This window comes from Bradysia coprophila, unplaced genomic scaffold (assembly GCF_014529535.1).
Source record: "Bradysia coprophila strain Holo2 unplaced genomic scaffold, BU_Bcop_v1 contig_350, whole genome shotgun sequence".
NCBI lineage: Eukaryota > Metazoa > Arthropoda > Insecta > Diptera > Sciaridae > Bradysia > Bradysia coprophila.
The window spans coordinates 11,317,514-11,376,645 of record NW_023503608.1 but is presented as its reverse complement, the minus strand read 5'-3'; the positions used below and the strand labels follow the sequence as shown (position 1 = coordinate 11,376,645).

General features: G+C 34.7%; 3 protein-coding genes and 1 long non-coding RNA gene across 5 annotated transcripts; 2 read left to right on the top strand and 2 right to left on the bottom strand.

Annotated features, from left to right (window-relative positions):
• Positions 1 to 11,776: 11,776 nt before the first annotated feature.
• LOC119081132 lies at positions 11,777 to 17,803 on the bottom strand. The gene has a single exon (XM_037189877.1). It carries the CDS (start codon positions 17,801 to 17,803, stop codon positions 11,777 to 11,779), a length of 6,027 nt encoding a protein of 2,008 aa, XP_037045772.1.
• A 2,703-nt stretch (positions 17,804 to 20,506) lies between these two features.
• LOC119080995 (scoloptoxin SSD976-like) lies at positions 20,507 to 21,709 on the top strand. The gene is made up of 4 exons (XM_037189651.1): positions 20,507 to 20,861; positions 20,922 to 21,003; positions 21,144 to 21,300; positions 21,387 to 21,709. The coding sequence occupies exons 1-4, from the start codon at positions 20,586 to 20,588 to the stop codon at positions 21,622 to 21,624; spliced, it is 753 nt and encodes a 250-aa protein (XP_037045546.1). The 5' UTR covers positions 20,507 to 20,585; the 3' UTR covers positions 21,625 to 21,709.
• Positions 21,710 to 28,066: 6,357 nt separating this feature from the next.
• On the bottom strand, positions 28,067 to 28,791 carry LOC119080994. The gene is made up of 3 exons (XR_005088412.1): positions 28,702 to 28,791; positions 28,375 to 28,521; positions 28,067 to 28,309 (listed from the first exon to the last, which is right to left on the bottom strand). It is a non-coding gene; the product is annotated as an uncharacterized LOC119080994 (long non-coding RNA).
• Positions 28,792 to 44,344: 15,553 nt separating this feature from the next.
• LOC119080992 (solute carrier family 15 member 1-like) lies at positions 44,345 to 47,203 on the top strand. 2 transcript variants are annotated; one of them, XM_037189649.1, is made up of 4 exons: positions 44,345 to 44,698; positions 44,751 to 44,979; positions 45,041 to 45,395; positions 46,061 to 47,203. In XM_037189649.1, exons 1-4 carry the CDS (start codon positions 44,569 to 44,571, stop codon positions 46,784 to 46,786), a joined length of 1,440 nt encoding a protein of 479 aa, XP_037045544.1. In that variant the 5' UTR covers positions 44,345 to 44,568; the 3' UTR covers positions 46,787 to 47,203. The 2 variants fall into 2 exon arrangements, with proteins under 2 accessions (XP_037045544.1, XP_037045545.1); XM_037189650.1 differs by lacking the exon at positions 46,061 to 47,203 and adding an exon at positions 45,950 to 46,054.
• Positions 47,204 to 59,132: the final 11,929 nt, after the last annotated feature.

Here is a 59,132-nt window from a genome sequence, read left to right as displayed (position 1 = left end):
TGCTGGGATTAAAAACTCTTCGGAGCAACCACCAAACACAATGATAACAGTTTTTAACTCCGCTATAAACGATAATTTTCACTCTTTTAAGAGTCACTTTGCGAAAACTTCGACCAATTGAAATTCAAGGAGTCACCGAATAAAGTTTTTTTTGGCAAAGTGTAGAAGAAACTTTTTTTCAAACACACCGGATGGGGCGAAAGTGTATTTAGGCAATATTCTCCTTACGACTAATCGGATAAATGTGAAATTATGGTCAAATAATAGCCTCAACAAGGTAGACATTTAGCAGTATCGATATGTTCGAAGAAGTTCTGCTGGGTGGCTCCAGCATCACTTTTACATCGAAGAATTGACGATTTTCAAAGAGGTCCGGAGTACGGCGCGATCCGGATACCTGGAAACTAATGATATGGAATGTCTTCATTAGGCATCTAGATTAGAACCATATAAAAATCACTTAGGTTAAGTGATCGCGCAGGAGAACATATCGGTATTTCGAAAAGAATGCACAAAAATTAAACCTCCGTGAAACTTGAGTCGCTCTAGCTCATAATTTTTTTTGTCCTATATTGTTCCCTGAACTCTAACCTTTTGATTGACACCTTACACGATATGATCCGACCTAGATAGCTGTGATCTGTACTACAGTAAAGTCGACCTACGACGAATCTGACGAAACTTAAATTTATTATCGGAAACAAAATTATGTTAAATTGATTAGGAGGCCTGAAATATAGTTTTGACATCATAACCGTTAGTAATTTATTATTTCCGATGAAAATCCATCCGGTGTAGTACTACCCATCCGGTGTAGTGCATTTTCTCGGAGGTCAACACCTAAACTGAAAGTGTTTGAAAAAGAAAATCATTCTACAAATTACTCAGTCTGGAGAAAGCTTTCAAACAAGATATAACTCGTAAAGATAGGCGACCCCTTGGTTTGAAATTTCATATAAGCTGGTCGATGTTTTCGCAAAGTGACTCTGATATTGCCAATATTTTCTACAAATGATTTCTTTTGGATATAGGATCCACTACATGCACGGAATTTTGAAAACCGAGTTTTTTGAGTTTCAGTTGAGTTTTTGATTTATCCATATAAAAATGCATGCAAATTTCACAAAAAACCAGTAAACCACAAAACAGAAATTCCGTGCGTGTTCACACTTTTGTCAGTACTCTTTCTATACAATCATGATACTATTTTCTCCGGCACGATTGCAATTTTCATAAATTAGAACATTTTAGCAGGCCTATATCAAGGTCAAAACGTTTTATTTAGAGAAAGCCTTATCATCCTGCCACAGGGTTTTTCTGTAATTTTGGTAAATTTTTTACAGTTATTTCTGTGACATCATTATTAGGCGCCTGTCACTTCTTTTGATATAAGGCATTTTGAGAAATTTTTTGTTGAATCTGTCACTTCATTAACGTTAGTATAAATTTTGATATAACGTTCACAAGATATCGATAGTCAAAGGTAAAATAGACTCAAAATATTTCATAGTAACATAAAAAGGTAAGAACGAGTTATGCACGTACTTTCACATTTTTACATTGCTTCAAGATCATGCGACTAGAGTAAATACTGTAAAGCCAACGTTCTACCACTATACCGGTTGCTTTGAAAACTTCCACTATTCTATGGTTTCATGGTTGCAAATAGGAAGTTATTCGTAAATTTGTTGTGGCATGGAGCATTGCAATTTATTCAAAATGTGTCAATATATATTCAAACTAAACTTTCTAAATCTAATCATTTTTCCCGATTATTTAGAGCGATTAATCACTTTCCACCTTCTCAAAAACACTTTTCTTCTTTCTTTAATAATGTCTTGTAAAAGCTGGAAAAAAGTAAATTAAAAAAAACGAATCGAGGGTTTGGCCAGCAATATGAATCTACATAAAAATATACTTTGTGAAAAACAAGGGATGAAAATTGTGCTGTTCTATAAGTGGAACAGAATAATGGCTTTCTATATAATCTTAAATCTACAATCTACACACTTTTCCGTTTTTAAGATTATTTTATATTTTCACTGTGTTGTGTCGTATATAGTTTTATACCGGTTTTTTCCACATTTATATTTTTTTGCTTCAAACGAATTTGTTTGTTTCTACTTATATATACATGCCTACAATATTCGGTTTGCTATTTTCCAACGATGGCTGAATGGCTGATGAAAAACGATGGAAATTATAATAGCAAAAAGAGGCTAAATGACTTTAGATAAGAATTCTTGAAAAGTGAACAAAAAACATTGGTCCCACTTAGTCTGCCTTTGTGTATATGTGTGTATATTTTCGGATTTGTACCACACATAAATAAATGTTCAGTTGTTGTCTAAGACAGTATAGCATATCGCTGAAAATATCTGCACGGCGTCGTTATTCAAATGGACCGGCTTCTTATCTCAACGGAAATTTCTTTCTTTGAATGTAATTATTTTTTTGGTGGGAGGGCATGTATTACAGTAGAAAACTGTTATACTTTTACGATGTAACCAAGCGAAGTGCAATCAATTTTGGTCACTCTTGTGACTATGTAGACACTTCCTGGAGACATAACGTTACAAAAGTATTTTTAAATTATCTGTCCCATAGACTTATCTTCATCACCAGTCCACATTTCCTCGTAAGTTGCATGAGACCCTTTATGAATATTTAAAACTGAAGATTTTGTTTTTAATTTTCACTTAGTCCCTCATGTAAATCTAACCTACTTAAAACTTACCTTACTTACAGGGTTGGGTTAGCGCCGCTATTCACTAGCGTCGCTTATTCGATGATAAGATTTATTTCCATGCACAAGTGCAAAATATTAAAATCAGGAGAAATTCTTAGAGTAAAGTGGGTTGTTAATAGGAAAATCGATTTTTTTATGTTTTTTAGAAAGCATAATCTATAAGCGCGGTAATTTTTTCCGATTAGCGACGCTAATATTTTCCGAGATTAGCGTTAGCGTTAGTGCCGTTAGCGAGCCCTGCTTATTTAACATTCAATTGATAAGCCAAATAGGGTGAAATTTTCATGAACTGCTCACGTTTCTCAGAGCCGGTCAAACTTCTGCAACCAAATGAATTTTCTGTTGAAAGCTAACACATTCGTCGTCGGTGCGGTCGTACATTTTTCAAAAAGGATTCTGATGGAAGATGTCATTAAAAGTAAACTAAAATCCAGCAAAGCACCGACAGCAAAGCCTCTTAATAAAAATGTTCAAAGAAGGACCATAGTCTGGTCCTAGTTGAAATTTTAACGTGTTACATCTAAGTCTCAAGAACAATAAAAAGCGTAGGGGAAACAACTAAATGCTAAGTTAGTCAACATGTTTGTTTACTGACATCATGAGAAATAGTATTTCAATTGAGCTACTTGATCCATCATCGCGTATAGAAAACAAAATTTTATCCTAACATTTTCTATTTTAGGTCAGGTAAATCTGTTATTTCTTTTGTTAAAATATCGCTAAGCTCTCAATGCAAAGTCCTTTACTTCATTTGGTTTAACGTACACTTTGCTATTATATAAAGGAACAGAGTCAAAGCTCGCTGCTTATTTTTTCATCGCTGTCGATGACAGATGACTAGACGTTTATTGTCAACTATCTAGTTTTTGAGTTCGCCAGATCGTGATTAAACTCCGACTCATCAGTCTAATCTATAGTTAATGTAGCATTGTCTGTTATCTCTCTGTTGTCAAATGCTAAAAGTTTACCTTCACCGAACTTATTTTTATTTCAAAAATATTTGTAGATAATCGAGGGGATAATGTAAATGAAATAAATGTAAAAATATTTCACGGTAAAGAACATGTTACGCGCAATAGAGAATGATTGGTTTTTCACTTGCGTTTTATAAATTCATTCATTATAGTTGTGGAAGTACTTCTCTTCTCACATTTTACAGCATTACCGATAACCGCTTCAATACACCATTTAATCGAAAAAGCTTAATCTTGATAATGTTCAATGACATTTTTCCGTTCATTTTGTTATTACTTTAAGAACAAACATTAGTTCTATATTGTGTGGTGTACACCGACAACATGAATTTGTCTAATGTTGATCATTTATCTATTCGAGACTGTTGCATATAATGCTAGTATTGTTACGGTAATATTAGAGAATTTGTTAATGGAACCAGTGCGCTGTGGCTTAAAGCTGTAGACGGAAAAATAGTAATTGAGATGACTTATAAATCAATCATTAGGTTTTCTAATTCTTTCATCCTTTATATACTGTTTGATGCTCGCATCTTCCAAATAATTTTTTTTCGATCCAACTATTTTTATCTGTTGCGCCACCGTTTTTGAATTTCATTGGCAGACTCAACTGCATAAATAATATTATCTGTCAGCCATCTGTCGCCCTAAACAAATATTTCTCGCGAGAGGTGCCCCACTTCTTGGACTAAATGGACCAAATCGTATGAGACTAAATGGGATTATCCCCCTCTGGGATGCTTAACTTCAATTCAGTTTATTTAGTTCACTATAGTATAGTGACTATACCATATGATTCAAGACCCACTCAGTCCAACTAAGATCCATTTTTTCGGATTTTCGGATTCAGTACAAGAAGTGCGCACCACTCGATTTCTTGAAGCCCATTGGGATTGACCCAGTTTGGAGTACTCACAATTGAAACTACTCAAATCATCATAAGGTATGCTCAATAATTAGACAGATAATAGCAATCAATTAATACTATTTGAACCATCCACTCACTTCGTCATGTTTTTGGTGGGCTTTACGTCTATATTGTTTGAAGGGCATTTGAGTGATGAGGGTATTATTCCAAAGATTTTTATGCCTACGAATCCAAAATAATTTTCACATTTATGTTGATTTTTCGATAATAATTTTAAACAAATTTCCTCAAATTTACATTAATTTTACCTCGTATATACATTAGCGCTACGGCAAACCTTCTAATTTTTGAATGTAATCCGATTAACAATTTTTTCTTCTTCAAATATCGCATGAAATTATTTTTTTACGCTATAACCTAACCCTCACACTCACTCAATTCTTCGACACTTTCGCTGGAACACATAAACACAGCAGAGCAAAAAAAAAACTTTTTAAAAGAAAAGATCGACGGGCGGTTTGGTCGTTACTCGTTATGGATGTATACGACTAAAATAAAAGGGTAGCAAGATTTACTGTAGCCGAAATGCTCGAGAAAGAAAACTTTGCATTTTGTTTTTATCCTCATTTTTAAATAAACGAAGAAAAATGTGGGATGGTGTGGTGGTGGTGGAGTGAAGAAAGAAAAGTTAAAAAAAGAAAATAATTGGGGAAGCGTTTTAACGCGCGTAAAGAACGAAAAATGAAAATTGAGAAAAGAAACGATGAATTTTATTGTAAAAAGTAAAGGGTGTATAAATTAAACGTATTCTATAGTATATGGTAGATGAATAGATTTGTTTCATCCGCAGCAAGGGTGGTATTACAGTAGATATACATCCATATATATACATCCATACAATATATAGACGATGGGATAGTGACAGCGAAAAACGAGAAAACGCGCAAAAAAAATGTTTCTGATGGCGAGGGTATATGGGTTTTTGTGAATGTTTTAAAATGGAAATGTTTAAAAACGACAAAGCAAATGGAAGGGAGGAATCATTCATTGATACAATATAAATATATGAACGAACATATACACAATGTACATTGAATTATACGAAAAATTTATATTAAAGATTGGGGAGTGGGCACGCCGATTGGACGTGAAGGGTTGATATAAATTTGCTTTATGTATTATAAAATATAAATAAGCAAAGGGGTTGACTGATTTAAAATTAAGATTTGGAAAAAGTTTTAGCGTTTTTATATTTCAGAGATATACTTCTTCATGTTAAGAATCGAACGGAACGGTGTGAGTGCTGTATCCTGAGAGATCGTGTACATAATTTTTGTATTTTCTTCGTAGGGTGCATAATTTTGAGTAAATTTCATTTGCTTTCGAAATGTAAAAATTGAAGAAGTTAATCACGTACTTACTTGGATTATGTAAAATCTATAGGCTTCCATCTCCAGTTTTTTTCCCTTCAAGGAATTTATTCATTTGCGACGTAATCTTACCTAATTTTTTTTTTAACAAGATTTCGTATTATTCCGTGATGAGGATGGCTAAGCTGAAAGAAAATTAAATCTGGAATGGCTACAACATTTTCTCCGACATTTTGTAAAAGAAGAAGATAAATATTTAAATTGTTCGAAGATTCTTCGAACATATAGAATCGCTCTACCGGGTATGTTGTTATGTTCAGAATATCGATAGTATAAAATTCAACAACTGTAACAGTAGTGTACATTGTACCAGTAATCGAACACCTAAACGTTTATCAATGAAAGAACAATAGATGTCCGGCTATTGGTACATGCTTGGAGACATGCTCACCTTTTGCCAAAAGAAAGGTTTTACCGAAACTGTAGAATTCGTAAACTGTATTTTCGTTTAACTTTTTAACTTCAGTAAAATGATAAAACTAGCGCAGATTTCTGATGTTAATCGCATTTTTTACTCAGAATGAATCTTAAACGTATTCATAACTTATGTCATAATATTGAAATGATTGCGTGTTTGAGTGCCCCGGGCGGACGATATACCATACTTGTTTGACACCTTTATTGGAGAATACTACATACTCAAAAAGGCTGCGTTTTCTTCAAGGGCTTTAATAAGACTTGTCAAACTAAACTTCGAAATGTTCAAATTACGTACAGTCAATCCCTTCTAATTGATGCAACTATTGATGATTGTATTTAAAACCGCATCGCTACTTCTTGACTGCAAATTAGAGTAACATGTGCGTTACAGTGAACGACATCTCAAATGTCTCACTGTCATTTTTTTCAGAGAATGTCATTGTGAATTTGAGATGTCGTTCACTGTATGATTAATGAAGTATTAGATTTTGTATCAAACACCAAACGATGCCTTCAACAATAGAAGTATCCCATTTGAAAATAATTCTGCTGATATGCAGCGCCGTTTGTAAAACAAGCAATAAGCTTTTTTTGTCAATATAAGGTAGCATAAGTAGTTTTTCATCGGTTGATTTCTATCCTGTTTCAAGTTTAATGTTATATGTCAGATCATACCACAATGTGAAACAGTAAATTAAGCAGAAATCGTTGTCGCACTTCATCGTAATAAAATAAAATTACAAACAGTGTTATAAATATTTGTATATAGGTTAACGGATATGTTTATTTATGTACCGCCGTACCACATGAAAATGTTGAAGATTCAAAATACACAATATTCGACACAGAAAATGTGTTGCTTTATCCGTTTTGGGTTATATCCTTCGACTACGTTTTCCAAACATTTTATAACCATTTGGAATAACCGCTAGATTACTTTCTACACAGTATAACTTTACATGTTGCATTTAACAGACGGTTACTTTATAAAAATGCCAATTCTTTTATGCGACTCAGCATCATAATGTGCATTGTACAAAATCGTCACACCTTGGTTGCTAAAATGTTGTATGACCCTCGGTGCGAAGTTCTTTAATAATACGTACACATTGTGCACTGTCATACTAGGCCACACGTCAATTGCATAAAAAAAAACTTTGCATTTCATAATTAGCTATTGCAGAAGGAATCATTATTAAATCTGTTACACACACGGAATTTTGAAAATCGTCACACCGTTTTTGAGTTTTACTTGAGTTTCTGATTTCTCCATTTAAAAACACATGAAAAATTCACAAAAAACCAGTAAACCATTTGGTATTTTACGTGCGTTCTAGTGTTACATTTAGTCCGTTGCCAAATCGCAACGTTAAAAAACTCATAACATTCAATTTTTTTTCCCCTCGACTAAGTCTTCAATGTTGCCACAACAACAATATGAGTTTTAGCTACTTTTTTCTGTGTCTTTTAGCTGACTCAGCAGAATACATTTAGGTATTCCAAACGCTCTGGCTAAGAGTGCAACGATTTGATCTACACAGGATCTTCTGAAATGCATCTGATTGACGGACGACGGCAATTGTTAAGAAAAATCGGAGTTGCCGTGGGCGAAAGAAATGAGTTTTACTTCAGTTGTGATACAATTCTCGTGCGACGGTTGTGCGTTTTGGAGTCTGGACGACGCGTTTTCGAATAAGTGCTGTGTCTGAATGGTTTGCGGTGTTCGTAAGGAAATTGTGTCGGGCTTGGTGGAATTGCATTTTGTTGTGACGTCGCGTATGGTAGTCGCTGAGCTTGTAAGTTTTTACCGAATTTTCTTGATTTTCAGTTTTGTTTTTGCTGTGAATTTTCGCTGTGAGTCTGGTTTTGTTTCTTTACTGCGTTGTGGTTGTATTTCTTAGCAGCTTTCCAAAGTCCCAGATTTCCATCAATTCCTATGTAAACTTTCAAAACGCGTTCAATTGGAAAGTTTACTACTGTCTTGTGTAAGAGGCTAGCGTAAACAACTGAAGATAGTCAATCCACTCTGACTTTTGGCCCGCCGCTAGTTCTCGAGGTCGAAACAGCCTTCTCTCAATTCATTCACTTAACGTGAACCAGGGGAAAGGGGAAGTGCGTTTATCGATTTCGGTGTCACCCGCCTTTGTGGGTGTCTTAACCTGTGCTTTCAGAACCTTGGTTTTGATTAGTGCGAAAATAACATTGGGATTGAATGACAGTTGTCAATGTTGTTTGTAAATAAATTTTTAAATCAAACTTGTCAGAAAAACCGGAAAAACCTACGTCTTGCGTGCTCTGGTGTCGGTGTTGTGGAAGAAGATTTTCTATGTTTTGACCTCCTACCCGTCATCGTCATGAAGAGCCGAATTGCTGAATTCCCAGTACAGTGGAGAATACGAGCTGGACAGCGACAAAATCGGCAAAACACGAATCAACACCGCTGATTGGTACTAACAGGAAGGTTTGAATCAGGGAAAGAGGCCACCAATATTTCAGTCAACAAAACACTTATTGGGTCCGGAAGTTGATGCATCGAGTGCCACGAAATTGAAGTCTCCCAGTCAAAAAATAATTCCAAATCACTTGAAAATGGGAAATTGTCTCCGAACCAATCAAGCCTTGGCCGTTGAGTTGATCCTACTGCTTCAGGTAATTTTTTTTTGTATAGAAGGATGCTAGGAATTTTACATTCTCATAATTTACGAATTGTTATGAATTATCACTAGGTGCTTCTCGTAGTAGCATTCCTAGCATATTTTCTAATATTTTACACCTTCTTGTGATTCACAAATTTTGTGTATAATTCTGATTCACAGGCCCTAGTATCAACCTTAGTACCAGTATGCCGCAGACCCGTCCGATTGAGTCTTGGATGGTCTTTTGAGTCTTGGATGGTCTTAATTAAAATGTCACATTACCACTTTCTTGTGATTCTCGTGACTTTCAAAGGATCAAGGATCTGAATACAAACACATTAAATTTCGGATCAAAGTTTTTATGTGGTCGAGTTATTAGATGTTCAGATGTTGCTAACGATAATTTGACTCGGGTCACCTTTACGCTTGTAAATAACTTCTCTGTCAGGTTATTTGAGAAGGTGATTAGAATAGACTTAGCAGTTGGAAATAGTATATTACGTCAGTGGTTTTTTTTTTTATTTTAAAGAGATGTTATAGACCCATCTGGATCTTGTCAAAATAAAAATTTGGACTAACGTACGTACTGTGCTTTACGTGATTAGGCGAACGTATCAGACCTACGGCTTTTAATTTATCCGCTTTCATACTAGTCGGACACCGAAATCTGTCGGATACTTTATAGTTATCGGTTGGCCGCCTTCGCGCTCTTTATGTCTTAGCTGAACTTTTAGTTTTTTATTTTAATTTTTTATTTTAATTTTTTATTTTAATTTTAATTTTTAATTTTAATTTTTTATTTTAATTTTAATTTTTTATATATTTAGTCGCGACAGGCGTAAGCAGCAGTGTAAATTATTGATACAAATATTTTCGGTCCTATATAATTTTCTTTTTCTTCTTTTTCTATTAAATTATGTGTGTGTGCTAATTTGTCGATTAAATAAAAATGAAATTGTTGTAAAGTAAAGTCTTTATCAATTACAATGCGAGGTGTGTCGGAAAATTCGAACCGTCATATACTCTACCGAAATCAATCACTATTATACATCGAAAAATGTGACAACAAAAATTGAAATGGAAGTGTACGATAGCTATTTGGTTAAAGCATCTACCCACAAGGTGAAGTTCGTGGGTTCTTTTCCCACTTGTACAACATTTCAAATTCACAAGCACATTACATACCATAACACTTACGGAACACTTAACTATTGTTAAAGTAACAGCAGGCCAGTGTATAAAAAAAAACTTGGAGGGAACCAGAAAAATCGTCTGTCGTCTGAATTCCCTGCAGTCCTACAGGATAAGGAAGATATTGGACCACTTATTTGGAGGAACTTACCTCTTGGTGTGGTGACTTCAAACTTGTTAGAAGTCCAAATGTTAGTCTAGAACAACGAAGTAGTAGGAACGTCAGGCGTCAGGATTCAACATTTTTTTGGATGAGTTACTCGATAAACAGTCACAGCAATAATTTATCGAAGAAAGGGACAGGACCAATAAAATAGTTATGTTACACAAATCAGCCTTCAACAAAAAAAAATCAGCTTTCGTAAAAGTAAATTGTATTGTTTATAAGGAAAACCGTCAACTATGAAACTTTCCATAATGTCTGAACTAAAATCAAGGAGTGGGGAAGTAATGACGAAATATCTGAGCAAGAAACAAGGGAACTATTATAGCTACGTGTCTAAAGTCCATATCTCAGTATCCTAAACATGGATTACCAGTTTTTTGAAAAATTAATTGTAAGTGGCTAGGGAAAATGGCTCCAAATGGTTTTTGGTCGAACCCTAACACCAACCCCATTCCGAATAATAAAAAGCAAAAAAAAATTATGAAAATATCAGTAATGAACCATACTTTCCAGAACAAAAGAAATTTTTCAAAGGGATGCTGTATTTCCCGTTGAATTTTTTCATATGAATAGAACAAAGACAAATCTTAAACAACTTAATAAGGCTCAAGTAGCCTTTTTCGACACAAGGACCTATACTTTACCACGGCAGAGTAAAGTAAACCAGGCAGGAGTGCTTGATTTGGGTAAAGACCTACAGGAGCGTTTGATTATCTTGTAGCCTTATTTTTTGCGAGTAAAATCAATTCAATTTATGTCAGTGTTCATTTGAGTTCATTTTCATACAGTGCAAATAGTGCCATCAAATGATGGCTCTGTCTTCTACGTTTAATTGAATTGATGGCATAACAAGTGTTGAAAATACAACGATGTGGGTGGAGCAGGAAAACCAAATTGACAGCAATTCGTATAAAATTATGTTTATTGAATAGGCTTCAATTTCCTGTACAAACAAGTTCCAATTAAGCAAGAAACTAAAACTAAAATCAGCCGAAAAATCTTACATTTAGTATCCCTGGTCTTCACCAAACCCTTTCAGGCCAATTAACTATCCGAGCCGACCATTCAACGTCCGCCTGGATTAACAATTTCCGTAAGACTTAATAACAAAATCAGAGCTTTCACAACTAAACAAATTTTACCCTGAATCGATAGATTCTGCACCTAAGCGTTCCTCGGACACGAATAGTAATTGCAACAAAGGATTAACAAACTAAATTAGCCAACTGATTAACAAGATAATTAAAGATTTAATCTGCACGCGGAAAACGAGCGATGTTTCCGTTCAAATGAAAATTCTTATTTTTGTAAAAACGTCAACTCAACACTTGACATACTAGATTCATAAACGATATAAACGAATAGATCCTATCTGCTTAACACCTTTGTCGTTGTGGGCAGCAAAATTCGTGTTGTTGGAGTCCTCACTACGTCGCACGTCCAATGGTACCAATTTGCTCACGGGTCTAGTGAGAAATGTTCCGAGATCAGTCCTCACTTTTCCACTTCGAACTGTTCCGGCCTTGTCTTTGAATACTTCCACAACAATACCCTTCGGCCAAGTGTTCCGCTTGAAATTTTCGTCCACGATCAGCACGATGTCATCAATTTGCAGCGATTTGACTTTCTGGAACCATTTTGGACGTTTGACCAGTGTCGGAAGGTATTGCAGCACAAATGCTCGCCAGAATTTATCCGCCATAACTTGAGCGGTTTTCCATGAATTTTTAAGTGCGTCAGCATTCGTAAAATCTCCAGGTGGTTTCATACCATTTGACGAACCGAAAAGCAAATGATTCGGCGTGAGAATTTCGTCGGTAGGTGAATCCAGCGCAACGTACGTAAGTGGTCTCGAATTGACAATGTTCATCGTCAACTTCATCAGATTGTTGAGTACTTCATCTGTCGGATATCTTATGGAGATGACATCATCCATGCACCTCTTGACAATTCCAATCATTCGTTCCCATGCACCGCCCATATGACTCGCTTTCGGTGGAATGAATGCCCAAGACATTTCGGTTGTCGTGAATTCTTCTTGAATTCGATTTTGGTCCAGTTTTTTGAACTCTTCACGCAACTCATTATCCGCACCATGAAAGTTGGTTCCATTGTCGGAGAATATTTTTCTGGGCTGGCCTCTATGTGCGATGAAATTTTGAACTGCCATAATGCAAGAACTTGTATCCAACGAATGTGCAACTTCCAAATGGATTGCTCTTGATGTCAAACAGGTGAAGAGTACTCCCCATCTCTTTTGTGTACTTCTGCCAACAACCACCTCTATCGGACCGAAATAGTCAACTCCCACATTCGTAAAGGCTGGTGCATAAACGGCCAACCGTTCCGGTGGTAATGGTGCCATTTCCGGAATTTGTGGAAGTGCAGCTGAGTTTTTACATTTCTGGCAGTCGGTTCTTACGTTTTTGATGACCGATCGTAGGCTTGGAATCCAATACCTCTGTTTCATTTCGTTCAGCACTGTCTGATGGTTCAGATGTTTGTATTTCTTGTGGTAGAAATGTGTAATGAGACGCGTAACGTGATGACGTTTGTCCAGAATGATTGGCCGTTTCATTGAAACCGGCACTGATGGACAAGCATCGATACGCCCCATAACCCGCATGACACCATTTTCATCCAAATATGCCGAACATGTACGAATTGTACTGCTTTTCTCGAATTCCTTCTGTTTGTCGATTGGTGCTGTTGCGTTATGTCGTATGATTACCAATTCATCTTGGAAACTGTCGTACTGAACTTGTCGATATATAAGCGATTCGGCAAGAGTGAGCTCTTCGGACGATAATGGACCAAAATGTCGTTGTTTAGCCATTGACTTTGTATTGTGTACGAATCGTAAAATGTATGCAACTGCCCGAACTAAACGTGACCAATTGGAAAATCTCTTGAAGTCAATGAGCTGATTGACCGGAACAACCAAATGCGACATCGCATACACTGGCCTCAGTTCTTCTTTCGTTTCGAATTGGGGTTCTTCCAACTCAAACTGCCAGGCAGAATCGGGATTGCGAAGGAATTCTGGTCCAATGAACCAACGTGCTGATGACTGTAAATCTGCCTTGTCCTTCGATTTTGTTGCTTCATCTGCGACATTTTCCAATGATGGTATCCAACGCCATTCCATATCGTTAGACAATTCCAAAATTTCCGCCACTCGGAAAATGACAAATTGACTGTATTTTCGAGTGTCCGAGTGTAACCAGGACAACACTGTTCGAGAGTCACACCAAATGACGGTTTTGTCGATAGTGAGACCGTTATGACTTTGTATGATGTTCACTGCTAAACGCGTACCCAAAACAGCACCTTGCAATTCCAATCTTGGAACAGACATTGGCTTGATTGGAGCCACTCTGGATTTTGCTCCAACGATACAAGTGTCGACACCACTTTCGTCTTCCACACGAAAATATGCTACAGCTGCATAAGCTTCCATGCCAGCGTCCACAAACAGATGAAGTTGAATTGATTTCGCAGGTTGTGGTGACATCCGATTCGAATAGAGACGTGGAACGTGAGTTTCTTCAACCATTGGTAATTGTTGTAACCATTCGATCCACTGTTCCTTCATTGATGTCGGTATTTCATCGTCCCATCCAAGTCGAGTACGCCAGATCTCTTGAAGTATTATCTTCGCGTGTACCACGAAGTGTGCCAAAAACCCCAAAGGGTCAAATATCGACATCACCGTTCTGAGAATTTCTCTTTTGGTTGGTCTGAAGTCTTCCGAAGAATAATTCGATTTAACAAACTTCAGAGAGTACGTAAACGTGTCATTCTTTGTGTTCCAATACATTCCCAGAACTCTTTCGATTTCTTTCGGATCCTTTTCCAATGACTTGTTCCCGCATTCAGTATTCGCATTAACAAGCTGCAGGAGTTCTTTCGAGTTCGAAATAAAATTTCTCATTTGAAACCCAGCGTGACTATGTACGAATTGAACGTCTTGCAACAACTTTGCAGCTTCAGCAATTGTATGAGAATTTTCCAACATATCGTCCACGTAATGTCCTTTGACGATCGCTTTAGTGGCATCTGGATATTTGTCTTTGAAATTTTCTGCATTACGATTCTTCACAAACTGAGCAGTTGATGGTGAACATCGCAAACCAAATGAATCGACCGTTAAAATGTATTCGTCTGGATCTTGTTCCAAGTTTTCGGGATCGTCATGCCACAGAAATCGTTGGGAATCTTGATCCGGTTCGGCGACTTCAATTTGGTGGAACATTTCCTTTAAATCACCAATGTAAGCGATTTTCTTCTCTCGGAAGCGACGAAGTACATCCGGTAGTGGTTCTAACAAATCAGGACCGGTAAGTAGAACTGAATTAAGTGATACACCATCCACTTTGGCCGCACCGTCCCACACAACTCGTAATTTCTCTGGTTTTTTCGGGTTGAACACTGGAAATATCGGTAGATACCAAGTTCGTGGTCCTTTCAAATTACGTTCTTTTTCGGTCAGCTTCCTAATGTAGCCTTTTTCGATGAAGTCTTGTATATATGCTCTCATCCTTTGGGCCAAAACCGGATCCTTTTTCATTTTGGATTCAACACATTCCAAACGACGTTTTGCCATGAAATAACTGTTCGGTAGTTCGATGTCGTCCGTCTTCCACAGCAAACCAACTTCATAATGATTGCCATTCTTCTTTATTGTCGTTTCCAGTATGTGATTAGCTCGAGCAACGTCTTTCGATTCCAGAACTTTTTCCGGGATTTTTACGCCGAGATTTTCGATTGAAAAGAAATCACCGACCAATTGATGTAGGCTCTTGTTGTCGGCCTGGCATTCGCACATGTTGAGACTGAACTTTTGAGTGTGGTTATAATTTGCGTCTCCACTATTCGGTCCTTGGACCACCCATCCGATTCGTGTCTTACAAGCCAAAGGTTCCGTCCAATCTCCTTCTCTTGTGTCAAGTGAAACCATTAACTTCGAGTATTCCAGGCCGATGATCATTTGAGGAGTCACATTTTCGTACGTTGATATTGGAATGTCGTCGAAATGAGAATACTGCGCGAGCCATTTCTTCGTTATTGACTGCGAAGGCAACATCAACCTTTTGACCGTGCGAACGTGATTCAGAACGTATTCTTCAGCGTCTTCGTTAATTCCACAAATCGTAACCGTCAATTGTCTTGAATCGGACATAACTTCTCTGTTACCGAATGACCATTTCACGCATAGAGGTTCTATGGTTCCAAGCGTACCCAATTTCCTGGCAACGCTTTCTTCCAATGACGTTAGATTTGACCCATCATCGAGATAAGCGAAAATTCGAACGGATTTTCCTTTGAACGATAAAATCACTGGTACGATACGGAAAATGTCCGGAAATTTGGATGACGAAACGGTCCTGTGAGCATTTGTAGTAGCGACATTTTGGTTACCAGCTGGAACAATTGCCTTTGATGGTGAGTCTTCAATCACATTATGAAGGAGAATGTGATGTTCACGAGTGCAGCCACCTGATCCACATTTCTTCTTTTTCAAACACTGGTAGAACTTGTGCAATCCGAAACAGGATCCACACAATTTATGTTTTTTGATGAAATTCCATCGTTCCTCGACCGCAAATTCTTTAAATTTCTTGCAGTTGTCGAGCGTATGCTTCGAATTGGAATTGCATCCACGACATTTGAATTTTTTGGAATCACTTTCGTCTGAATGAGCGTTGACGTAGGTTGATGGACTGGAATCGTTCTGCTGACTTTTGTTTTTTCGATCTTTTTTGTCACTAATCTTCAGCGACAAAGGATTTATGACTCCTGTAGCTACTTCGGCCAGGTTATACAGCCAATCGCCCATTACTGCCAAATCGACATCTTTTCCATATATGAAACTTCCCCAGTTCAATGCAATTTGAGTCGGAAGCTTATTCGTGATTGATTGAATTAGATATGGATTCCTGAGTTGTCCCAAATCTCCAGATGATTGAATTGTTGCGCTGAGATTTTTCACCAATATGCCAAACTTAATCAACGAATTCAAATCGTCGGCTTTCGGGGCTGATGCTTTCTCAATTTTCTCCAACAGGTTGTAAATAATTATACTTGGCCTTCCGAACATTGTGTGTAGAGTCTCTACTGCACCTGGAACTGACGAAGCATGCAGTAAGTGGTTTTCCACCAAGTCTAGCGCGTCTCCTTTCAGACATCTCTGAAGTCGGCCCAAATTTTCAGCATCCGAAAATCCGCATGCATTAGTTGAAGTTATCAAAGCGCTGAGAAACATTGGCCACGACTCAGGCTTGCCCCAATATTGCGGGAGGTCCTTTGAGAATACGTGACGTGATGCGATATGGCCTTGTGTTAACGTTCCATTATACCCCACATATCCTGAAGTATTTCTACGAACAGTGGGCACGTCGTTCGACTGTATTTGACGATCGTCCAAAACATTCTGTTGTAACGGCTCCAATTGGTGAACATTCGGAAAGTGCGGTTGATTGAAGTTGACACCATAATCGGAATGTAAATTTCTTGGATGTTGAATTTGTGTCGGATAGAGCTCAGGATTGAACTCACTGCAGTTAGGTTTTGGCACCATATTATCGTTCACCGAATACTTTATCGTTGGTGGTGGTTGCACACTTTTTGTCTGACCAACGGTAGGGTTTGCTTGTCGATTATATGTTACTCGATATTTCTGATGTGTGTGCTCCGGCAAGTACTGTGGTTCCAATGGTGGAATTTTCTTATGGTTCATTTGCGGTTTTTGCACACTTCGTCGCGAACCAATGCTTGATGACTTCACACTAAACGTTTTGTTCGCCTTATTCCATTGAGCAGTCGAATTTACGACTCTTTGAGACTCGTTGAAATGCATCTGATTCCACTGTTCACGTTCTTCATCACTGACCGACGGATGGACATTATCTGGTTGATTTTCTTTTCGAAACACTGACGTAGTATTTAGCGAACACACACTATTGGGCTCGTCGTCGGAACTGCCATCATCACAGCCCATAATTTGGTATTTACGGTTGATGTACTCCATTTTTAACGCTTGTTCTTCCTCTAATCTCATCAACGCAATACGTTTTTGCTTGGAAGACATGGAAGTCGTAGATGACCATGCAGTTGATGGTGGGAGCGACTTTCGTAGACCACGACTGCTCACAATATCTGCCAGCTTAACGGCTTCCTTTTGGCATTGTTTGCACAGCCATTCTTCATTCTGGATCTCTTGTGTGACACCGACACATTCAAAGTGGAACCATATATCGCACTTGTCGCAAGCCACCATATCATCTGTGTCCAACTTTGGACATAATCCACAACTGGCTGTTGTGTACGTGGGTTTCGGTTTACATAGGCCTTTCTTGCTAGTTGCCATCTTGTTTCACACCAAATTGCGGTCCACGTATAAATGAAATTGAAGTATGTTGAAAATACAACGATGTGGGTGGAGCAGGAAAACCAAATTGACAGCAATTCGTATAAAATTATGTTTATTGAATAGGCTTCAATTTCCTGTACAAACAAGTTCCAATTAAGCAAGAAACTAAAACTAAAATCAGCCGAAAAATCTTACATTTAGTATCCCTGGTCTTCACCAAACCCTTTCAGGCCAATTAACTATCCGAGCCGACCATTCAACGTCCGCCTGGATTAACAATTTCCGTAAGACTTAATAACAAAATCAGAGCTTTCACAACTAAACAAATTTTACCCTGAATCGATAGATTCTGCACCTAAGCGTTCCTCGGACACGAATAGTAATTGCAACAAAGGATTAACAAACTAAATTAGCCAACTGATTAACAAGATAATTAAAGATTTAATCTGCACGCGGAAAACGAGCGATGTTTCCGTTCAAATGAAAATTCTTATTTTTGTAAAAACGTCAACTCAACACTTGACATACTAGATTCATAAACGATATAAACGAAATAGTGTTGCTCGTCGAATTCAGTGTTGCTCCACAACAACAAGTATGAAGAGACTTTTTAATTTATTAAAATGTTTTTTTTTTCAAACAATTCTCACCTCAGTTAACTTTCTGTTAAATCGTCGAATTGTATTATCCAATTAAGCCAAGCAATTATCATCGAATTATTGATGAAAAAAAAAGTTATAGGAAGATGTAAAATGCATTCGTAGAAAAATGTTACCAAACATGTAGAGGTAGAGTGTAAAATGAAGAATACATAAGTAATAAGACGAATAAAGAGACTATTTAAATCACACTTCTTGTTATGACCCATATTTGGATGCTTCGGAACATTACATTGATTTTCTCTAGCAAAATTACGTAAAAATTGTGTCCCCGACATGAAAAACGAAATATTTGATAGTGTGAGAATTGGTGGGCAAATTAGCGCGAAGAATTCAAATTTTTTACTCCCCAAATCTTTTGAAGTTTAAAAAACATAAAATATAGGACCGATTACCTTGGAGATGAAGTTGGAAACTTTCAGAGACGGGCAATGTACTCCAAGAAGAACGATTTATTCCAAGGGATCAAAAGGTTTCATTGAAAAAATTTCGAAATCACACAATTTTGACAAAATTCTTTTTTTTTTAAATCACTTGAAAGTTGAGACCTTTTCTCTTCTCCTAAGCCACACTCGAAAACACGCGTCTGCACAATATTTTCACGGAAAATGAATGATAAAATTGTCCCGAATTTTAAACAAAAACAAAACTCATTCGCGATTAGGATTTTCAAAATACTAAACTGACAACTACCAACAATGTCAACGCCTACATGTGTTGGTGTAAAATTCTACGTAAAATCGTACGAAACATGCATCTTATACAAACTGATGTTGGGGACACATTTCGCCGTACGAAATACCTGTCTAGGAATAATTCGTCTAAGGGTCTGATACAATGAACGTATGAGATACTCTAGACTTCAAGTCAATGTTTGATCTAATCACATCAGAATTAAGAATTACTGAGTACGCAGAACAGGTCCATTAGAGGCCAAGGTGCAGAGTTCGTACTTCTCAGAATATACTAATCCTAATACAGTGAATGTGCGTTAAGCTATAATTTGCAGCTACAAAAAAGAAAGTCTACTGCTCAATCAAGAGTAGATAGTTGAGTGACAGGCAAAACATACAAAAGATATCTATTTTTGCTTCTTTAATTTTGTTATTCTTTACAATTAGATTAGATTTTATCAACAAATTTGTCTTAAACGTTTTGCCATAAAACATAAATCTCTGCCCGTAGAGTTCTTAGAAATTTTCTGTTCGTTAATCGTATCGTGTAGATACAGAAAGAGTGCGGTGCGTTATAATGCAGTAAAGTATTTTTGCCGTTTTATTGTCCAATACTTAGACGAATTATATATAGACTGGAAATTACGAACAAAATTACGTAAAAATTGTGTCCCCGACATGAAAAACGAAATATTTGATAGTGTGAGAATTGGTGGGCAAATTAGCGCGAAGAATTCAAATTTTTTACTCCACAAATCTTTTGAAGTTTAAAAAAACATAAAATATAGGAACGATTACCTTGGAGATGAAGTTGGAAACTTTCAGAGACGGGCAATGTACTCCAAGAAGAACGATTTATTCCAAGGGATCATTGAAAAAACTTCGAAATCACACAATTTTGACAAAATTCTTTTTAAAAAAATCACTTGAAAGTTGAGACCTTTTCTCTGCTCCTAAGCCACACTCGAAAACACGCGTCTGCACAATATTTCCACGGAAAATTAATGATAAAATTGTACCGAATTTTAAACAAAAACAAAACTCATTCGCGATTAGGATTTTCAAAATACTAAACTGACAACTACCAAAAATGTCAACGCCTACATGTGTTGGTGTAAAATTCTACGTAAAATCGTACGAAACATGCATCTTATACAAACTGATGTTGGGGACACATTTCGCCGTACGAAATACCTGTCTAGGAATAATTCGTCTAAGGTCCAATATAATAAATTTTCAAGTTTAAAACAACAATTACATAATTCTCGGAAATTGTTGTTTATAAAATTAAACTGAATGCGTAACTCAAAAGCAAACAAACATAATAGTATCCAAACGAAAGAACTTTAATATAAAAGATGAAAGCTTTCCAGCTTTACCTTAGTCGCAATTCATTTTTCTTTGTATCATATCGAAAAAAAAATCCAGAAAATCACTGCATCGAAAATGAAGAACTATAGTCACAGTTTCGTGCTAGTTTTATTGACAATAATTGCAGTTTCGTCAACGATCGCAGTCGATTATTGTGACCGTTGCAATGGTGATCACATTGCTTGCAATAATACTGGAGAATTCGGACCAGATTGTCCAGCTGGTGTTACCGTTGTTCCAATGACTGCTGACATTATTGCATCGATTCTTAACAGACATAATACAGCTAGAATGAACATTTCCAATGGTCAAGTTAGTGGATATGAAACGGCCGATCGAATGATACAAATGGTAGGCCAAGAAACGTAAAACTTTTATAAAGATATTCGCTATAAAAATAAATTCCTCCAGTCCTGGGACGCAGAATTGGCATCTTTTGCTGAGATGGCTGCAAAGACTTGCATTTTTGATCATATCAAATGCTGGACTACAGGTAAACTTTGACACGACTTCTAATGATTATGCGTCTTTCAGAGAAATAATACCAGATGGCGTTGCCACCGGTACCAATGCCATCTGTTATCATTTCTCTGACGTCTTCTGAACTTTTGTGCTGAACACAAATTATTATAGCCGTGTATCAGTATGCCGGACAAAATATTGCAATGGATATTGCCACCGAAAATCCTACTGATGCTATAAATGCCATGTTCGACAGATGGTACAATGAGTACGCAAATTGTAATATGGATCAAATAAAAAAGATTTCCACAATGACAGGCGCTAATGGGTATGTAAATTTTTAACGTTTAAAACGTTCTCGATCCGGTAAAGTGGCTTATATACATGGAAGATGAATTCGAATTTCTTTGACAGAAAAACATTCGGTCATTTCACTCAAGTTGTAATGGCAAACTCCATGAAAATCGGATGTGGTATGGTAAACTACTTACAAAGTTCGTGGCTGTACTCTCACCTGGTATGCAATTACGCCCAAACAAATATGTGGGGATGGCCTGTGTATACACTTGGTACACCATGCTCGGGATGTGCATCTGGTTGCAGTGCCACTTACCCAGGATTATGCAACCCTGGTGAGGTTGTTACCTGGTAAAAATGACGTGCAATGCATCAGTTTCAGCAAAAATTATTTTTAAAACTCAATAAATCAGTTGATGCAGATAAACAATGTCTTTTTCTCAAAAATCACAGTGCATCAGATGACCTGCATTAAGTCCAGTAAATCCAAAGAAAATACAATACGGTCGACATCAAAGTCTTCAATACAACTTTTAAATCACTGATGCCGAATAAGTACATGGCGACTGGAAAGGGTGAATGAGATGAGATCATTGGCGTAATATAATGTCTTCTTTTCGGTGGGGATTAGGTGGAACTACTAGGTACCCATTTGTTATCGTCAGAGGCGGCAAAGAGATGGAGAATGCATGTTGAAACCTCTGTTGAAACCAACGAATTAAACAAAGGAAGCTCCAGAGATAATATTTAGATGTTGATACGCCTTCCTAAATATGAACTTCAGCAAAGTAATGAGTGGATAGGGCTCAATAATTTTCTGATAATTTCGTATATATTTACTTTATGTCTCACAAATGACGAAATTTGTAACGTAACTAACTTTGGACTTGCCCATATAATGTCCCTAAAATTTTTTTGAAATAATTTTTAGACTGCTCTTTGGTGGTACTGCAAAGTGTAATGTAAATTATAGGTTCAAGAGAATCGTGATTTGTAGTGTCATTTCTTTTTCATACCCCTGACCCGAATATGCATATGATAAATATTATTCGTACCACGGACTAAAAGTCTTTATTAGCGTATTCGATTCCATACCTCGCCTTCGACTCTGTCTGGAAACCTCTCACACGCTAAAAAAGACTTTTAGTCCTAGGTACGAAATATACTTTTACATAGAAATTTACATAAGCAAATCAAGGTCAGGTTTTTCGTTCGCAAATAACAGTCAGGGACCTGACCATTTTCGTGGTATGTAAGTTAGAGTTTCCTTCTTCTCACGTATTGTCCAAAGAGCCCAACTTTTACTTTTAATGGAGCAACACGCAACGACCTATTTCTTAAATCAAATTAATACGTGAACTTTAGGGTTTTGAGTTCATATGTATAATTTCGAATCTACACTATCCAATAAACGAAACTTTAGAATGAAATTAACTTAGAAATTTCTTTTTGTTTTTGTTTGCATTCTCTGTAATACTATACAACGGTGAAAGGAAACTACCTCGTTTGTACATTCAAATTTATTATTCATCCGGGAATTTCTCTGAGCGTCAACTATACATTTCGCAGACGTCTGCTATCGACAGTATCGACAAAAACGATGAACTGGGTGTACTGTGGTCTCATATACGAAAGCGTATGTTAAAACTATTGAAGTAAAAGATTTTATTTGCAGCAATTTGTTTTCAATGACATTAGCGTTAACAATTGTTTCCGGGGATCATCACGAGTAAAGTATTAACACGTTATGGTTTGGAGATAATCATTTGATTGAAGTCCTCACCTTCGGCTCGATTTACAATCGCCACACTCGTCAAAAGAGAAATCTCCAAACCAGCACAAAATCACACAAAAAATATTAAAATTTAAAGGATTGATGTAAAAAAAAGAATTGAAAGCTTCTCAAATATTTTTGGTGAAAAAAAAACAGTTAAGGGTTGAAATCGCAATGACGGTTGCTTTGGCACACAATTTTTTTTTTCGCTAAGAAAATTTAAAGGAAAGAGATTTTATGTGCGGGGATATAATAAATGGAAAGGTGGTTTCATTGTATATTTTTGTATATAGAAATGAAAAGGGATGGAACATTAGCATTGCCGTCAGTTATATGCCCTGTCTATATAGGAAACGAGTCAAGCAACATCGCCAATGACCCTACAATTATACATTGTACATCAACTTGTGTATCTACGTACACATTTATAAGCGAACCTACGATAAAATTTAAATTAAAGATCTTTTAAGGCATTCCGCACGTCTATTTTGATGAGTTTTGATTATTATGATGGGTTCGTTCCTTATTCTTTATATATATTTCCATCTATCAGCGAGTCTATATTGAACGGAAGGGTTGGTGATTGTGATTCTCTTCGAGTAAGTACACCCACCGAGAATATTTCGACCCTAGTTTCCTTATACTTTTTGTTTTTAATATTGCTCGGCGTCTTTTTTTTGTGAAAGAAAATTTGGCAAAGGGATATTTTCATAAATATTGTACATAAAGTACCTTCTTCAATTCAATACATAAAACGGGAATTACGACGACCAAAGACGGAAAAAAGAAAAGTGCGGAAAGATAATTCGTAACTTGGAAAATTTTGATGAAATTTATTTTTTGTTATTACAAACGCTTTCTCGAAAGAATGGTAAATTTTTCCCTTTTTCCGATGGTGGAGAAGGTTTGCTATGTAGATGTTTGAATGTTATACAGTGAATTTTGTAGACAACAAAATGCGTATTTTATATACAAAATATGTTTCATGTACTCTCACGGCCGTTTACGACCGGGAATATCATTAACGATTTAATTTTATAACTTTTACAAATTGAAAATTAACACGTAATGGAAGAACGGCTATTCAATGGATAGGTCGAATTATGCGAGCTAATAAGTAAAAAGAACATTATATTTACGAAAAAAAGTAGAAGAAAATGTGTTGATGAGATGGAAACATATTTAAATACAGAGAAAGTGTTGTCGTTAATTGGTTTACTAGAGATACTAATTACTATTTCGCGCATAATTATGTAATTTCTACAGTAGTTTATCCGGAGACGAACTATAGTTGTGCCTGAAATGTGTAATCACGACATAAATAGAGTTCTACCAAACAAACTTGATCTTTGCTCTTCGTTAAAATATTTTTAAATAATGGAGTGCACATTCCGGCTTACTTTTGTGTGTCACAGTCAACTCTGGTCACACGATGTAGTCACTATTTGATTTAATTGCACTTTTGATAACATCCAGGAATACTTTATCTGTCTATGCAAATTTCAGTACCTTTTCTAATTGGGAAGTTTCGATTGGCAAATGATTTGAGAAAAATTCGGAACAGGAAATAAGAACCATGGTCGCTTTTATTAAATTTCCTAATCAGAAGACCGTTTTTCCGTTTTAATCTACGATAGAAGTTGAAATGTTTAAGTGCCCATATTTCATCGCATATGCATCCAGATCTAGAAAATTTTGCATTAAACTTTTAATTTCGTTGAATTTCTAAAAATTTAAGGACCATCAACGAGGTGACAGCGAATAAAGTGCTTCAGCTTGAATCGAAATTACTTTAAATTTAATGTACTGGTGAAAGTTTATTTTAAGGACAGCTTAACGTAGTATGAATTGAACATCATGAATAAGTTGCAAGTCTTAATTTTTAGTATTATGGAATCCGATAATGAATGCGTTAACTTGTTGTAATTTTTCAAATTAATCAGAAATATTTTTGTGCGCTGCTCTCTAATTCTTTTCAAAATCTCGTTTCAAATTAGATTTCGACTTTTCCTAAAGGTTTTTTTAGTTTGTACGTACTCAATCTGTACCACTTTAAATTTCACACTTTATAGCTTTTTTGTTTTATAGTAATTGGTCCAAACAATTCCGGCTTATTTTTGTGTCCCAGTCATCTCTGGTCACACGACGTTTTCATTTAATTTGGAAGTTTCGATTGGCAAATGATAAACTTATTTGAGAAAAATCCGGGAAACAACAGGAAATAAGAACCTCGCTTTTTTAGATTTCCAAATCAGAAGACCGTTTTACCCCTTATAGTATAATGATTAGGATCTAAATTTTTCTGTGTTTGGTAATAGGGAGTAACTTCTCCATACAAAGTATATAAAATGCTCGGAACCCGAACCTAAACTGAGATTTAAACCCAAACCCGACACAAACTTGAATTTGTTCGATCCGAATCTGATCCGAACCTGAACTTTTACTTTCGGGATTAACCCGAGACCTGAACCAAAAATTTTCAGTATCGGTCACGTCGGGTTCACGTAACCCGAAATTTTTCGTGAAAATTTGTGATTTCTGGTGTAAAAATTTCGGTTTACCTGAATCCGTCCTGTTACTAACTAAAAATTTTTGGTTCAGGTCAGGTTCGGGTACAACCCGAAAGTAAAAGTTCAAGCTCGCTTCAGATTCGGGTCGAACAAATTCAGCTGTGAACCCGAAATCGAAAAAACTTCTCTAGATAAAGGTTTGAGGACCAACAAGAACATTAAAATTTCAGTTTCATGTCAAGTTTTGGTCGAACCTGAAATTTTAGATCATATTCGGGTTGAAATCCGGACCGGGTCAATTTGAATTGAAACAGGTCAACCCGAACCCGCTCGGAACACTATAGAGAGTAAACTTATATTATTCGCAATCTCCCCAATGTATACGCTCGAACTATTTACGCAAACATATTTTTTATGTTAACTATTAAAATTTTTGAACAATTGCATTCTTGCATGTAAAAAATTTAATATTCCTTCAACAGAGACACTTCAAACACATAAAATTCTCCAAAGAATTTTTTCTTCTGATTTCAATTGAACAGAACTTATCACTAAACGTTGAAAAAGCTTTTCCACAAAAAATATGCTACGAGAGAGACGTTTCACGTGAAGTAGCCAGAACCAGAATGACTATTTTGTACACAACAGAAAATCGCAAAACTAAATCAATTTTCAAATGTTACAAACATACAAGCAACCCATCGTCACGTTGAAATTATTATTGCAATCGCATCCCCGGATGGTTTGTTATTTGGACAGCTAAGAGCAAAATAATTTGAATATGAAAGGGGTTAAAACCGGTATGTCCGGTATGACGATAACCCAAGACCAAATTGTGTTGTTCATGTTGATGTGACGATAATTTCTAAAAAAAAAAAACAAATTCTATCTGCTCACATCAGCATTTTATTTACGCTTGAAATCAAAAAGAATAGAGGAAGACCCTCTTTCATATCCATATTACCAGTAATTATTCATAATTTCGTGTATGTGTTTTCCTCTCAGGTAAATGGAAGACGAATGAAATGTACTCAGTGCTACATTACTGAAGACGTTCTAATACATTGAATAAATTAAAATCGGTCCGTTTGGGAAGAGAAAAGAAATAATTGAGGGAATACTTTGGTCGATTTTCATGAGAAAAGGGTTGTAGACAATATTTTCCATTTGAATTAACGGACAACTTGCAGGTAGGAAAGGTCATAAATGGTCGGTTTAACTACGATTTTTCTTGTCCATCATGTGAAAAAATCTGATGCAGGTAATTCTAAGAATAAAATGCCAACAAGAGTTTATAAAGCTGAGTCTTACCATGCCCCGAAAGAGCCTTTTCCATTTCAATATCACATCTGTTTACCACCTCAACTCAAATGTAAAATTTTATTTGGTCGACAAGAAAAAGGGTTAATTGAAAAATCTAAATTGCACGTCCGAGAGGACTATACAAAAAACTATTATACAATGAGGGACTGGTATATCCATACACATATACGCGATGCGACGCATTTGCTATGAATAATGAATTGCGATTCAGTTAAAGGTCATATTCAACTACGGGACTCTTGTAAATGAGAATTTTTCATCCAACTGGTCAAACCGGTTTCCCGTTTTGGGTCACTACCCTTCTTATGTAAATTAACGGACCAGGATGTGGATTTTTTTTTAGTTTTGTTAAACAGTGGCAGTTAAAAAGGATTTTATGAAAATCAACGGAATGTGTGCTCGCTTAGATTGCATATGCTGTTTTTACTAGGATATAAATACTGTTGTGATGGCTATAGTAACAAACCAGCTATATTCTCCGGTGAATTAAATTTTTCATTGTGTTTTCCGAGAAATATCGCACCTATGCTTTGGCTACCATTCTATTGAAATAGACAAAGAAAAGGAGAACTGAAATGACGCTCTGAATATTAACTTAGTTAAAAATATATTTCATAAGTACACGCAATTGATGAAGAACACAGTTTAAACCATGCAATGTAATGTTCTTCGATTAATCGAAAATCATTTTTAATTTCAAAGCTAACTCGTTTTAGTTTCTTAGGAGCGATTATGTGTGTGGCTATGTGGCATTAGTGAAAGTAAATCTTTGTAAAATAAGATTTCAGGGTTATGCAGACCATTTTGATGTTAAATGTCTGATATGAGGCCAAGATTTCAAAAAAAAAAATTTTTTTAATGTAATTTGACAACTAATAAATTCGAACTTATCCTGTCCACACTCAAATTTTGTGAATTTTCAGGGATCTTCGATAATTTTTCCTAAATTATGTTTTTTTTTGAACTCTTTGGATCGAGTAGAGAGCTGTTTCTCATTGATTTCGAGCTGCTTTTCGACCGGGATCAAAAAAAAAATTCGACACTTTTATACATACAAATTTGGCCATCCCTTCTCATCAACCACTCCCTCTAAACTAATAGAGGATGCCTGATATAGTTATTCAAAGGGGAATAATTGGTCACTAATGATTCAAGAACAATTGGTTATCCATAAAAAATCAAAAACTTGATTGCTGTTCAATATCTTTAATTCAATGTCGAAAGCGGTAGGTCCAGCAAGAAAATCTCTCACTTTAATTCTATGTCGCTCTTAATAATGTCGAATGCACATTATTGACAGCATTCGAAGGAAAACGCACCACCACCACAATTCCTCTGATTTCCGGTGGCCCGATAATGATTGGCATACTCTTTATTACATGCGTAGCCCGGACCATAAGCTGTGCCATAACAAACAGCAGTCCACAAGCAAGCTGAAAGGAATGCATTTTATTTTCGTTCGACAATGAAAAAGTGCGACAGTTAAGTGTTGCGGTACCTTGAGTCTGTCGGCAACATAATCTCATTGATGTGTCCCAAGAACAGCCTTCTCTATATGTTTGTCGAGCGAAAATTCCCTTTCCATATAGGTCGCAAATTTGTTGATCATTTATCATCAATCCTTCACATCCAGTCCACGAACAATCTGGCATAAAATGTAAATATTAGGTTTTTAATATAACTAAGATTAAATGTTCACAATGTCCCTTGATAAAATAGATCAAAGTCATTTCCTTTTGCAGTCCAAATATGATCAGCAGTAGAATATATGGACAAGGTTTAGAAGAAGGAATTGGAATGAATTTTACCAGTATACGCCACTTACCCTGAGAGATTGTCGCGGTAATGAAACCCATTAGTGAAACAATAACGATTTGTAACTTCATGTTCATATTGAGAAACATTATAAGCTTAAAAACAGTGCCAGACTGCTTATTTATATAACACGACTTAACTTATAGTGCATGTAGCCAAATAGAATATGTTACTATCACGACGACGGTCAATGATCACGAAATTCGTGAAGCAAGAAAAAGTTCCGGGGGAAATAAAAAAAAAATTGGAACGACTAGAAATTTACACCGAAAGAAATTAGATAAAGAAAAACATATCACTAACTTGATCTTTAGTTACAGTTAGTTAGTTAGTACCGTTAACCTTCACATTGAATGAATTTTGATAGCAGACGTACGTTATCGTAGCAAAAAAAACTGTTTTTCATTGCAATCGAGCAACTTGCATAAAAACAACGCACTTCAAGCAAAAGTTCTATTAGTGGCAGCTGCCAAATAGAGTATCACCACTCTTTGTACAGTGTAAAATTTTGCATGGAGCACTGTCAAGTTTCAGTACCCTATTTAGAGTACCACTTTTCCTTGAAGTGCGTTGATATGCATGTATGAGATCTGTCCATTTCCTATTAATTCTCATTTTTTTTAGGATTGATATTATTTGTCAAGGTCAGTTTAGCGCACTACAGCAGAGACCCGGCATCAGATCAACAAAAATAGTTATCATTAGTGATCTTAGTATATATGCAGGTCGTCTGAAGCAGAGAAGGAAAAGTTGAACAATATTGTTAATGATTCAATATAAAATCTGGCTTCTAAGTTAATTGTTGTCGTACCTTCACATTTCAAACAATCTAATGCTTTACAAAGTCCATCTTAGTGGAACGAGTTGAGATTTTTCTTTAACCAAATTTCATTTAAGTACATGTACTCTCGCTTCTACACTTTGTCACTGAAAATTTAAAGATGCCATAAAAGTATTTTTCAAACAGAATGGAAAAAAAATTGTTTGTTTCTTTTAATTAATTTTCCCAGCTCTCACAAGGAAAATAATTTTCTTTTTCGTTATTGTGCTCCATTAAATACTGTACACAAGCAAGCCGATGGTATTGTCGTTATTTACCGACTTCAGAACTAAGAAGATAACATAGAAGAACATAATTTGCTAATAAAATTAAATAAAATTCCGTGGACCCATACGAATGCTTTAGACAATTTCGATTTTGCTTATTTTTTCTATACAGACCATGCCGAAAACTTTGGATATGTATTCTTTTGTTCAGGTAATCTTATCTACTATCTATCGATAGAAACGACAAAACAGTCGATGAACTCCTAATGGTGATCTTGGTCTTTATAGCAAAAATCTATGATAAATCAAATGAAGTAAAAGATTTTGCATTTGAATTTTTTTAATAAAACAAAACCATTAGTGTATACGCTAACCGCTTGAGAGATGTAAGACTAATAATACTGTGTCGCATCCACTGCATTTTTTAAATAAATCGTTTATTTGTCACTCCAATAAATTTCAATGTGGAGTACAATGCATTAGTTATGATTATGAGTGTCAGAACGATCCCGCAAATCAATGGTAAGACGTATTTGCTGGTTACAAATATACGAATCGTCTTAGTTGGGTTGTAATTTGAAAGGTATACTCATAAATAACAACCAACGAAATGAATCTATACATGAGTCTGTAACGGTCATCAGAAAAATAGACGTAATTAGCAACAAAAACTAAAGTCTTTTCTGATTTCATTTTCAGCTTCTCTCAATTCAATTTTAATAAAAGAATTTCTCTTACATAAAAGTTGGCAACGCTCAAGAAACATAATGCTGGAGACATCTCAGATATTCTTACAATGTAAATGGTAGATACACAAAAACTACTACTACAGCCACATTATTTACTGAAACAGCAAAATATTCCCAATAAAAAATGTCCACCATCATACACTTAACACAGCACTTAATTGTTGTTTCCCTCATACCAATTTCTTTTTTTTTTTATTTCGCCTTCACTTATTCTTCTATACTTTCCTATACCCAGCAAAAATAAATTGATGATAGAAAAAACCACCCCAAAAATAAAGGGTGCTGGCAAATACGCCACCATTGCGGGTGTGGTATGGTGGATGATGGAACTGTTTTTGAATAATGGCTGCTATATAGCGAGTTTTTCTTCACCCTTCTTTTGTTGTTTTTATTATTTCCACCAAAGTGCCTATTGTTTTTACATGATATTGGCGAATTTTAATTAAAATACTAATTAAAATTTATAGATTTCAAAAGAATTGTGTGAAACTTCTCAACAGATACCCCCTTCGGAAATACAAGCGGTGAAAATTTAATAGAATTAACATTACCTACTAAATTGGGTAAAATCGTTTAGAAACTGATGAGTGTGGTATTTGAGAGTGAAACTGTTTCTTGATGACCATGGCGAAAAATGTTTTACGATCAAAATGATTTGCTACAGCTGAATGTATCGAAATACGAAAATCAACCCCATCCAGAGGAAATATTTCAAAAAACGGCAACAAGAAGCTTAGATTTTACGATTTTAAAAAAATGTTTTTTATCGCGGTACGGTCTATAAACCACATATAACTGACAATACTTTAAAACGCAAAACCAAAGCATTGCTAATGACACCGTTAGTAACATTATTACATTACATGGACCGAGAAAAACCTCTGAAAAAGGCAAACGATTCGAAGCATTTAAAAGAAAATTTATTACAGTAAATAGTGGAAGATTTATGTGCAGCCAAGTATAGCGTACAGTCGTAGATTTTCTCCACTTTGTGCATCGTACATATTTCAGTCATTTTGCTACATATATAATAATGCTTGGGTATACAATGAGAATGGCTATTCTATTTTTTGTTCCTCTCCAAAAAATTTTCTTATTTTTCTCTTTTATTTAGCGAAGAAAAATTATTGTTGCATTTGTTGGAAAAGTTTTGAATTTCTTCTCAACTTTTTTAATTAAAAAGTAAATGTCTATAAATTAAGTTTTTCTGGATCTTTTGTTGTATATGCTATGAACAGCAAGAGGAAGAGTGCTGCTGATGTACACCCCGATACTTTCCTGAACTCAACTTTATTGTTTACTTATATTGCAGTATTATTGAAGAAAAAGAAATTGATTTGTAGGAGTACAAGATTATCCATTTTCTCATATTCTTTTATCTAAAGATATATGGAGAAAAGATTAATGCTTAACTCAGGGATCATTCACAAATTACACACGTCAAACATTACAAATTGAATCCCCTCCGAAATGTTTGGAAGAAATCTCGAACATATAAGTTGGATGGCGCCTCCCTGAAATTAATGTTTGATCTTTAGACAGGCCTTAGTACCAATAAAATTTGGTCAAATTAGTAACTGGATACAATACGGCCCTTCGAGCACTCTAAATAACGTACTGAAACTTGAAAGTGTGTCATAGTTGTGTTTCAAAACAATATCATACAAAATAACCCTCTATTTGACAGAAAGTGACTATGATCACTTTTGCTTGAAGTGCGTTGGATACAATCATTTGTTGCAACAGTACCACTCATGCTCGAAATACAGTGTGTCATACAAAATAGTAGTCTGTTTGACATATGTCACTACGATCCCTCATGCTTGCGGTGCACTGATGCCTTAACCAAAATATTTCCGTTCTGATTTTTAGTTGAATATATGCTTGTGACTGAGATTGAAGTGCTAGTTGCTTAGACATGAAATCCACAAGCAAACCACAAAATAAAGAATTGTATGTATCGGTTTTCACATTTAAACCAGTACATTTATAGAAAATTCTTAGAAACGGATAGTTCATCGTGATAAATTTGTCATGAATTTTACCGTACCATTTCCTTTCGTTGTTGTCGATTACAAATGATTAGACGGTTCTGAACACCTATGTCATACTTTCCGGCTTGCTTAAGAAGTAATGCCACTCACGCCGTAAACTACACTAAATTAAACTCTTAATAAAGATGCTCCTGGATAATTGACAAACTTGAAAAAACAACAGCAATACCTTCTTGCGGCGACGACAGTGGTATCGGTTAATAATATAAAAATATTATCATTCTTACGACCTTCTTTTTGCTTGTTCAAGCATAAAATCGCCATCTCCATTTTAATAGAAACTTCATTATTATTCACAAATGACGCCTACATACATTTGCTACCATTTCTCCGATTTCTACCTGTATACCATAAGCATGCCAACAGTAATTCAGCGTCAATTATTCCCCGAAAGCCGGTCCAATTTCTATAGAGAATGCAATCTCCGGATTCCGATCAGAAATGTTAAAAATAAATTGCACAATGCGAGAGTGCAATTAACAGTGAAGAAAATTTTCAATTCAATTTCTGTTAGTACACGCCTGGCCAAATGTTCGAGTCTCTTTCACGTACTTTTATTTTTCAATTCGCAATGTTATTCATTAGATGTTGCTGAATACCCGAAATGTTTTAAAATTCATTTCTTTATATTAGAGTACTTAAAAATAATGGAAAACAATAAGATCTTGGAGAATTATTCCGTTTGTGTATAAATTTTGTATTTTCCGAAATGGCAGCTACAGTCGTTTCGGTGCGATATACGCTAAAAAATATGTACTCCTTTTAACAGAAAACATTGCGAATGAGAGAATAATAAATAGGAAAAATACAACGGACACAGCCATCATTGAAGAAAGACCTTTTCTTCTACGAGAAAAGAATCATACACCCTCATACCCGCCAACAAAACAACCCAGTTCACTTTATATTTACGGGAGTATACTCATTTCGTATTTTATAATATCTACTGCGAATGGGCTCCGTTGGTATATTTAAAATTTTCGGTTCGTCCATTCTTACCATCCTTTTTAAGTCAATTCTTTGCTTTTTGTCACCCTTACATCCAACCACCACACCATCACTTAATATTCACCTCCATCTTTTTTGTATTTATGTAAATTTCAATTCTATTGCGTTGAGTTTGCTTTTATGGTGTTCAAAATAAAAACCTCTTCTATACAGAGTACTATTGTAGAGAACAATATCTTTTAAACCAACCAACCAAACCTCTTTTGCGCTGGCGAATTTGCACCCACATCTTTTTTCCATTACAGTTTTTCCGAAAATCCCCATCCACTGCGATTAAATAAACCCCGTTTGCTGCTCTCCATCGACAAAAAGAGCCCAGTATTCGAACCAACATCTATTCGACCACCATACTTTCACCCATCCCACAGACGTTTTTGATTTTATTTTATACATCTTTCCAGGCCAAACAAAAAATCGTGAACTCTTTGGGGTATAACAAGAACATTATTATTGAGTTTTTCTTCCACTTTTTTCGCTCGTTTCCATCTCACTGTATACAGTATTCTTGAACGTCATGTCTAACCCTGTCGTTCGAATCATTGTACACAAAATGTATATAAATTGTCCGATTTATTCTTTACTCATTCATTCACATATACTACAGCTTTGCGAGAAATGGCAAATTAACAAGTTTTTATTATCAAGTACATTTAGATTCGTCACGATGATGATGATTCGAACTTGACTTAGCAAAAGGAATATCGAAAGGCATGGTGAATGGTTTTGTTTTATAATTTAAATTACAAATAATAATTGTGTATAACTCTTCGCCCAACATACATTCTGTTTATATTCGGTTTTCGTAGATTTGCTCTGACCGTTTCTCTATGCATGAAGTCATTATACATTCAACAATTGCTAGTTTAGAAATTTAAGGTCGATTTATATTAGTGAAACGCTACTAGAACTAATAAGAGATTAAGCACGTCCTATTTCGAGATTTTTTTTAATCCACCATCCAAAAAGAGTTCTGTACCCCTACGAAGAAGAATTTGCAGAATCTTTTTCCATATATTCCAATTCCAGTTCATACCGATTTAAAGAGTACAGACTATGAAACCGCTCGGTTTTTTTTATTCGGTTAGTTGTTGAGACCACATACAGGTTATGTTGATTAGATAAAATCAGTTATGAAATGCACATTAACGGTTTGAGAGCTGGAGAAGTAAGGGCGCTGAGAAAATAGATATCACTTCGTTCGGCCTATAATTCGCGAAATTGTCTAAAATCAATCGTCCGAGTCAGGCAGACAAATAACTCGCTCCGCTCGCAATTACCACTCTGAGTGGTATATAATATCCTCGATAATATCGCGAAATTTTTGCAAAAAATTGGCTCGATCGGAAGTGATCTTGTTAGGAAATCGATGTAAAAAATTAAGTGACGAGAAAAGAAAATCCAGGGGTAAATAAGTAAATAAGCAACGTTTGAACTACACAGGATCTTCAATCAACCGGATCTTCAATTAACATTACACTAATACAATCAATTCGTACACACTAACAACATAGCAACATATCAACATTGCATTGACAAAATGAAATTACAAGGATTGAAATGAAAAGTGTGCCGGGTAGCTCAAGTGGTAAGAGCATCGCCCCGGAAAGGTGAAGATTGCGGGCTCGTCTCCCGTCCTGGAACCAATTTTTCATTTCAAATTACATGTCCACAAACACACTACCAATCATTTACAGACATTCATAACGATTTCTACATTGAAATACAGCCATATATACTCTCCACTTCCCAAATTATGAGAATTATGAGAAAAGACTGCGAGGATACAAAAATGAAATCCGACATTTTTTCTGATTTAGAAGTTGATGTGATTTGTGAGTGTTTCTACTTAAGTTTCTTTTAGCAAAAAAAATCTAGATTTGCATTTTCTGAATTGTGGCCAGACACTTGGTCGTGACCGCTAACGAAATATTAAAACAGAAAAATCTAGATTTTGATTTGCTAAACAAGTTTGGCGTGGAATTACAAACCACAACCACTCCCAAATTAGAAAGCATGTCGAATTTCACTTTTTTCCAGTGAAGATCGGAAAGAATGAAGATCGGGAAAAGAATTGAAAATAGGAAAACTTTTCAATCGTTGATCCCTAAAAATTTCGCTCTCTACTCTCTCGATTTCACATTCGTTTCTATTCGAAGGACTTTTTATTTAGATGAGGCAATGAATCGCCTACATTTTTAATCGTTCCACTATCAGTTAAAAGTGGACAAACTTTTCTTTCACGATTCTGTCACTTTCGTAATGAAATGAAATAGTTCTCCTCGGGAGGTGATTGATTTCTGACAGTTTATTTGGTGTATTTTTCGTGTTTTTTTGTTTGTTTTAGTTGTAACTGTTACAGCAATTTAAATGAAGCTTTGCTCACATGGAATATGTATTTACATTACCTAATCACTTAAAGTACGAACGGGAACAGAAATTGTTATTTTGACGAGAAATAAAATTTTGGACCCACGAACGTAATGAAATATTATTGTGTTATTACGAAAAAATAGTACATTGCTGCTATAAGGCTGTACTATTAATGTGCGTTGTAATGCTAGCTCTATTGTTTCATAACCTTTCAGAAATGGCTAGTCATCTGTTATTGAGAGCGATTTCATTACGACAGTTAATAATAATCGATGAGATCAAAATAGACGTCTCTTGAAGTAAAATTCAAATTGAAACAAATGAAGTGAAAGATGTCGTATCAAATAGACCGAATACTTCCAACGAAAGAAGTAACAGAGTTAATGTGAGGTAATTTGTATAATTTATTGTAGATTAATAATCCGTTTTGCTATGAGAAGTCAGCAGTGTTGCACACCTTTCGCTTTTCATTCGCTTTATTCTTCATTTTTTCACTTTTTCGGCAGTTTTCGATATTTAGAATGTGTTTAACAAAACGCTTGTTCCAGTTCCACGAGCATGTTAGTAGACATGTTCAATAATCTATTATTAGTTATTAAATCAAGTAGTAAAAATTCACCGCGTCTTTTTTTGAGAAAATCAATTTTATTGAATACTTAAAAGAAAAGGAAAAACAAATTGAAGCGAAAGAGACAAATACATTTTTTTATTCATCGACAAAAAATATCTTACATCAAAATATGGGTACCCAACCCACCCTAAAAGAGGAAGGTTTTTTTTTTAAGTTACAAAAAATATCTGTGTGCGTTATACATAAATAGGGTTGAATTTGAATTTAAAAAAATGATGTTAGAAATTGAAAAAGTTGTGAGGGGTTGATGTTAAGATTTTATTTCTTCTCTGTGTGTGTGTGTACAGAGATATAATAATATAACTTAGAACTGAGTGTGAGTATTTTTTAGATGGAGAAATAATGTGCTTGTATATAATCGGATGTTCCGATTCTATGTTATACAGGGCCTTGATTTTTCGAAAACAGAACTGATATAATGAAGGTGGTGGGCCATTTTTTCATTATTTCGTCTTCGTATTTATTCCGAGGGTGGTAATGCCAATTATTATTTAGAATGTGAGGGAAATCAACCTTTCTATTCATAACAGTAATGTAAAGAAATGTGCTTTGATATCTTATTTACTTATTGAAGGACTCCTGGAAATACTTTTATTGAATTGTTCATTTCGTGCGTTTTTAACATAATTCAATTTATACTGAGTTAAAATTCGAGGAAAATTTGAAATTATACAACAGGAGATTAATTTCCATAGTAATAAAGCAATTTAAAAAGAAAGTTTTTCATTGCATTCACGGCAATTGGGTATTAAGATTTTATTGCCCTTTACTTTATTATGAGCACAATAAAATCAGTGAACAACATTTGGACTGATGTCATATCACAGCAGCCGTTTTTCTAAATTTAGTTGTTGATAAAAATCCACTTTAACATTTGAATATGTGATATCATCATGAAAAATGGGTGTTAAGTGCAGCCTATGTTCAATGATTCTGAAAAAAATCCATCCGTATTTTAATTACAAACTAATTTAATTGTAAAACATTAAGCTCAATATAAAAAAAAACTTGAGGTAAAGGTAACTTTACCTCACGTTTTTGAATACAGACAATTTACAGAATCTGATTCAGTTGTGTAAGCCCGGAAAAAGATTTTTCTCAGGGATAAAATAAAATTTGTTATCAACAGTAGCGACAAAGTAAGCATTGGCCAGCGGTCTCTGTAGACTTTCATAGTAAAATCTATGTTAAAAGAATGATGTAATTGATTTTGCATCAAACATTAGGACATACGTTAAACAAAAGAAGTGCCAGATTTAATGAGAAGAGAACGTCAGAGATTTTCACGTTAAATAAAAATATGGTGACGCTGCACTAATTCCACCCAAGGCAAATATATATGAGAGTATATCTAACTTTAAAGTCGACAGATTTTGATCAAACAAGATGCCAGTGTGTGCCGTATAATCTCTTTTTTCCAAATTTTTATCGCTCAACAAGTTTAATGTCAATAAAAAAAATCAATATTTTTCGTGAATCCTGAGGTCATGTGCGTGCTGCCATTTCTATTGATCAAAAGTCAACATTTTTATTATTTTCATGTATGTGCCTTTACCGTCGGACCGTACTTGGATTTAACGTGGAATTCCCTGACATTCCATATAATGACGAAAAAGATTAAAAGATTAACAAAAAGTACTGACAATATATCCAATACTTTTTACTGCAAAACTGCAATAGGTATGTAAAATGTAGATTTGTAAGGAAAACAAGGAACTGAACTATGTTCGTTCGAGGTAAGTAAAACAGTATATTATACCAGTAGGACTAAAAATATGGAGATAGGGAGTATCCGTAATCTATAATGTCCTTCCTGCGTAGTATTTATTTACATTCGTTTGTACGTATGTATGTATTCTTGCATACTATTTGTTACAATTGCTTTAAAGTTTGGCACATTAAGAAATAGTTATTTACAAAACAAGGTATAAAAAGTTGAAAAATAGAGCTTTAGTGTGAATTTTGTTGATCCGAGGCGAAGGCGAGGTCAATAAACACACGAAAACTAGACTTTTTAACTTGTATTCAGAGTTATGCAATGTATTTTACATGCTGAATACGCCGAAATGCTTGAAAAGTGATAAGTACGGTTTTCGACGCATGTAGCATGTAATAGTATTTGGTCTGCTTCCTACTATTTCACAAAGTAAGTGTGAAATCAATTAGGGGTTTTGATGAGCGTTTTTATCAATAATTTATCAATAATATTATTGTAACGATGTTTTCAGCCACTGATGATGACATCAAATTGATGTCGAAATTGATTTGGCATTAAATGAAATTGAATTGAGCGACTCCGAGTTTTCTACAAAATAAGTGTGAAATCATAAGTCTGAGTCTTATTAGACCATAAGTTTCGTTGTGATTAATCGAAACTAATAAGAAAGCTGAAGATGGATGACAAAATAACATCCGAAATATACTGAAGAGAAACAAGAAATTTTGCTTCTTACATTCATGATCAACACTGATCCTAGCCGATCCAATCTCAGTAGACATTTTCTCTCCTCTGCTGTGAAGCCTTTATTGTTTGAAACGTTGTGTTTACCTCGGGCAAAATGTCTGAAATTGCATTTTCTCTGGTGACTTGTAACCCATTACCTTCGAAATATAATTTCCATTTAATTTTTCACTTTGTGATTAAATAACATTTTTTTAGAAAATTCTATGTCAAGTATCAACAACTAGATAAAACTATGCAACACACATTTCATTCAAGTATTCATTTGTCCATTGTAATGGTTAATTTTCCCAAAACAAAACGCAAATGATCTTGTCATTTTCCTTATAAAGCTCTTAAATATTTTACACTCGCCAAACCATGAAAACACTGAATATCACGCGTCAAAAGTTATCGGAAACCACACTTTTTTAGTTCTCTCTCAGCAGACCTTGCAAACAGGTCTAGGGATTCAGACGATGTTTTGCTTAATGTTGGAGTTTGTTTATGTTATTCGTCAAAGAGAGAAATTAGATACGTAGGCGGAGCTTACTCTTCGTATCAACGAGTAGTGTGATGCACATTGAACGATCGGTTTCGTCATTACTCTTATTCTTGTTCTATACATTTAACTTTAACCTTGAACGATGTGTAACAATGTGATAGAAATGAAACCACTCAATCACAGTGTGAATTCGTATCCCACGAGAATAATTTTTGCATGAGTATGTATGTTTCGTCGAGACGAAGTCTCTCGGTATACGAATTCACACGTATACTGTAATTTCGTGGTTTCAAAAATCTATTTGATCAGCGCTCTGTGTGTTCGATTATTCATTATGAATACAAAGTTTTCTAAATTATTGTCCTGTTCTTACATTCCTCACAACATCGCTAATTATTTTTCCAAATTATATCTAACAAACATCTAAATTGTATATTTGAACATATAACACATAATTATGTGAGTAACAAACAAACGAAATTCTTTTTTTAATGCCAAATCAATCTAGTTCTATTCGAGACCATCAATATAATGTTACAATGTTTTCCTTTGGAAAAGTTGAGTATTTTTCCATAAACTTTTAAAATTACCAAAGATTACACCATCGACGTATCCTTACATAATTTTCCACTAAAATTGTCTAGTCTCAAAACGACCGTCCAACCGTCATATAAATAACGAATTATTTCAAAACGTAAAGCCGTTGCAAAACTGTTGTCCTGAGAGAAATTCATTTTTCACAAGCCATTCTCTTTGTACATTGTTATTAAGAAAATCTTACAAAAGACAATTTCCCCAATTCTTATTGGAATGATGTTAATTTCAGAGGGGAATCAATGTGATTTGCATATTGAAGGTGAAATGCTGTCTCAGAGCAACGGAAATAAAATCAGCATCTAGCGTACAACGGATAAACTACTCTTTCCCGAACAATGCTAAGTGAAAGCTTTCAACCCCTTTCGAACATAGATGTCTCTAGATGAACCAGAATACCAGACAAAACCTCATAGTTTTATTATATATTTGTCAAAGTGAAAAGCCATGTATGCTTCATATGTCGGTACACATGTTTGTCAAGCTTTGTGTTTTAATTTTATTTCATAATATCACAGTAACGTTACACGGCATTGTGATACATCAATGGCTATTTTTAGTGGTTGGGTTTTGTGTGGACAGAGCGGTTTGTAATGTGAATAACGTATAACATGTAGGAGCACATTATGTAACAGTTAACTTTCAACTCAATTATATTAACTAGATATATTGAACTGCAATGTATGCAGTGCATATATATAGCAATATACTACTGATAGGTGATGAACTATGAACTGAACGATTAGCGCATACAGAGTATAGACCATCGTACAGGTCTATTTAATTGGTGTATAGCTACAAACCTGCATAATAGCCTTCTGCTTTTTTTATTTCACTATTATCAACAGCATTGTACCCCACACACCATAAATCCTCTTTTTGTTCGGTTGCTGTGGGTTTGGGAGTTTTTTTTTATTTCGTTCATTTTATTCAGCTGTTGCATTGATGGTTATTTTTTGTGGCCGGTAGGTTTGTTTCGAAAAAAAAAGATTGAAAAAACTTCCCTCAGTATAAACAAGAGTATTTACGCAATTCGCTGAGGGTGTGTATTACATGCTTCATTAGGGGTTTTGATTTTTTTTATGCATTGGAAATATGTGAAAAAATATCACACTCAATTTAAGTGGTTTTCAGTTTTTTTTGGATTCATTTAACGTTCTTTTTTTGTTCTCTTTTGCTGATGTTTCAGTCCAGGGGCTTTTATAAACCGTAACATGTGTACATTTGATTTGGGGATTATTCTTTTGTTTCTGAGTTTGATAAATTTCGCGCTTAGCGTATGGAAAGCTTCATTAAACATAATTGAATCACTGTCAAATATTTGTGAACGTTTATTGTTTTATATTTTTTTACCTATTCCTATTTCAATTAGGATAAAATTGAGAATTGGGGAATCTAAAGTTAATTCCAAAAATCTTATATCATAAACGACGAAAAGCGGTAGAATTGAATTAATTGTATTTGGCTGATACGCTTTGCACTAGTGGAGATTTGAAATAGGGTAGGCGTACCAATCATTGGACAAGAATGAGTCCTCGGATGAATGAATCATGTTTTGAATCAGTATTGTCTTCGACACTTTTTCGAGACTTTATAATTAATTTACATTCATAAGCGAAACAAAGATGAAATCACTGTAAAACTTTTTGTAATCATAAACTAGGTCCCACCTGTTGAGTGGGTCAGATTCCTTCACTGTCCTACTTAGAATTGAATACTACGGGGAAACTTTGTTAAAAATTTTCTTTTTATGAAAAAAGAAAAGAAAACTTTTCAATAGTTTTTGTATAAGTAATGATTTACTGATTTATTTCGATGTTCACGAAAATATAATTAATTAGTAAAAAAAACTACTATACCGGTATTAATCTCATATTAATAATTTTATTCTGTCAAGTTTCATTGAAAATCTTCGAAACGTTCTGAAACGTCACCACTTAATTTTAGCTTCATTTTCTGGTTTTATTATGCTCACATTAGATTGAATGTCTATAAAATGTTCCGATTATAAAGTGGCATATGTCTTCAATAAAACTTAAACTCTTGTGAAATGTGGCCCTCGCTTCGCTCTGGTCTTCCCTTCACTTTCGTTAATTTTTGTTCTGTTTATTCGCTTTTGTTAACTAGGCAAAATCACATAACAAGAAAATTACTATTGAAATCGATACAAAAATTCGCTTAGCAACGGCAACGGCAGCTTGATCATTAGACCAACATAATCTATCGTGGAACCTAACATCAGGAATTCCATTCTCTGCCAAACAATTTTTTTAATCGATTGAGTTATTGTGTTAACAAAGAGTAGAAAATGCTTCTTTTGAGACTACACCCCGATGGTTGAATCGATACCACCCATTTTCGAACTTGACTTAAGGATTTCAAAACGTCATCGAATAAAAAAGAACCATGACTTTCAGTCAAGGGAATAATGTTATTCTTGTAACGCAATTGAATTCGGTTATAACGTTTTCACCTTTTTGTACGCTTGTCCCATATGGAGCGAGTGTGCTCAGTGCCACGTTAAGAAACTTCAGACCATTCAAAATAAATGCTTGAAACTCATCTATGGGCTTCCTATTTAATACCCTACATGTGACCTACAAAAATTGCAAACATTCCAATGATTCATAATCAAGTTGAAAAGATCTCTGAGAAGTTTATGAGACTGTCAGAAAACCATCTCATCAGAGGAATGCTTTTTCATTGAAATGGTGTGTCAGTATTCCTAACCTTAAAGTCAAAATTTATTCAATTATCGTCTATTTTTCTGTTTTAAATAGTAATTAATATTTTATTTTTTTTACAGTGAACGACATCTCACTGTCATTTTTTTCAGAGAATGTCATTGTGAATTTGCAATGACACAATAAAATTGTCGTTCACTGTAATTCAATTTTTTTTTAAATTTTTCTTCTCTGCCTCTAGAATGGTGATAATAAAATCACCGGAGTCATTAACAAAAGCCATATCAAAATATCAAGCCATAAACAATAAATATTTTAACCTTCATAGTTGGAAAAGCAACTGACTATTTACTGAACACTAGCCTGATTAAGTATTATAGATTGTTTAAACAAAAATGTAAAACTGATTATTCAATAAAGAATTAAGAGCGTACAAGGGTCTAGCTTCGGACAAAAACCAAATACTATAGCGTCATCTCTTTTAATTGAAATGAAACTCGTATTGTGTCAGCCGTGATAGAAACAAAACTATTTTTGGTTAATTTCTTAAAAATAAAAACTTATTTAAAAAAATTGAAAACATAAAGGCAATTCCCGACCCGAGTTTAAACTTTTATACTCGAGTATAAAGTTTAAAGTATAAAATTTTGACAGAACTAGCATATTGTTGAACGGCTCAGTAAAGGTTTTGATATAGCAACTTATGTGATTATTCTCGATGTACTGCCGAAAAAATGTACCTAAAGTGACCTGACCTGACCTGACAGAACTAGCTTATTGTTGAACGGCTCAGTAAAGGTTTTGATATAGCAACTTATGTGATTATTCTCGATGTACTTCCGAAAAATTTATCTAAAATGGAAAAAAATTGCCTTGCAGACGTGTTTTAATTGTGAAAAATATTCGTAAAAATGCAACAATTGTATGGTTCAAATTAACCGTTCGTCCACTTTTTGTTGTATTCCATCTCTTGCATCGTGAGAATTATGTTCCTAAAATTGCCCAATTTTTCGCGCAATTTTGGTTGTTGTCCGAAGCTAATAAACCCTTGTACGCTCTTAAGGGTATTCGAATATAAAATTTTGACAGAACTGGCATATCGTTGAATGGTTTCGACAATAATTATACCCCCAAAATATCGTTTTTTTTATGAAATCAGTAAAGCTGATGTCTCTGAAGCTAACGACAGTGAGCTGGAAAACATTCTTCACCTGTATGTAGCGCTATTGAATGACAACTAAAAACATTGAACGTCGAACACGTGCTCCCGTGCAATGACATGTGCGCAGAGTTTCGATTGTCAATAACTATTTACAAATACGAATAAAATAAAGATCCGACGATAGTTTGGTGGTAAATATTATCAAATTACTGAGCTGTACAACCATATGCTAGTTCTGTCAAAATTTTATACTCAAAGTATAAAAAATTAAACTCGGGTCGGGAAAACCCTTATACAACGTTATGGATGCCAATTGTTACAAAGGAAGTAACAGATTTAACGGCGATCTACATGTCGTCTCTAAAAGGTTAACATTAAGGTAGGCGATTCAAAAAATCAGTACCCAAACTAACAATCAGATTTATTTAAACTCTGTATTTATAGATCGATGTAATTGTGACTTATACACAGCTACTGCATCATGTTGCATAATAGCAGTCTCAACATCTGAGAGATTATCATGTAAAGCTGATAAGATTAACTTCATTATTTCAAAATAGTTACACTTATTCAGACCATATCAATTACGCTTCAGATCAGTTGTTAGTAAAATGTGAATTTTGAAATCGTATAATGGAAAATACAAAAAGTGATCATGATAAAAGGAAAAGGAGAGTTAATGGTATTTTTGCTATGCCAAAGGCTGTACCAGCAATCCTTTTAAACATTCTACTGGAGCGTTTTTCTACTAACGCAACATTAGGTAATTTAACAATAGAACGTGACGGGCAAATATTGAAGTTGTATTTTTGTAGCGATTCTTGTACTGTATCTAAATCGAAAATTAAGCTTCGATCCCAGTTTATCGACTGCGTTATTTCACACAAATGAGCTTTTAGCGTACGGATTCACAATCTTTGGAGCAATTATTGCTGATAGTTGGTGGGGTCATTTCAAGACTATTTTGTGGATGTCACTAGTCTTCGCAGTTGGAAGTGTTATCGTGTCTGTAGGATCTATTGAACAATTACACTTACCAACTACGTATGCTTAACCGTTTAGGCGTTGGAGCGATTATTAATTTCTAAATTCGAATTATTTGTAGAGCATTTACAATTGTTGGTTTACTGATTGCTGTAGTTGGTTCTGGTAGTACGAGAGCTAATTTGATTGCTTTTGGCGGTGATCAATACGAGGCATCGGATCAAGGCGAAGAATTGAAATTGTATTTTTCAATACAAATTTTCTTCCTCAAAACTGGATCGCTGTTGGGCCGTTTCGTAAACCCAATGTTGAAAAATATCGAATGTTTCGGAATGTCCGATTGTTATCCGGTAGGTTTTGGGACGCCAGCTATTGCTATGATCGTAGGTTTCTTGCTTCTATTAACTGTAAAGTCATCATGTTTGCGGAAACCACCATCTGGAAATATGCTAATTAAAGTCATCAGATGCATGATGGTAAGAAACAAATTCTATTTAACATTCCAATCTAGCTCCAAAAACACTCAAAGAGGAAAAGTGACGCAAGTCCATGTGCATACTTCCAAAACAACTGATATCGCTGTAGGTGACCCATTCCGCGCTTGTACGCAAATATTGTCAAATCGAAAATTAGGCCGAAAAAATTCTAGAAGAAAAATTTTACCAAAAAATGTTCGTATATACGGAAAACGACAGCGTTACATGGTTGAGTATGTGTGTGTTGAAGAAAGTTCGACAATTGATCAGCTTTGTGTGCAACACACGATACGAGCTGTGACGTAGAATTTGAAAGAACAGTTCAAAATTGTATTTGAAAAGAAGATGCCGACGGTAGCTGAATGGCTAGAGCATCAGCCCGGCAAGTTGAAGATTGTGGGTTCGATCCCCACCCGTGAACCAAATTTTTCTTTTCAAATTCAATTTCATTCCAATACAGTTTACGATTTCTGATAATTATTAAACCAGTTCTAGTTACTTTAACTAACCATTAGTCAAAATTTACCAATTAATTTTTTTTACATTTTTTCTAGTAATAAGATTTGCTTCACGGGCATTATGACGCGCGCCCATGATTTGTACTTATTCGTTGCCTAGCGACTTGACTTTTTAATATTGAGAGATCATGTTTCTCCTCGTGTCAGGATGCCATTGCAGAAAAATGGAAACGGCACAATGAAGAACCGAAAAGTCACTGGTTGGATTACGCTGAAATGAAACACGGGGCTCATCTCGTAGCTGAAACGAAAATCGTCATTGGAATACTTAAGCTTTACATACCGCTCCCAATATTTTGGGCAGTCTATATGCAGCAAGGTTCTCGATGGATCTTTCAAGCAACAAGAATGAATGGAGATATTGGCTTCTACACAGTCACTCCCGACCAGATGATTGTTTTGAATCCAGCATTTGTCATAATTTCACTTCCCCTTTGCAATTATGTAATCTACCCGCTAATCTCAAAATTTCAAATCACAACTTTGTTGCAGAAAATGACTATTGGTGGAATGCTAGCGGTTGTGGCTTCTATTGTTGCAGCTGTTATTGAAAATAAGATCGATAAAAACTTCTTAAATATTTTATGGCTAGCGCCACAATTTTTCCTACTTGCGTTAAGTGAGAATTTCTTGTTTGTCTCTCATTTAAGCTTTGCATACACGGAAGCTCCCGCAAGCATGAAATCGGTGATGACATCGTTTGTTTTTGTAGTAATTGCAGTGGGTAATTTATTCGTAGTTTTTATCAGCGGATCCAAGATTTTTGAATCTCAGTCTATAGAATTTCTATTCTTTGCAGGAATTCTTTTCGTTTCTATGTTAATTTTTGGAGGGTTAGCTTATCGATATCAACCTATTCATAGGCTCAGTTGATTTTAAAATCTCTAAGAAACATAAATTTTTCTGTTTGCCAAAGGCAAACGATGTCCTCTGGTCGATGTGGTCTTATTTAATAAAACGTATGTTTGTTAAAAGTAATTCGGTGTGCGAAACTCTTGAAGAATGAAGATACTTTAAACAAAAGAAGTAATAGATTTATGATTTGGATTTATGAATTGATAAAGAGCAATTTCAAGTCATAAACGTGTGTAGGGTATAATTATCGTGTCGTGCGTACGTAATAGTCCTTGTTAAATAATTGATCTTAAATTTATTTATAAAGCAGAAAGCACAACGCAATAATTGTGACTTGACTAGATAAGCACAGATTTTCTGGTGAAAGTAATCACTGATGTGATTTTATTGGTAATGAAAATAAATACTTAATTTCAAATAATCAGTTGAGACTACTTGATTTCTTGAACGACTACTATAATTTGGAATATCTGTCTAAATACTAATAACTTAATCTTTGTCTTCCAACGCCTGAAAGTTGTGCTTCTGATGGTCCATTCTTGCATGTAAAAAAAGTCGAAAAAGTTTGACTGTCCTGTTTTTAGATGGAGTAAACGTTAACGATGTTTGGCTCGTCGTACAAAAATTAAAACTTTGATGAAATGTGACTAAAAGTATGTTGATATTTGATTGTGGTAGCTACCACCATTGAACTGACCAAAAATTTTTAGAAGTAAATAAAAAGTATTTTCAGTTGAAGTGAAACTTTTCGAATAAGTTTTTTTAGGAAAATTTTGTGACAAAAATCTTGTGAATTTTACAGAATGTTATTTTAAATCAATAATTATTTCCAAAAACAACTGCTGTGATATCAAAACAATGAAGAGCACCGCAGGAGTTTAACTTGTTCTTTCTTGAGTGATCAATTACTCCATGAGCTGTCGATTTTTTTTTGGTTTCCGTTTATTTCCTTACAGAAAAGACGACTTCTTCCTCTATTTTCGGCCAAAAATCTCAGAAATTTTTCACGCTATTTTAGTCGTCCACCGATTTCATTCATCCTTATTTATAAGAGTTCAATGAGATTTTCAAAGTTTCATTTTAGGAGTTTTAGAAGATTTTGGGAGGTGTGTGTGTGCATTTAGTTAGTCAATTTTTTTTAAGTTTTTGGTCAAAATACGATGTCTGTGAAGTACCTGCGAATTTATCATTATAGTCCGGTCGTTGTGACGATCATTTTATATGCTTTCTGTTGATGAAAGTTCTAAGAATGCGCAGGTTCAAACCTGCAAAAAAAAATTTCGCAGCCTAAAAGTTGCCGAAAAACCATCGCAAGACCAAAAGAGAAGTTGGAAGGTTTGGTTAAAAAAACGCAGGTTCAAAAGGGAAAATGGGAGGTTGAACTTTTCGGAAAATTTCGTACGTTCATACATTTACAAGAATTCCCAGGTAAAAACTACGAAAAATAAAATTCATAGTTTTGAGCCTGCGAAAAAAAATCGCAGGTTTAAATCGCAGTCTCAGACCTGCCAAGAAACCATCGCAAGACCAAAAGGAAAGTTGGAAAGTCTTTTTGGAGCTTCATTGCTATATAATTATAGGTCCAGAAAGAACATATTAAGACACTCATGAAGGTAGCCGGCTCAAAAATTTTACAAGTGTAGTCGGGGCCTATTTTTGGAAAAAAAAATGCGAACGTTCAAACACCGAATTTTTCCACCATTTCGAACGGTTTTGGCAATTTCAAACCTCAGCCTTGCGTTTAACTTAATTTCAATTATTTTGTTTGATTCTTGACACTATCAGCTTTCAAATGAAGTCGAGCATGAATAATTTGAAAGATGAGAGCGTTAATAAACACACAAAATCATTGAGAGCCGGCTACAACACAAGGCTGAGCTGAAGAGTTGCCAAAACCGTTCGTAGTTGTCGAAAAATGCGGTTTTTGGACGTTCGCAGTTTTTGGAAATTTTTGGCAATTTTTTGGAAATTTTGGAAAAAGCTTCCAAAAGTAGGCCCTGAGTGCAGTGGCACAAAATTTTTAGTATTCAGAATTTTCTCTTTTAAAATCGTAACTTTGTGATCACCTTTAAGGTGTCGTCACCTGTTCATTCGGAAGCGAGCACCATAAAGGTTCAAACCTGCGAATTTGGAACGTTTGAATTTTTATCCAAAACTCCCAATTTCACAATGGTTTTCAGTAGGTTTAAAACTGCGAATTTTTTATTTCGCAGTTTATATCCTGCGAATTTTTTGTAATTCCAAAAATTACTACAAAGTGATATTTAATGATCATCATAACGACTGGACCATAATGTAGTATTCGCAGGTTCAAGTTTGCCATACTTCACAGACATCGAAATACGTCGGTAAAACTAAGAAACTTTTTTTATATGAATTAAATGGATTAAATGAAGCGCGTGAGCACTCAAGAAGACGTAAATGGAATTTTGTTCTATTTAAAATCAATAAAGTTGCATTCTTAAACTACATTCCGCCGCGTGCTACCAATGCAGTGATCAATTCTGGAGTGAACGTATACAAATGGGCCTAGATGTGTATTCATATTTGATTAATTCGATCCACCCTAACAAGTATAATAACTATGATTATGTGTCTGTCTACGAACGGGTAACCTTGTGGGCAGCAGTCCAGCAGTTCACTTAGAGACAATATAATAACATTCATTGTACACCTGATTATACATTTGATAGTGTTTTTTTACCCGAGAGAAAATAAAATGTCCTATAGATCATCTTCAAGGCCGTTTGAAATGCCATCCACGATGAGAAATGCCATCCACGATAAGAAATACCATCCACGATAAGAAATGCCATCCACGATAAGAAATGCCATCCACGTTAAAAAAAAATTCAAACAAACGAATGAATGAACGAAACATTTAACGAAACTTAAATCAGGTTACGTGTGAAAGTACAGTATCTTGAAGATGATCTATATTTTTCCAGAGCTCCACCCAACATTTTTCACAACAAAGGCTCCCAAAGTTTCAGCTGAGATGAGAAAATGACTACTGTCTCGCATAGTGATTTTTTTTCTCTCGCTGTTCTCTTATGAATAATTGCCAGCATCGTTTGGATCAGTAAAAGGACTTTGAAAACTTTTACATCTTTAAAGAAAATATAGACCCAAGATATCCAAGGTTTTTTTTTTCGGGTATCACAATCATCATTTTGGGAGATCAAACTCTTTTTTTTGAGGCTATCGGTTTAATTCGACGTAAAATAAAATTATTTATTTAATTTAATTAATTTACACAAATACGGTTCGATGTCAATAGAAAAATTGTTTTGAATATTACTAACTACGTTTTAAATAAAAGAGCAAATATTGACTCTTTCTAAATAAATTTGCGTTTAATTAATTATTAATTGATTTCAAATAAAAACAAACAAACTGCAAATGTAGTCACTCCATTCCCTGTGAATCATTGAATAAAAATTATTAATGGCGGACAAAATTAAAAATAAATTTAAAGTAATATTTTCATAGAGCTTATCACCCCTGTAATATTTCGGTCTTACAATATTCAGGTCGTTTGCAATGTAAATTCACACACTGTTTTTGGAATGGTGGGTTTTCGGAATGAACTGCGAAAGTATGGTAGGCGATATACGGGTGTATAAAACATTAAGTGGAAAGGGTCGATATAGTGATGGAGGTATGAGGGTGTGTTTTATTCAAAACTCTTTGTACGTTCGCATCTTAGACACGACGATGATAATGTAAAATTGCGAGATGTAAGGGTTTATGTTTTATAAAGTAGGTCGTCAGTGTTCGTTTCATACGGGAAAAGTTGGGTGAAATAATGGTGGGAGTTTATTTAATGGCAGCCATAAAGTATCTATTCTTCGTTGTGTAGCGACGCTTTTTGGCATCATCTTCTCGTGCATACGCTTTGAGAAATTTTCATTACATTATGTATTAAGGAAACAAGAAGAAAATAGTGGAGTTTGAAGTTTGAGAAAATGGAAATATGCAAATTTTAAGTGTGCTGTATATATGATTATAAACGGAAACGCCATCTTGAAATTCGCGATATAAAGTACACACAAGTGGGGTGTGTAAAATGGTAAGGGGTGCTTTCAGCGAATGTATATTGTATATTATTCATACAGTCTTATTAGTTATTACGTTAACATAGTATGTTAACCTCATAACGCAGGGCCAACGATGTGAAAGCGTGACTCAAATTATTATAATAACATTTCATGTAATTGTAAATTGATCACGGACCAATTTTTGGTATTCCCCGACCCAATACAACATCTTACGTATAGCTATATCATATGTTATCATCAAGAGGAAATAGCGAGCTCTACCTAACGTAGTCTTTATAACAGTATTTATGGTAAGAGCATGTAAAACAAATGGAAATTTTATTCCAATTGTTGAAAATAATTAAAACAAAAATCAAGTAATAGATTCGATAGCAATTTTTTTTTAAATATTGATGAATCAGAAATAATAAATTTGTGTCGCATTTTGCAAGGCTGTACATACAGTTACAAAAATTACTTAACACCGTAAATACGAAAGTATCAAGCATGGCAGCATGACAAAAATGTTATTCCTATTTTGTCGCTGCGTGAGCAAATAACTATTCTCCCTTGCAGAGAAAATTGTGAAAATTAGTTATAAATTCACATCTCTCTACATGAAGATTTAATTATAATGGTAACAAAGATGTTTTGAATAAATTACCTCAAACGTATTTAAATTTATAATGTAAGCTTACGTGAACGAGTATTCATAATGCTAGGTAATATTTCCGTCCGTTGAATAAATAAAAATCAAAATTCAATTAGCTGAAAAACAAATTAAAATTAATTTGGTGTTATTGTATCATAAATTATGGATTTTGCGCAGGACATGAACTTCAATTTGTTCTCTGTTTTCAATAGCATACAGATAGAAATAAAAAAAGAACTAACCCTTTAATCCGCCTACAACCAACATTTCGTCATACAACACGTATTTTACTGTTTTGATCTACAGCTAGATAACGTTTAACTTACTTCACGATTGAAACAATGGTATTTTTCGTACCAAGACAGGAAATGACAATTTTTTCAGCACCAGTTCTAAGTTTCTAAGGAAAATTAGGACGTGTGCTGCAAAAATCCATTTCCTGTCGAGGTAATTCGAAAAATTTCAAACTTCACATTCATCATATTAAATTTGTTCAATCGAATAGTCATGGAAAAATTCATTCAAACCCGTTCTCGCACGATAAATCGTAAACCTCACCGAAGGCAAGGTCCTCAATCGCACAGGTTGATTTTTTTTACTTTTGCCCCGAGTCGTTCATAGTATTTTTTTTTGATACCAACATCGAAAGTTGATACGTATCGCAAACAGCAGAACAAAATGTTGAAATATGCAAGGTTCTGAAAAAACAGGGTAGGTTTGGAAAATTTTATATGACGATTTCAACTTAACAAAAAAAAAAATTGTTTTCAAGTCGACTTTTCAAACAATATACATGTCTCAATTGTCAAGATTTGTGTTTCATCCGCCTTCGTAAGCGTCTTAACCTGTTCTTTCAGAACCTTGGAAATATGAAGGCATTTGCTGCCGCCCCCTGGCCCCCTGGTATATGAAAAATTTAATTATTTAGCCATCACAACAATAACACACACAAAAATTAACAAATAACTAACAAATCGTTCAGCAACAAAAAGTATCACCCTGAGAGTGATTATACCTAGAAAGGAAATTTCGAACAAAATTACGTACACACAAGGAATTTTGAAAACCGACACACTTTCTGTTTTTATGTTTTACTTGAGTTTATGTTTTCTCCATATAAAAATACATGCAAGATTAACAAAAAACGAGTAAACCACCAAACAGAAAATGTGTCGGTTTTCAAAATTCCGCGAGTGTAAAATATGAAATTTCGAACAAAATTACGTAAAATATGTGGTCCCAACATGAAATACGAAATGTTTATTGGTATGTGTGTTTGCCCTCTTAATTAAGAGGGCAAATTGAACTTTCAAAAGCGAAAATGCGTCAACGCATACATGTATTGGTGTAAAAGTATACGAAATGTATATCTTACACAAACTGATGTTGGGACCACATTTCGTCGTACCCTCTCTAGGTATAATTACTCTAAGGTATCAACTTTGTATGTTAATTTCAATAAGAGCACTGGCGCACGCTTTATTTCAATTTTGATCGCAGTACACGTACTGAGTGCTCAAACACATAACTTGCAATTTTTTAATTTCGACCCGAATTTCGAGCGCGAAAGTATCAACTTTCGATGTTGGTATCAGAAAAATAAAATCGTATTTTGTATGAAAATTTTCTATGTCAAAATATGTTGCATTTTTTATGATTGCGACATGTTCACGATTGCTGGCTGAAGAAAAATGAATTAATGTGTTATGAAACATTAATTCAGTCTAAATATATTAGTTTCTCTCAGCATTTTAGAGTGCGGAAAAAAATTATCGCCCTCTAAAATTACGTGGAATAATCTTCTTCATCATGTTATTAAAAACAGGCAAGAAACAGTTCAATTCCGTCTCGGAATTGCATAAATATTCTAAAACGTTGGATGTGCATTCGGCTTTACGTGCGTTTATAATTGCTTGTCTTACTCGCTTATACGATACACAGCGTTTCTTACCATACAACGAAGCCTGTCAATCTTAATTTCATTGAAAATGTGTAAAAGTAAAAGGTTCTATGCGGTGTAAAGGTTTATATAAATTTATGTTTTAAGAGCATTACTATATACATACACCACCCTAAATTCTCATTCAATTCATTTTATATATTTTATATACGAAAATCTTATTTCGTACAGCATTCGCCAAGGTAAAGATGTTGTATTTACGTTAATAAAATATTACAAAATTTATACTACGTAAATATATTATGCATACAGCGAATGATACACTCATATATCTATGATACGTATATATAAAATATAAATATATGTGTATGCATATTAAGCAGCACCAACCCCGTTTTTCACATTGCCTCGTTATATCTTAAAGATTTCGTAACAAGAATACCACAGAAAACAAACCAACTTTTCCCAGCCAATAAGAACAAACCCTCTCTCTAAGATATTCCCATTGGCTGGGGTTATATGAAAATTTCGCGGATATTTTATTAAAACGAAGAAATGTTATACACATAACGAGCACATAGTTGTTTATATTCGTATAGTTGTAAGGTGTGTTGTGTGCAGACTTTATCGTACAGTAAAATTTCGAAGCATGTACGGGAGTTTTTACAGAAAATGTTTCTCTACATAAAACGTGAATGAAAGTTTTGGTATGAGTATTATACACGAAAGTAAGTAAATATTAAAATTTCAGGTTTGAGGTTTGTTTAGAAACTTTCCGAGATATGACAGGCGAATGTCTTGAATAATTTAAGTTCTAAACTTTGAATTAAATTTCTTGGTATAACTGAAAAACTTCATCTTATTTTCAATTTAGGGGCTGCAATTTATTAACAACGTTTTACAAAACATTTGGGATTCTACAAAAGTTATAAAGGAGATTAGGTATACGTCGATGTTTTCATTCAATGATAACATGAGGAATGTGGTTTGAAATTTGCTGGAAGAATCATATCGGCAGAATACTTTTTCATGCTAAGGGGAGAAGACTGTTATTTTCGCACCGCAAATGTAACTCAGCCTACACAATCCTTGGCATAAAAATTTGTTTTTCGTAACGTGGGTGAAGTTTTTTTTGCTAGTATAGATGTAACCCTTGCCTTCGGCTCAGCTAAGATAACACCACTATATTCTCGCAAAAAAAAAATCGTTTGTCTTGATATGTAAATAACTATTTCATATGTGAGGTCAGAAGAAAATGATGTTTTGTTGATGGGGAAGAAAATAGAAATCTGTCAACTTTGTTAGAAATTGTGTAACAAATTAATATTTTTGTTTCGTGGTATGGTACAAATTTTCTACTTCAACTGTTTAGCATACGTTTTGCTATATAGGGGAAATCATACCGAAATTCATAATGTTTTGTTATCTTTGCCGATTAGATTGGACTTAAAAATTATAATTTATATCCAAAAAGCACAGAGTGTTCCATGACTAATCAATGACTAATCTTGTTGTCCCCATCGAAAAATGTTTCCACATTACAAATGTTTGAAAAATGCCTAACACGTAAATAATGCTCTAGTCACAAATTGACCGGAAGGTACCCTTGAAACATAAAAAAAAGTTCATCTAAAAGATTATCAGGCGTCGTGAAGCATTGTGTGCTTTTAGGATAAAAATTAAAGTTTTTAAATCCCTAATGACGATATCAAATGACTAACCGTTACAAATATTAAACACGAATATGGAACCGTGACAGCAGTTCCAGCATTTTTTGTCGCCACTGAGATTTTGATCAATTGCCACCAACATACAGAAAAATTGAAAAGAAAGAAAATTCGTTAAAAATATTATGCATGTGGCGCTACCAAGATTGATTGCAAAAATATATATTTATGCAATTCAGTGATGATATTTGTAACTTACGCCGCCTGTGATCAATGTCGTATGTACGTATTTTATCGCACTAGTGCTTAAATTACTTAACTAGAAGAAAAATTCAAAAATTACACTTCAGTTCTATGTTGTTGTCTCGTTTTCGCTTATGTAATAAAATAGAGTACACACTTGTCAATATCAGTTTCGGCAAGTCTCAACTTCTTCGTGACAAGTGTGTAATATATATTATCATACTCGAAGGATAAAGCGATAATTATTGACAGGCGTAACTGTTGTGGTATCGCTTTCGCTCATATGATGAAATAGGATATCGATACATGAGAGGCAATCTCATTCGTCAAATGTTTCGATAATCTTATATTATTTATCGATCCAATGGAAGTTCGTTTGCTGTACTGTAAAGTGCACTTTACAGTAGAGAAAGATGTGCAAAAGAATTATAAAAAATTGCTTGTCGCTTTAAAGGAAATTTGAAGGATCAACGTGTCAACGTATAGCAAATGCCTCGTTGGTAGTGCAAAATTTTAATACAGTAAAAAACGCTACAGGTCCTATGCAAATATTTGAAGAAACAAAAGACAGGTCTTTCCACGGAGATTTAAATTAATTTTAGAGTTAAGAAACTGTATTTTTTTTTATAAAATGACAAAATAGACATTTTAGAAATATATCCAATCATTTAATTAACATTTCACCTTTACTTGCACCTTAGACAACATTCGACCAAACAACTCTGAATGATAGGGGTGAAGCTTTTAGAATGATATATTTTCGGTGTTAACTCAAATTGTTTTTATTTTATTGTCTTGCTAAAGAGAATCCTACAAAAGAATCCTACAAAAATCTACAATATTCAGCGGATACAATTTGTCATTTATTACATTTGTGGATAATATCCACTAAATATGTACATTGTACAATGTAGCGTCTAAACTATCATTATCGATTTTCCGGTTCATGTCGATGTCATACTACAAATTTCTCAATTTTAATCTAAATTTGTTAACGTTATGATATGTTCGGATATACAATTTTTCGTTGACAAGAGCAAATAGACAACGCTGTTATGTGCTCAAGAGCATTATAGAAAGAAAATATATATTAAATCTGTCGCAAGATTGTAGATATCACAGTGACTTCCCTCTTTACTGTATAAACTGTTTGGTGTTCTTCAACTCTGTATACACGTTTCTAATTCTATGCATATTGATATACATGAGCAGATGAGCTCAGCTCAAATATGTAAAGAAATGTATGTTTTAAGTATATAACATAAAGTAAAAGGAAAGTTTTGGTTTTGGGTTTAGAAAAGATGAACAAAGTGAGATAAATGTGGGAGGTTTTTCTGTTCTACGGAAAAGATGTGTGGGTGGTTTATCTATATAGTCTTAGATGCCATACGTCCAAATAAAGGAAAATTTTGCAAAGAGGATACTCTCGTTTCTTAGCAAACCACCTTCTACTTGAATCTTATATAATAAAATTGAATCGATTTGCTGATGGTGGATATGTGTATCTTTAGCAAATATATTAAACGTCGAGCGTGTGGAGAAGGTTTAAAGTTTTCTAGCTGAGGAAATAAGAAAACATTTTCTATTTAAGATTGAATATAAATGAACTATGGAGGGAAGAATATATGTATACAGACAGAGGGATGCTGTATAAATTATAAATCCATGTTCTGAAAACTCTCTTGTTAAAATTTGTGGTTCGGTGTAACATTAGTACTACACTACACCCTAAGAATCGAAAGCACGAATCTTCTCCGCCTTTCATCAGTCAGTTGAACTATAGAACCGTGACGTAAAATCTTCGAGGGATTCTTTTGAAAAACGACCTAACGAAATTGGACGTATTTTCCAGCGGATTTTTTTATATGTGCCTAGATATTCTGTTGACTAGACTAGTGCGGCCAGTGGCAGGTGTTGGAATACCGAAAAAATGCACTTTTTTTCTTATAGAGTTTTCTCCGGCTACACGCAACATACAGGGTTGAAAGTTGACTATTTCGGCTAACTTCAACGGGTTTGTGTGCATTCGATAACTCCGCAATGCAACGAAAACATCAAAAAAACTGTTTTCCCACTTGCTGCTGACACTAAACGAATGACACCAAACATGCATAGGTAGCGTCTCAATGAATGTGACTATGAAATGCAAATTTGATGCCTAATTAAGCTACTCGCAAAATATCGTAAACAGAAGTAATTCTACAATGGAAGTTGTATGAAGTATCTAAACTAAAATTAACTTCGTCAATAAATTGGATTGTAATTGACACTGCCTAATTCTGTTATAACAGTACTCGATCGGTATGATCTAGGCTGATAAATTCATTTGTAGCAAAACACAACACATCTCAAATTAATTCCCATTCTCAGTGTAACCACTTTAGTGATATTTTGTCTAATTTTATCTAATACTTTCCATATACACACACGGAATTTTGAAAACCGACACATTTTATGTTTCTGTGCTTTACTTGAGTTTCTGATTTCTCCATATAAAAACACATGCAAAATTTGCAAAAAACCAGTAAACCACGAAACAGAAAATGTGTCAGTTTTCAAAATTCCGCGAGTGTAATTGTCAAGATATGGAATGGACTAGAGATTCCCCGAAGATGAAGAAATAGTATTTTGTGCACCGGACAACTGAAATACGACATATTTTGCTATGATTTTTCGTTGAGAAATGTCAGTTTTTCCAGAACGATATATCGTGCGGGAAAAAGCTTCATTTCTTTACGATTTATTGTGCGAGAAAGGAAATACATGAATTTGTCCATGACTAATGTTGTAATGTCGCTCGTAACGAAAATTTAGAACTGGTGCTGAAAAAAGCGGCATTTCCTGTCTTGGTACGAACAACGTTTTGTGCATCGGACAACTGAAAATGACAAAACACATCAATATACTTGAATGTTACACGTCACAGTTAACATTCACAATATTTGTGTGGTGGCCCCCAAAATTTTTGAGACATTTTGGTGTATCCCTGAGGGATCTTTAATTTCTAACCGGGATCCCGAATTTTTTCTTGAAACGGATGTTTTAAGGATCCCATGAAAGATCCCATACAAAAGTCTAATAGACCTACCTCCAGATCAATCGTACAGTCATGGAAAAATTCTTGTAATTCCTTTCACGCACAATAAATCGTAAAGAAATGAATTTTTTCCCGCACGATATACCGGGCAAGCCTGACATTTTATAACCAAAAATCATGGCAAAATATGTTGTATTTCAGATGTCCGGTGCACAAAATAATTTCGAGAAAACCCGCCCCAAGAAGTTCATTTCCCACACTACTGGAATTTTATGTTTGCCTAAAATAATAAAAATAAAATCGTAAAGGGTATTTTCACATCAATCCACTTTATAATGCATGCGAATAACATCAAACTAAACAAAAATGTCTTTCCCACAAAACAACATTTTCAAGCCACTTTCCTAAACGAGTTCAATTTGAATTCATATAATATTCAAAAATGTTCAAAATAACAAGTTCGATTATACTTGTACGAGTATACCTAAGTGAATTCATTGAGAAATGTCCCTTCGATTTCTTGCATAAAACTTACCCTTTCCTTTGGTAAAAAATTAACAAACCTGTTCAACAACGTCGCTTGTTATAATTATTGTTCACAGCGACAGGTATGTTAATTTCGGTTGGAGTTGATGGGTGCAAGTATGGAATAGAAATAGAATTAAAGAAATGAATATTATCATTCATAAGATATTTAATTTAGGCCGAGATTTAGCCAGAAATAAATTCTTTTGCCTTAAATTTTGAAATATTCAATTCAATGTAAAGTCATGCATTTGCTAATAATATTGCCACGTATTGTAGTTACCTATTTCGTAATGAATG

Excerpts from the sequence above, each read along its gene's own strand:
- LOC119081132 (XM_037189877.1), bottom strand. The coding sequence starts at position 17,803 with ATGGCAACTAGCAAGAAAGGCCTATGTAAACCGAAACCCACGTACACA.
- LOC119080995 (XM_037189651.1), top strand. The coding sequence starts at position 20,586 with ATGAAGAACTATAGTCACAGTTTCGTGCTAGTTTTATTGACAATAATT. Across the intron at positions 20,862-20,921 it reads CCGATCGAATGATACAAATG|TCCTGGGACGCAGAATTGGC; the intron begins GTAGGCCAAGAA and ends AAATTCCTCCAG. Across the intron at positions 21,004-21,143 it reads TATCAAATGCTGGACTACAG|CCGTGTATCAGTATGCCGGA; the intron begins GTAAACTTTGAC and ends AAATTATTATAG.
- LOC119080992 (XM_037189649.1), top strand. The coding sequence starts at position 44,569 with ATGGAAAATACAAAAAGTGATCATGATAAAAGGAAAAGGAGAGTTAAT. Across the intron at positions 44,699-44,750 it reads TTCTACTAACGCAACATTAG|CGATTCTTGTACTGTATCTA; the intron begins GTAATTTAACAA and ends GTATTTTTGTAG. Across the intron at positions 45,396-46,060 it reads AAGTCATCAGATGCATGATG|GATGCCATTGCAGAAAAATG; the intron begins GTAAGAAACAAA and ends TCCTCGTGTCAG.